At 40.6% G+C, this 72,089-nt stretch overlaps 3 protein-coding genes and 1 long non-coding RNA gene across 4 annotated transcripts in view; all 4 read left to right on the top strand.

The window, feature by feature from the left end:
* The window catches only part of LOC106604509 (uncharacterized), a 21,565-nt gene extending 15,991 nt beyond the window's left edge, over positions 1-5,574 (top strand). The window contains exons 2-3 of the long non-coding RNA XR_001328683.3: positions 2,035-2,112; positions 2,416-5,574. This is a non-coding gene — a long non-coding RNA (uncharacterized LOC106604509). The remainder of the gene's footprint in view (positions 1-2,034; positions 2,113-2,415) is intronic.
* A 6,445-nt stretch (positions 5,575-12,019) lies between these two features.
* On the top strand, positions 12,020-13,980 carry LOC106604501 (ribonuclease-like 3). The gene is made up of 3 exons (XM_014199167.3): positions 12,020-12,111; positions 12,212-12,276; positions 13,469-13,980. Exon 3 carries the CDS (start codon positions 13,477-13,479, stop codon positions 13,918-13,920), a length of 444 nt encoding a protein of 147 aa, XP_014054642.1. The 5' UTR covers positions 12,020-12,111; positions 12,212-12,276; positions 13,469-13,476; the 3' UTR covers positions 13,921-13,980.
* A 10,180-nt stretch (positions 13,981-24,160) lies between these two features.
* On the top strand, positions 24,161-29,046 carry LOC106604508 (uncharacterized). Its single transcript, XM_014199173.3, has 5 exons — positions 24,161-24,425; positions 25,151-25,498; positions 27,251-27,379; positions 27,697-27,758; positions 28,003-29,046. The coding sequence occupies exons 1-5, from the start codon at positions 24,383-24,385 to the stop codon at positions 28,132-28,134; spliced, it is 714 nt and encodes a 237-aa protein (XP_014054648.1). The 5' UTR covers positions 24,161-24,382; the 3' UTR covers positions 28,135-29,046.
* A 16,146-nt stretch (positions 29,047-45,192) lies between these two features.
* Positions 45,193-48,888, top strand: LOC106604430 (signal-regulatory protein beta-2-like). Its single transcript, XM_014199033.3, has 6 exons — positions 45,193-45,235; positions 45,557-45,907; positions 46,056-46,412; positions 48,034-48,150; positions 48,283-48,324; positions 48,558-48,888. Exons 1-6 carry the CDS (start codon positions 45,193-45,195, stop codon positions 48,704-48,706), a joined length of 1,059 nt encoding a protein of 352 aa, XP_014054508.1. The 3' UTR covers positions 48,707-48,888.
* Positions 48,889-72,089: the final 23,201 nt, after the last annotated feature.

Here is a 72,089-nt window from a genome sequence, read left to right on the forward strand (position 1 = left end):
TGCCAAGCTTGTAGCGTCATACCCAAGAAAACTTGAGGCTGTAATTGCTGCCAAAGGTGCTCCAATAAAGTAATGAGCAAAGGGTCTGAACACTTGTGTAAATGTGATATTTCAGTTGTAATTATTATTTATTTTGCTAACATTTCTAAAAACTTGTTTTTGCTTTGTCTTTATGGGGTATTGTGTGTAGATTGCTGAGGGGGAAAACAATTTAAACAATTTTAGAATAAAGCTATAATGTAACAAAATGTGAGAAAAGCCAAGGGGAACTGAATAATTCTCGAATGCACTGTATCAGAAATTGTGCAAAATAATTACTGTCAACCTAAAATATTGTCGTACAATCACAAATACAGTTTATACAGGTTTTATACAAATGTTCTATATAAATAGCCTCTAAAATATATGTCAACAGACCTTAAATGTGAGGCGGCCTACGAGAACCTGTCGGATGTCACGTCGACTCATTGTTGGGAAAAAGGCAAAATGCTAAGAAAATCTGTTTTTGTGGAAATGTAGCTTTTGGTTGTTTTGGATACTTCAATCCCTTTGCTTTATTGTAATGTAAAAATATTGTATGATTACTTAAGTAAAATAGATAATTTTCATGTTTTTACGTTAGCTAGCATGCCCAATGGGAAAACGCTAGCTCAAACTTTCCTGACCTGAGAGTATTGCAGCTGACTTGACCCATTCCAGATAATGTGGTACAGATTAATTAAATCAGGCTGGTATAGACACAGAATAATTACCCAGCTAGTTAGTAATGTAGTAGTATAAAGTTGCAATTTACAATCGACAATGTAGCTATGAATACAAGTGGGTCGGATTTTCATTTTGTCTAAAAATAGCCATACAATGGAGATAATATGTAACGTTCAAAAGAGGTTCACACTGTCTTCCAATGCTGCTTGATCAGTGGGTAGGTCTATTAGCTGGCCAGAATTACATGAATATGTATAAAAATATATTAACAGTAATTTCAGCAGTTCAGAATTATTTTGATTTTATATAGCAAAGCAATCAGTATCCAATCCTAAACTTGTTGGAAGCGAGAGGCATCTTGCAGTCACTCGTTAAAGTATGTAATTTTGAGCCGCATCCTATTTATTGAATCCCATTACACTGGCTACTCGCCTTCACTCCCCTCAAAGATGTAAAAGCATTGGACAGGTGAAGATTAATTGTCTAATCTTTGAGGGGGTGTGAACGAGTGCATAGGCGAGAAGGGGTGCATGCAAGCACTCTTCCCATTTTCTAGTCAGTCATCAATCATTGTTGAAGCTGACAGCTGGCTTCTCAGATAAATAGACATGTTGCTTGTTGTTTGATTTAGCTAGTTAGTTAGTTGTCATTACTTTGAGCTGACAGCATGCTCTGAATTATTGCTAATCAAGGATTATTTCACAAACGGTCCCAACGATCACCTATCAACTGACCATGGATGGAGAGATGAGAGAGAATCTTCAATTAGGAGCAAGCAAGGTGTATTAAGATAGCTAGCTAGCTATCACAATGCATTAGCTAGACTTTATAAATGATCAGGTCTTCACTACCTGCATCAACTCTGTATTTGTTCAAGGTACAGTAGGCTATAGCCAGTGTTGGAGTGACAGTACTATTGAAGACATGCTGCTATAGCAAATGCTAGCCTAAATGTTTCACTGACTATATCCCCAGCCATGGTATTTTTCATCCCTTTTTCCCACAAAACAGGTTAGCTAGCTGACAAGTTAATGGTAATTCATTGAGAGAGAGGGACTGAGAGCTAGAGATTAGAGACACCTAGCGGTTTGAAGAGGAAGAGATACCCTTCTTTGTGTGTGTGTGTGTGTGTGTGTGTGTGTGTGTGTGTGTGTGTGTGTGTGTGTGTGTGTGTGTGTGTGTGTGTGTGTGTGTGTGTGTGTGTGTGTGTGTGTGTGTGTGTGTGTGTGTGTGTGTTTTAAAACATTTGCTTCTCTATGACAATTTACTTTATTGTGGACCCAAATAAATAAGACTGATAAGGCACTGAAACATGCTTTTGTCCCTCAGGGTAAGATGGTGAAGGGAAGGGGCAGGCTCATAGAGCTGGTGGCCAGCACTGGATCCAAGGTGGAGCACTCAGTTAAAGTAAGAATGATGACCTAGTAGTTTGTGTCCGTGTGTGTTATAGATCTATTTGTGTTTGTTTGTCAGACAGAGAGTCAAATTAATTAAAATAAATATTAATAAAAAGTATTCTTGCCCACTGCCATCTGGCCTTCAACAGCACATGACACTCTCCAGTCACTTTACTGGCTTTTGAACACTTGTACTGAGCTATTTTACTGGCCTCTCTACAGATATATTTATGTTTTGTGTGATTGTCTTGTCTTGTAGTGTTTTGAGTATTGTATTCTTTTGACAAGGTCATTTTTATCTCATCTCTTATAGAAGATGAGATTGTTCTTCCTGGCCATGGAGACGTCAGCAACTTGTTCCAGTACTCGTTCCTGCACGCTGAGTTTCAATCATTATCATTATTTTTGCCATCTTTCGTGCCATGCAGTGTTGTATTTAGTCAAATCAAACAGATATTTCTTTAATGTTTTTATTCCTATCTACTGATGTCAGCCAGTGTATGGCTTTGGGTTGACTGTGTTGCTTGAATGGAATGTTGCCATATTGGCAGTTAATTTGACAAATTCATGAACATTTCTATGCTCGAGGAAGGATCATCCCCTTCACTGATAGGTAGCATATTTAAAGGATAGGCCTCTTAAAGAGCTTAAACCCCTTAAGAATAACCAAAGGCTCTGGTCTCCTGCAGCATAGGGATTCCTCTCTAAGTGTGTGTGTGTGTGTGTGTGTGTGTGTGTGTGTGTGTGTGTGTGTGTGTGTGTGTGTGTGTGTGTGTGTGTGTGTGTGTGTGTGTGTGTGTGTGTGTGTGTGTGTGTGTGTGTGTGTGTGTGTGTGTGTGTGTGTGTGTGTGTGTGTGTGTGTGTGCGCGTGAACATGTATGTGCGCCTGTGATTGTGTGTGTGTGTCGATGGGGATGCGGGTGCGTGTGCGTGCCTGAAGTTCAATTCTCTCCCACAGCACCAAGAACAATGTTTTGAAGCATGTTTTCCTCCATATGCAGAAGATTACTGCAACTCAACAACCACAATGACAGTGACATGACAATAATAAGGTTGTTATTGATGATGATAAAAACAGATTATCATATTTGTTGTCTTTTATCATATATGATAGTACTAGCTTCTTGTAGACAAATACTCAATGGTGTGCGTTTGACACTGACGTCATAATTATCCATGACAAGTACACAGCTGATTTGCCAACTCAGCTAATGAGCCCGAGCAATGCTCATAAATATTCACAAACTCAATTAGCTTCACTAACTCTAATGGAACATGCCAGGATGATGAAAATGATATATTCTGAATCAAGGGGTGATGGAGAATAGATAGGGTCTGCATACACCAATCCTACACTTGGCACAGGCCCTTGCTCCCCATACCTACTTTTTCTCACCCCCTATCCACCAAAAGCCCCTCCAGAGGGGTGACTTACAGACGATTCTGCTGCCAGTTCTCATGCTAGCTAATTAAAGCCTCATCTTCACTCCCCTTCTCACTGGTCACCACCAACATTATGTTTGTTTTGCTGCACTCACCTTATTTAGGATGAAAAGGGCAATCAATAATAATTCATGTCAGTGTGTGCACTGCAATAATGTCACTAGAGTCTCTACAGAGGAATGGGCTGTGTTCTGTCAATACAGGTTAGTGATTCTCAACCTATTATCCCTGTCTCAAGGAATAAATGAACAGTACTTTCTCTGGAAACTAGCATTAGCTGGAGCTTAGCTAGCCGGAAGAGTTTTGCATAATAAAGACCCCCTTTTACAAGTCCCAAAGTGGGCACCAAGGTTCACTTTGGTATGGTGTGCTTCCCTCAGGAAACAAGTCTAATTGTCACTGTCATGACGTTGCCCAGTTGGTGAGGTTTATAACCCCCATAAATACCTTCCCCCCCTCTAATCTACAGATTGAACTCTTGGAAAGCCCTTTTGTTAACATAGGGAGAGTATTGTAACACCAAAAGTTTGGGGAAAAGAACAATCTTTAGGTAATCCAACCAGTTGAAGGTATCCGTTGATACTTAACGAATATGATGTCAGATCAGTTGTCGTCTGAGACATTATTACTGATGATAGGATGACATAAAAAGTTGATTTGCGAATTTTCATGGACATTGGTTTCATATTGCCTTAGTAATAATGGTGGAATTTAACATTGATTTTCAACCAATGCATATACTATAGTGGGGTCTATTGCCACAATAATCAAATCAAATGTATTTATATAGCCCTTCTTACATCAGCTGATATCTCAAAGTGCTGTACAGAAACCCAGCCTAAACCTCCAAACAGCAAGCAATGCAGGTGTAGAAGCACGGTGGCTAGGAAAAACTCCCTAGAAAGGCCAAAACCTAGGAAGAAACCTAGAGAGGAACCAGGCTATGAGGGGTGGCCAGTCCTCTTCTGGCTGTGTCGGGTGGAGATTATAACAGCACAAGGCCTAGATGTTCAAATGTTCATAAATGACCAGCATTGTCAAATAATAATAATCAAAGTAGTTGTCGAGGGTGCAACAAGTCAGCAACACAAGAGTAAGTGTCAGTTTGCTTTTTCATAGCCGATCTTTGAGAGTATCTCTACCGCTCCTGCTGTCTCTAGAGAGTTGAAAACAGCAGGTCTGGGACAGGTAGGACGTCCGGTGAATAGGTCAGGGTTCCAGCAGGTCTGGGACAACAGGTCTGGGACAGGTAGCACGTCCGGTGAACAGGTCAGGGTTCCATAGCTGCAGGCAGAACAGTTGGAACTGGAGCAGCAGCACGGCCAGGTGAACTGGGGACAGCAAGGAGTCATCAAGCCAGGTAGTCCTGAGGCATGGTCCTAGGGCTCAGGTCCTCCGAGAGAGAGAAAAAAAGAAAGAGAGAATTAGAGAGAGCATATTTAAATTCACACAGGACACCGGAAAAGACAAGAGAAATACTCCAAATGACCCTAGCCCCCCGACACATAAACTACTGCGGCATAAATACTGGAGGCTGAGACAGGAGGGGTCAGGAGACACTGTGGCCCCATCCGATGAAACCCCCGGACAGGGCCAAACAGGTAGGATATAACCCCACCCACTTTGCCAAAGCACAGCCTCCACACCACTGGAGGGATATCTCCAACCACCAACATACCATCCCGGGACAAGGCCGAGTATAGCCCACAAAGATCTGCGCCACGGCACAGCCCAAGGGGGTGCACCAACCCAGACAGGAAGACCACGTCAGTGACTCAACCCACTTGAGTGACGCACCCCTCCCAGGGACGGCATGGAAGAACACCAGTAAGCCAGTGACTCAGCCCTCGTAATAGGGGTAGAGGCAGAGAATCCCAGTGGAAAGAGGGGAAACCGGCCAGGCAGAGACAGCAAGGGCGGTTCGTTGCTCCAGCCTTTCCGTTCACCTTCACACCCCTGGGCCAGACTACACTTAATCATAGGACCTACTGAAGAAATGTGTCTTCAGTAAAGACATAACCTGTTGGGGGTAGGGGGCAGTATTGACACGGCCGGATAAAAAACGTACCCGATTTAATCTGGTTACTACTCCTGCCCAGTAACTAGAATATGCATATAATTATTGGCTTTGGATAGAAAACACCCTAAAGTTTCTAAAATTGTTTGAATGGTGTCTGTGAGTATAACAGAACTCATATGGCAGGCAAAAACCTGAGAAGATTCTGAACAGGAACTGGACTGTCTGACAAGTTGTTGTTCATCTGGGCTCTTTTTATTGAAGACTGAGGATCTTTGCTCTAACGTGACACTTCCTACGGCTCCCATAGGCTCTCAGAGCCCGGGAAAAAGCTGAACGATAACGAGGCAGCCTCTGGCTGAAACACATTATCGCTTTTGGCAAGTGGCCGATCAGAGTACTATGGGCTTAGGTGCGTGCCCGAGTCGACCCCATGCTTTATTTTCTTTCATCTGTTTACCTAAATACAGATTCCCGGTCGGAATATTATCGCTTTTTTACGAGAAAAATGGCATAAAAATGGATTTTAAACAGCGGTTGACATCCTTCGAAGTACGGTAATGGAATATTTAGATTTTTTTGGTCACGAAATGCGCCATGCTCGTAACCCTTATTTACCCTTTCGGATAGTGTCTTGAACGCACGAACAAAACGCCGCTATTTGGATATAACTATGGATTATTTGGCACCAAACCAACATTTGTTATTGAAGTAGAAGTCCTGGGAATGCATTCTGACGAAGAACACCAAAGGTAATAACATTTTTCTTATAGTAAATCTGACTTTGGTGAGTGCTAAACTTGCTGGGTGTCTAAATAGCTAGCCCTGTGATGCCGGGCTATCTACTGAGAATATTGCAAAATGTGCTTTCACCGAAAAGCTATTTTAAAATCGGACATATCGAGTGCATAGAGGAGTTCTGTATCTATAATTCTTAAAATATTTGGTATGCTTTTTGTGAACGTTTATCGTGAGTAATTTAGTAAATTCACCGGAAGTTTGCGGGGGGTATGCTAGTTCTGAACGTCACATGCTAATGTAAAAAGCTGTTTTTTGATATAAATATGAACTTGATTGAACAAAACATGCATGTATTGTATAACATAATGTCCTAGGTGTGTCATCTGATGAAGATCATCAAAGGTTAGTGCTGCATTTAGCTGTCTTCTGGGTTTTTGTGACATTATATGCTAGCTTGAAAAATGAGTGTCTGATTATTTCTGGCTGGGTACTCTGCTGACATAATCTAATGTTTTGCTTTCGTTGTAAAGCCTTTTTGAAATCGGACAGTGTGGTTAGATTAACGAGAGTCTTATCTTTAAAATGGTGTAAAATAGTCATATGTTTGAAAAATTGAAGTTTTTGCATTTTTGAGGAATTTGAATAATGCGCCACGGGATTACACTGGCTGTTGAGACAGTGGGACGCAAGCGTCCCACCTAGCCCATAGAGGTTAAAATCCATTTTTATGCCATTTTTTCGTAAAAAAGCGATAATATTCCGACAGGGAAAGCGTGTTTACGTTCAAAGAGAGAGAAAATAAAAACATGGGATCCCCTCGTGCACGAGCCTCAGTCTGATGGTCCTCTGATAGACCACTTACCAAAGGCGCTAAAGTTTTTCAACTTGGGGCTGGAATTACATCATTCAGCTTTTTCCCGGGTTCTGAGAGCCTATGGGAGCCGTAGGAAGTGTCACGTTGCAGCAAAGATCCTAAGTTTTCAATAAACAGAGCCAAGAAGCCCAAGGAATGGTCAGAGAGGGCACTTCCTGTACAGAATCATCTCAGGTTTTTGCCTGCCATATGAGTTCTGTTTTACTCACAGACACCATTCAAACAGTTTTAGAAACTTTTGTGTGTTTTCTATCCAAAGCCAATAATTATATGCATATTCTAGTTACTGGGCAGGAGTAGTAACCAGATTAAATCGGGTACGTTTTTTATCCGGCCGTGCAAATACTGCCCCCAAGGAATAGGGCCCCAATATATTCCCCATACTGTACCCTACATCAGGTTGCCATGACTGGCTCTCTCTTGGCAGTCCCTAACGAAACTATTATATGGATTCAGTTAAGGCAAACATGTCAGGATGTGATCCAATCTTTGAAGCTCACCATCTAGAGCTAAAATTTGAAATGACAGTCTCCCTCTGGGGACGGTGTGCAAGGCCTAAACCCACAATGATAAAAAACATTATTATTGTGTATCTTATTATGCTTCTTTCACTCCCAATCCTTTTGCATCTCTGTCTTTGTCCTTCGCCTTTGTTATTTTGCCTACAATTCACTATCTACCTGTCTACTGCAAGGCAGAAGATCCACAAAGACAATAACACAAGAAGGTACAATTCATATATGCAGCTATTACTGGTGGCGTTGTCATCAGGGGGAAATGCAAGAACGCTAATGGTTTCTGCAATTAGGGCGGACAGAGCTGTCTTGACGATTCTCCTATGGGATAATACTGACTTTTGCAGGCCTGCAAGGTTGGTGATGGATGCCATTTTAAAAGAGTTCCTTTTTTCCCTCTCCTTCGCTGTCTCTGAAAACCTTTCATAGAGGAAGGTTTTAATGAGACCTCGAGTTCACCGTGATAGAAACCCCTTTTAAGATATTCATGCAATTTGTTTTTTAACCGCCATACACTGAGATATTGGTCTTGTTTTCTTTTTGTCTTTTTTATAGATTTATGTGTGTAAGAATTTCTAAACCGCAAACATGAAAAGATACAAATCCTTCAGGGGTGTGAAAGAAAAAGAAAAATTGTTCTTTGAACAGGGATGAAATGAACCCCATTGGATGTGACCCTTGGATATCCATTAACCACATCAGAGTGGTGTGTAATCACATCTTCTGTGGAGAGCAAAACAAAATGGATTGGCATGGAAGTGTAGTCCCAGTCTGTGCTGTCTTTGATGTTACTTCTCTTCATGTATTAGAAATCACTGTCGACAAAAACTGCGTGATTCATGGGTATTTACCAGCCATTAATACTGTGGGTTGGCGCAAACCAAACATTGCATCAGTGCTGATGAACCCATCCATTTCTTTGTTTTATCAGTGCGACTAACTGTAACCATTTGGAACCAAACATTGACATTTCCTCCTGGTTGCCATCTAGCCAGTAAATGTGAGCTGAACTAATATCTCATTTGCGATAAAGCTTACAGTGCACTTTCCATAGTAGATACATATGTGCATTCTAGATATTATTACATATTGAGGTTACATCTCTTCATGCCCCCTGCTGAAAATGTACTTTTCAATTTTACATACATATATACATAACCAATTTCCAAATGCATCACAAATTTCTACTACACATGCACTCAGTCATGCACACACACACACACACATTCATGCTTCACATAGATAACATCTGCTGCTACCAGACTCTTATTATGATTGCTAAATACTGCACAATTGAAACACTTGCCCCCTGTATTATACTTATGCTAAAATGTTTATTCTATTTTACTGAGCCATTTAATTTATGTTCATGTTCTTATCTTTTATTATTTCTTATTGTTGTTGCATTGTCCAGAAGGAACCTGCAAATAAGCATTTCATTGGACGATGTATACCATGCGTATCCCATGCAACTAATACAACTTGAAACTACAAACCAATGTCTCCATCTGGAAATATTATATTACATTTCCATGTGTAAGTATTCTAATATATTATTGGAATTACAAAAACGGTTTTCCTTCTATATGTACAGTAACAAGATAATTGAAACAAATAAGAAGTGTTTTCCTTCTATATCTAACAAGATAATTGATTAGTAATCAAAGCATGGACTTGCAGTCCAAACTGTTTTTGAACTGTAGTCTATATATTGGTCATTTAGATTTTTCCAAGCGGACTCAACTAATTATAATAGAAGTGGTATGGGCAAGCTCCTTCCTGGTCAAAATAAATCATACAAATTTTAGCTTTGAAAATACACAACTACATGTCTTCAGAGGATGTGCATATGGACAGATGTGTTCTTTATTGTTTATTTGCAAATAATGATAAATATTGACAGCATTTGGATTTATGACAGTATAACTTCCTAACTTCTCTTGCTACATAAAGCTGTATAATCGTTGACCAGTGAGCAAGATTGCTATCAGGGGACAAAGCCCTATAGACCACAGCAATATAACTGAACACTCACTGGTCCACTCAATATGGCTGAATGGGACAATCTTCTAGGATTCTCTCTCTGGTCAATATGGCTGAATGCGAACATCCTCTCTAGTATTCTAACTCTGGTGAATATGACTGAATGGAAACATACTCTCTAGTGTTCTAACTCTCTGGTCAATATGGCTGAATGGGACAATTCTCTAGGATTCTAACTCTCTGGTCAATATGGCTGAATGGGTGGATCCTCTCTAGTATTCTAACTCTCAGGTCAGTATGGCTGAATGGGAGGATCCTGTCTAGTATTCTAACTCTCTGGTCAATATGGCTGAATGGGTACATCATCTCTAGTATTCTAACTCTCTTGTCAATATGGCTGAATGGGAGGATCCTCTCTAGTATTCTACCTCTCTTGTCAATATGGCTGAATAGGAACATCTTCTCTTGTATTCTAACACTCTTGTCAATATGGCTGAATGGGAGGATCCTCTCTAGTATTCTACCTCTCTGGTCAATATGGCTGAATAGGAACATCCTCTATAGTATTCTAACTCTCAGGTCAATATGGCTGAATGGGAGGATCATCTTTAGTTTTTTAACTATCTGGTCAATATGGCTGGGAAATACAGAGAAGGGCAGCACAGAATGGGCTGTTGCCAGGGGATGTTTAGGATGTGTATCACTAGACCAATATTTTTCCAGCACTAAATTAACAGTTAAGGATTAAAGGTACAGTCTGGGATTTGAAAAACAATAAACAACTCTCAACATTATCGACAGAACTAGGGATGCTTAACAAAACAATATGTTTTATTGTCACATACACCAGATAGGTGCAGTGAAATGTGTTGTTTTACAGAATCAGCCATAGTAGTACTACACCCCTGGAGCAAATTAGGGTTATGTGCCTTGCTCAAGGGCACATCTGCAGATTCTATTGGCATGGTTGCCATCCAAGTGGACTGAACGTTCGTTCTAAGCAAAAAAAGGCTGCTATGGAGGCTAGCTACTTCCCCTTTGCTAGCTAACACACAATAACATCATGTAGCTGAAAAGATTTTCATATGTTTAAAAAATGTTTATATTGCCATTTCTTTGGATATATCCATTATAATGATCCTGATAAATGAATTTGTCTGGCTCAGAGAAGCTGTCAGTCTTGTCCGGAAACGTTCATTCTCTATGGCACTGCAGAGATCACAAAACAAAATCAACATTGTTGGATAGGTCGGAAAGGCAGGCAGCAAAGTTTAGACAAACACCAAGTGTTGCAAACAAAATGCTTGGTTAGAACTATGGGGAAATAATGTCTAGCTGCTTTTTTCCAAGGGGGGGGGATTTATGAATTCCCTGGCTGGGCTGTGGGACAGGGCATTGATAATTCTGTTAACAGGCATTACTCAGGGGATTGTGGTGAATAACTCCCTGCTATCAACCAATCAGCTTGTAGGATCCAAAAAACAAGTTCTATACTTCACAAATCCAAAGTCCAAAAATGTATTTGGAAATCCTGGACTTCCCAACAGCTGTTGGCATCAACTAATGTTTATCTCCAGGTTTACTTGGTTTTACAGTTCTCTGTCTAAGGCAAATTCGAAGCAAAGAGCAGGCTTATGAAGAGAATACTTGAAAACAATTAACTATGGATATCAGTATTTCTGAATAGCATTTTCATAACTGAGTTTGATTGGTACAGCAGCTTGTCTTTAATTATTATTATTTAAACATGCAAGTCAGTTAAGAACACATTCTTATTTACAATGACAGCCTACTGGGGAACAGTGGGTTAACTGCCTTGTTCAGGGGCAGAACGACAGATTTGTATCTTGTCAGCTCAGGGATTCAATCCAGCAACCTTTCGGTTACTGGCCCAATGCTTTAACCACTAGGCAACCTGCTGCCCCAACAGAGGGAGTTGACATTTGATTTAGAAGTCTTAAATCAGGTGGTGTGTTGGCCATCACAGCTGAATGGGTCATGAGTCACACCACAGAACTGTCACTTTATAAATGAACAGTCAACTCTCTCCATCCAACACAGTGCTGTCTGGAATGCCAATACCTGAAAATGAATGAATTTTGGCCTTAAATTCAACTCACACTTACAATCTCAATCACAAAAACCCAAATCAAATACACTGGGTCCCGTAACTACTGCCATAACATTAATATAACTTGCAATAGGACTGCTAAGGTTGGCATCACACTTGATGTGAGATCTCTCCTGATTGACCGTTATTTTGAAAAGATTTGACTGTTAATAGTTAGCTAATTCAAACCCTTTTATCCCACTACAATGTTGCAACACAGGTGCCAGGGGTCACCAAATCAAAGTTCATGAAAGTGTATATATTTATATATGTAAGTTGAGTATCAGGATAGAGTTGCTCACTTCACAGCGGAGACACTCAAACAGGTAAGACATAATTGCCTCAGCATTACAGTACTAGAGCATTAAAGAATAGTTCTGTATCTGAAGATTGTTGTCTCTGGTTAATGCTGTATTGTATCTGTAGATATCTGAGAGGACAGAAAACAACTAACCAGTCACATCGAAGGCCATTGAAATCAGTTGCCAGAGGTAAGTGCTTTCTCTCTCAAGTAAAATATTGCACATTTTTCATAACCATAATATGATTTCAATAATGTAATGACGTTTATTTTTGTGAACTTCTATATCATTTGGAGTATGATGACTCTACTTACTCCACCTTACTTTCTAACTTTTTTTCAGACATTTGACAAGCTTTGACATATAAAGATGTTAATATCCTGTCATGTTTCTGGTATATTAATCAATAGACTATTTGAGACACACAGCAGTGTTATCTTCCCCATACTGCATTTAGTGAAAGATGGTAATTACAGTATTATATTGTACAGTCATTAATAGTAATATACTAGTAATAGTCTGATTTACCCCTCCTGTTTCTCCAATTAGTGAAAGATATAGTAATATACTGTAGAGCAGTAGTAATATGCTAATAACAGTCTGATTTAGCCCTCCTGTTTCTCCATTTAGTAAAATATATAGTAAAATACTGTATTGTAATAGTAATATACTTTATAGTTACAGTAATATACTAGTAATAGTCTAGCTTACCCCGCCTGTTTCTCCATTTAGTGAAATATACAGTAATATACTGTATAGTAACAGTAATATACTAGTAATAGTCTGATTTACTTCTCCTGTTTTTACATTTAGTGAAAGTTATATTATTGTAATGAAACATGCAGGGAGCAGGTCTTGAACCCACGACCTTCTAGCACGAAGTCTAGCACGCTATCGACTGTGCTGCAAAAGCATGCTCCAGCGGCGGAGTCGATATCTGTGCTTATAAACCCAGGGTCGTTACACTACTCCCTCTTTTCAAAGAGCGCATCCTCATGCTAGCTTGCGGCTCTACGTCTTATAGGAACGCTCTCACTGGCCAAGCACACACACTGTCATGGATGCAAGGTCCGATCACTTCTGACACCAATGTAATGAAACAGGCAGGGAGCAGGTCTCGAACCGTGGACCTTCTATCCCGAAGTCCAGCGCGCTATCGACTGTGCCACAAAAGCATGCTCGAGCGGCAGAGTTGATATACGCGCTTATAAACCCAGGGTCGTTACATCATTATATTGTACAGTAATAGTAATATACTAGTAGTAATAGTCTAACTTACCCCTCCTGTTGTTTCATTTATTGAAAGATATAGTAATATACTGTATAGTAATAGTAATATACTAGTAATAGTCTGACTCATCCCTCCTGTTTCTCCATTTAGTTGAGGCCATGGGGTTCCTGAGGGCTTCCCTGTTCCTGGTGTTGATGTGTGCCACAGTGGTGGTACACGGTCAACCGGCCAACATTGAGTCTCGTTATCAACAATTCCTCCGACAGCACGTCAAGGGGGATATGACAATGCAAAAGTGTCAGGGTGTGATGGGCTACTTGGAGTTGACCGAGTCTGATGGCAAAACCTGCAAAGTGAAAAACACCTTCATTAAAGCCAATTCAAATCAGGTCAGGGCCATTTGTACTGGTGGTGGCACACCTAGGGGCAGGGATCAGGTTCAAAGCACCAACAGCTTCCCTGTAATCATATGTAGACACATAGGTGGGGATCGTTATCCCCACTGTAGATACAGGGGTTCTCCACCGTCCACCAGGAAAGTTGTCATTGCTTGTGAACAGGAATGGCCAGTGCACTATGGGGGCGATATTATTGTTGTCTAATTAAGATGATTGATATGAAGTGGCTCTTTAAAATAAATAATTAATTTGCCACCTGAATAACTGTCTCCTGCATTGTTTTTCAACATCAAGTAGTTAGATGACGAGCACACATTACTTGGGATTTTGGACCAATCATACTATTTTAATTAGTGATTAGTGTCCATTGATCTCAGAAGAAATTACAAAATATTTATCTAGCCTCTAATCATGCCCTCACTGTGCTCAAAGTAACTATAAGATTTCAAATAGATGGAAAAACACAGAGTGAGGGTTTGAATGAATTTCAGTCATATCAGTCTTTGAAGGGGGCCAACATGATTGTTTTGATGTCTGTCAAGGCTTCAGTTATAGGGCCCTCATGAGATTAGATTCAGTTAATTCTGTAACCACGTGGTGGCAGTGAAGTTCTGCTAGTGAGGAGTAAGTCATTGACTTGACTTCAGCCGAAATGTGTTGCAATTCAAGATTGAATTTACAGTATGTAAGATCATGTGTAGCTGTTAATTGCTTGAAAACATACCTTGGAAAACAACAGAAAACTAACAACTAAACGGTGGTAAAATACTGTCTTTTGCTGTATAAAACGTTGATTTCACTGGTTCTTGAGTTATAATGAACTTAAAGCAAAACGCTTATTTCTCTTAAATCTGTCATAATAAACAAGGGTTTGTTTGATATGACAAGTCCACAAGCTTACCACGAGCTTACCCTGTATGCAAAATGGTTCCAGTTTCTACTGAAAACCAAACAGCTTTTGAGAAGTTTAACTTGGTGACATCGAAGCACCAGAAAATGTCCAAAAAGAGTAGAACCAGCTCACCTGCTTTTACACTTTAATTTGACTATTAGATGTGCAATATTTAAAAAGGAATAGTGCAATATTTAAAAAGGAATAGTTCCACCATCTTAAAAGACAGTTCAGATCACGTAACAGGGTTGATCTTAAAATGAGAGACAGGCTTTTTTTCCCCCTTAAAATTAATCACCAATAACATTAAATAAATAATATTCTTCAGAAATGACCCCTGGACATTTTCCCCATTTTGTTACGTTATAGCCTATCAACTGGGCATATAACTGGTTCAAATATTAGATGAAATGCCACTACTAAAGCTGTATGACTCAATTGATAGAGCATGTCAAGTTGGCTGAATGTCCTTTTGGTGGTGGACCACTCATTCTTGATACACATGGGAAACTGTTGAGTGTGAAAAACCCAGCAGCTTTGTAGTTTTTGACATAAACCGGTGCGCCTGGCACCTACTACCATATACTACCATATCCCATTAAAAATAATTCTTTAACCTGTCTCCCTTCATCTACACTGAATGAAGTGGATTTAACAAATTACATCAATAAGGGATCATAGTTTTCACCTGGATTCACTTGTTCAGTCTATGTCATGGAAAGAGCAGGTGTTCTTAATGTTTTGTATACTCAGCATATATCCTCTTCCTAACATGTCTAAAGTATTAAACCACAACACCAAAGAGATGGTTGTATGTTAACTGTGGAGATAAAAACATCCAATACAGCTAAAATTAAGCACTAACCTTTGACGATCTTCATCAGATGGCACTCCTAGGACTCAATGTTACACAATACATGTATGTTGTGTTCGATAAAGTTCATATTTATATCCAAAAACCCCATTTTATATTGGCGCGTGATGTTCAGAAAATATTTTGCCTCCAAAACTGCCGGTGGATCAGCACAACAATTTACAAAAATACTCATCATAAACGTTGATAAAATATTAAACTGTTATTCAAAGAATTATAGATAAACATCTCCTTAATGCAACCGCTGTGACAGATTTCAAAAAGCTTCACGGGGAAAGCACACTTTGCAATAATCTGAGTACGGCACTCAGAAAAATACATCAGGCAACACAGATACCCGCCATTTTGGAGTCATCTAAAATGATAAATAGCATTATAAATATTCACTTACCTTTGATGATCTTCATCAGAAGGCACTTCTAGGAATCCCAGGTCCACAATAAATGTTGTTTTGTTCGATAAAGTCCATAATTTATGTCCAAATACCTCCTTGTTGTTTACGCGTTCAGTAAGCTACTCCAAATGTAGGAAGCGTGCCAAAAATTTCACGACAAAAAGTCAAAAAGTTATATTTACGTTCGTAGAAACATGTCAAACGTTGTATAGCATCAATCTTTAGGGCCTTTCTAACGTAAAACTTCAATAATATTCCAACCGGACGATTCCAATGTCTTGAAAAACGTTATGGAACACAGCTACCTCATCACGTCAATGCGCACCAATGAACATGTAATTTTCAGAGTCACCAAATTCCCGGCCTTCTTGTTCGCTCTCTGTTCACTGCAAAAGCCTGAAACAAGGTTCTAAAGACTGTTGACATCTAGTGGAAGCCTTAGGAAGTGCAAAATGAACCCAAAGTCACTGTGTGTTAGATAGGCAATGACTTGAAAAGACTACAAGGATCAGATTTCCCACTTCCTGGTTGGATTTTTCTCAGGTTTTTGCCTGCCATATGAGTTCTGTTATACTCACAGACATCATTCAAACAGTTTTAGAAACTTCAGAGTGTTTTCTATCCAAATCTACTAATAATATGCAAATATTTGACTCTGGGCCCGAGTATTAAGCAGTTTACTCTGGGCACAATTTTCATCCGAAATCAAAAATACTGCCCCCTATACCTTAAAAAGTTAATTGACTGTGTTTCTGAATGTAAATAGCTTCATAGAATAATTACGGACCGTAGTCCATTGTCCTTCGAATTAAAGCGCAAACCTGCTATGCCAATAGCAAAAACATTGTGATTCAGCACAATGTTACTTGAAGACAAGGAGTTTACCTTAAATTTCAACAAAAATATAGACATGTTTTTGGAAATAAATGTAGATAAAGAAGTATGCCCAACTAATGCAAATATGAGAGGTTGTATCATGTCTTACTCTTCACATAAGAAAAAGAACACCCATAAATAAATAGAAATACTAGAAAAGAAAATCCACGACTTAAAAATGCTAACACCCTTCAACTGTTGAACACTTTGAAGCTTGAATAAAACACAATAATCACCCGATCTGCAGGGATTGCTGGCATGAAATCCAAGCAACAATATGTTGAGCAAGGTGAAAGTGAATGGAAAATGCTTGCTTGGAAAATTAAGAAAGAGAAACGTATCATCCATAGATTTCAAACCCCAGATGGTACGTAGCATTACAATGGATCCTTATGAAATCAACCGTTATTAAAAACATTTTATCTAACTGTATCAATCCGTAAACAAAAGTTCAAAGGAGGATATAGAAAATATCCTTAACGATGCACTACGATGAAATCACTCTGCCATATCCTGTTTGCTAAAATTCGAATAGTTTACCTATTTTCAGTTTATGTAACAAAACATGCAAATATGGCGTAGAGAATCATTGTACCATCTAAAACGCTGTGAAATATGTTTTGAATTACCAAAAATATTGTATTTTCAGCTGTTTAAAGCTGGTGTACAAAATTGAAAGTAAAAGATGAAAAAAATTAATTTAAGATTGGGAAACATAGAAATAGCCAGTGGCAATTTTAGAATGTCCATCTTGGTGGGGCAAACTCCCCCAACTTGTTTTAGATGCATTCCAGCAAAGCCACTACATAACAAAACACTAAATAATACATCAAGCTCCCAAGTGGCGCAGCAGTCTAAGGCACTGCATCTTTAGTGCTAGAAGTATCTCTACAGATACCCTGGTTCAAATCCAGGCTGTATCACACCTGGCTCTGATTGGGAGTCCCAGCGTTGTCTGGTTTTAGCTGGTGTAGTCTGTCATTGTAAATAAGAATTTGTTCTTAACTGACTTACCTATTTAAAGAAAGGTGAAATAAATGTTACAGTGACAAACAGTGTCCACAAACTGTTAGGGTGTACATAAAGCTGTCCCAACAGCAGAGATTTATTTTCAGCACCATGGAGTGAATCCTTACCACTGCTACATCTGGCTATCCTCAGAGTTTTGTCTGTCAGCAAAAAAATTCATTCAGCCTCATTTACTGCCTTTTTAAAAAACATAGGTTATATGGCTGACTTGCTTAAACATATGTGGCAATTGAGATGTACAAACTATGGCATAAGGGAACGATGAGCGGAGAAGAGGCAATCCATAATTTTGATTAAGACATTAATCAGCGAGCTAAGACGGACGTAGTCAATATAACTATTTGTTCAGCACTTTTGAAATGTACAGCGGTATAATTCAGAACATGGGCCGTTCTAACAATATTCTCCCTGTACACCAAGTCGGAACTGTAGGATAAATAAAGGGGGCATATAAGCAGAAAATGAAAGCTCTTACAATATTTGATGAGCAGGCTATAGGCTACATGTACACCACCAAGTCAGAACTGTAGACTAAGTTAAGAGGTGGAAATGGACCAACATATTGGGGTGAGAAACATGGGCTACTAACAGCTTACTACACAACATACACTTAGCATTACTTTCTTAGCTACAGTATACATATCTCCCTGGCATATTACATCATTTATGCAACAGCATACAAGATGTTTTTGGACTCATAGCTGTCCTGTGCTCGCTTGAACAGGAAGTTGGCGTAGGGGTCCTTCTTGTCGGGAAATGTTGTCATGAAACTTTGTCATCAAGGCCTGGCATTCTCTGGATTTGTGGTGCTTTCGAGACAAATGGGAAATAAAAAAACAAGGTCGAATCATGACGTCAGTGATCCTCAGGTCAGAGCTCTAGAAATAGGCCTGAATTCCCGACTTGCAATTCCTAGTTGGATGAACATTCAAAGTGTATTTCCCGGTTAGAGCTATTTTTTGTGAGTTCCAAGTTGTCTTGAACTGGACTGTAAACAAACTTGGATGAATTCCAAACAAATGTACAGCTGTGTTAGGCCTACCTTACTGAAAACTGAACTTCCACATGTTACAATTAGCTTTATGCTTGATTGAAAAAGGTTTTCCTCCAAATCCCCTGAATAGTTTGATATGAGTTTGGTCAACAACAAAAAAAACTCTTGCAAATGAGATATTTCGCAATTTCTTATTTTTATAAACTTAAATCAAAAGCATAAGACAACACTGCTTTCATCCAAACAATTCAACCAACCACTTCAACCATAAAGTATAAAAGTATACATCCCAGGTAGATTTGTGGTGTTGTTAATAGAGGCTTTGTGTGGTGGCCCTACCATGATCTCATCCTCAAACTCTTGTTCCATTGATTATTTTTTTTACTGCATGTTTCTTCCCTTATAGTGATTGCTTCGATTGCAGGAAAATATAATTTCTGCTATACTTGATTCCCTTTTCTGGGTCGTCAGTAGTTACCACAACCAGAAAGTCATAAACCCTGCCACCTATTTCTACAACTTCTCTTCTTAAAATCTGATTTTAAACCTAACCTTAACCCTAACCTAACCAAACTGCTAAACTTATACCTAACACTAACCTTAAATGAAGACCAAAAAACACAGTTTTGTTTTTATACATTTTTACAGTGCAGTCAATTTTGACTTTGTGGCTGTGGTAACTAGTGACAACCCTGTTCTTAGATTAGATTCTGTTCATTCTGTAGCCACATGATGGCAGTGATGTTCTGCTAATGAGGAACAAGTCATGTTTCACATCATACATTTACATCATTTAGCAGACGCTCTTATCCAATTTATTACCAACAATGTGTAGCAATGCCAGCTTTTTTATTTATTTATTTTTATTTAATCTTTATTTAACTAGGCAAGTCAGTTAAGAACACATTCTTATTTACAATGCCAAACCCAGACATCGTTGGGCCAATTGTGGGCTGCCCTATGGGACTCCCAATCACGGCTTGGATACAGCTTGACTCTATTAGATCCTGTGTAGAATTACCTTATAATCTACCTGTGAACACAACAGACAAGCATGCCCCATTCAAAAAAATGAAGAACTAGGAATAAATATAGTCCTTGGTTCACTCCAGACCTGTCTGCCCTTGACCAGCACAAAAACATACTGTGGCGTTCTGCATTAGCATCGAATAGCCCCCGTGATATGCAACTTTTCAGGGAAGTCAGGAACAAATATACACAGGCAGTTAGGAAAGCTAAGGCTAGCTTTTTCAAACAGAAATTTGCATCCAGAAGTACAAACTCAAAAAAGTTCTGGGACACTGTGAAGTCCATGGAGAATAAGGGCACCTCCTCCCAGCTGCCCACTGCCCTGAGGCTAGGAAACACTGTTACCACCGACAAATCCACTATAATTGAGAATTTCAAAAAGCATTTCTCTACGGCTGGCCATGCTTTCCACCTGGCTACCCCTAATCGGTCAACTGCCTGGCACCCTCCACAGCAACTTTCCAAAGCCCCCACCATTTCTCCTAAACCCAAATCCAGATAGCTGAAGTTCTGAAAGAACTTCAAAATCTGGACCCCTACAAATTGCTGGGCTAGACAATCTGGACCCTCTCTTTCTAAAATTATCTGCCGAAATTGTTGCAACCCCTATTACTAGCCTGTTCAACCTCTCTTTCATATCGTCTGAGATTCCCAAAGATTGGAAAGCTTCCGTGGTCATCCCCTCTTTAAAGGGGGTGACACTCTAGACCCAAACTGCTACAGACATATATCTATCCTACCCTGTCTTTCTAAGGTCTTCGAAAGCCAAGTTAACAAACAGATTACCGACCATTTCGAATCCCACCGTACCTTCTCCGCTATGCAATCTGGTTTCAGAGCTGGTCATGGGTGCACCTCAGCCACGCTCAAGGTCCTAAACGACATCATAACCGCCATCGATAAGACACATTACTGTGCAGCCATATTCATTGACCTGGCCAAGGCTTTCGACTCTGTCAATCACCACATTCTTTTTGGCAGACTCAACAGCCTTGGTTTCTCGAATAATTGCCTCGCCTGGTTTACCAACTACTTCTCTGATAGAGTTCAGTGTGTCAAATCGGAGGGCCGGTTGTCCGGACCTCTGGCAGTCTCTATGGGGGTGCCACAGGGTTCAATTCTCGGGCCGACTCTCTTCTCTGTATACATCAATGATGTTGCTCTTGCTGCAGGTGATTCTCTGATCCACCTCTACGCAGACGACACCATTCTGTATACTTCTGGCCCCTCTTTGGACACTGTGTTAACTAACCTCCAGACGAGCTTCAATGCCATACAACTTTCCTTCCGTGGCCTCCAACTGGTCTTAAATGCAAGTAAAACTAAATGCATGCTATTCAATCGATCACTGCCCTCACCTGCCTGCCCATCTAGCATCACTACTCTGGACGGCTCTGACTTAGAATACGTGGACAACTGCAAATACCTAGGTGTCTGGTTAGACTGTAAACTCTCCTTCCAGACTCACATTAAGCATCTCCAATCCAAAATTAAATCTAGAATCGGCTTCCTATATCGCAACAAAGCATCCTTCACTCACGCTGCCAAACATACCCTTGTAAAACTGACCATCCTACCGATCCTTGACTTCGGCAATGCCATCTATAAAATAGCCTCCAACACTCTACTCAACAAATTGGATGCAGTCTATTACAGTGCCATCCTTTTTATCACCAAAGCCCATACACTACCCACCACTGCGACCTGTACGCTCTCGTTGGTTGGCCCTCGCTTCATACTCGTCGCCAAACCAACTGGCTACAGGTTATCTACAAGTCTCTGCTAGGTAAAGCCCCGCTTTATCTCAGCTCACTGGTCACCATTGCAGCACCCACCCATAGCACGCGCTCCAGCAGGTATATCTCACTGGTCACCCCCAATGCCAATTCCTCCTTTAATCGCCTTTCCTTCCAGTTCTCTGCTGCCAATGACTGGAACGAACTACAAAAATCACTGAAGCTGGAGACTCTTACCTCCCTCACTAGCTTTAAGCACCAGCTGTCATAGCAGCTCATAGATCCCTGCACCTGTACATAGCCCATCTGTTAGCAGCCCATCTATCTACCTGTCACGTCCTGACCATGGTGAGATGTGATTTTCTATGGTAGAGTAGGTCAGGGCGTGACAGGGGGTGTTTTGTGTTTTTCTATGTTTTCTATTTCTATGTTTAAGTTCTAGTTTTTCTATTACTATGTTGTTGTTTTTTGGGTTGATCTCTAATTGGAGGCAGCTTGTAACGGCCGTCGTAGTGAATGGACCAAGGCGCAGCGGGTTGAGTGCTCATTTTTAACTTTTATTGAACACTTAAACAAAAACAAGAAACCGAACGACAGCGAGACAGTTTTGCAGGCTAACACAAAGCAATGCAAAAACAACTTCCCACAAAAGACAGGTGGAAAAAGGGTTGCCTAAGTATGGCTCCCAATCAGCGACAACGATGTACAGCTGTCCCTGATTGAGAGCCATACCAGGCCAACACAAAGAAATACACAACATAGATAGGAACATAGAAATAGGAAATATAGAACATACATAAAACCCGAAAACACACAAAACAAACACACCCCTGCCACGTCCTGACCAAACTACAATAACATAATGACCCCTTTACTGGTCAGGACGTGACACAGCTGGTCCTCATTACCTCTGATTGGAGATTATATTTAAGTAGGGGTTTTTCTTCCTGGGTTTTGTGGGTGATTATCTTTTGAGTAGTGTTTGTTTCTCTCTGCGTCACAGTTTCTGGTTTTGTACATTCAGTTGTTTATGTTTTACAAAGTTTCACGGATTTAATAAAATGTGGAACTACAACCACGCTGCACTTTGGTCTAATCCTTTCGACAGCCGTGACACTACCCTCATCCCCATACTGTATTTATTTATTTATCTTGCTCCTTTGCACCCCAGTATCTCTATTTGCACATTAATCTTCTGCACATCTACCATTCCAGTGTTTAATTGCTATATTGTAATTACTTCGCCACCATGGCCTATTTATTGCCTTTAACTCCCTTATCTTACCTCATTTGCACTCACTGTATATAGACTTTTTTTCTATTGTATTATTGACTGTATGTTTTGTTTATTCCATGTGTAACTCTGTTGTTATATGTGTCGAATTGCTATGCTTTATCTTGGCCAAGTCGCAGTTGCAAATGAGAACTTGTTCTCAACTAGCCTACCTGTGTAACAGTTGTTGTCGGGAATGGAGGACCAAAACGCAGCAGGAATGTGGATGCTCATCTTGTATTTATTTTTAAACCAAGAAAATAACAAAATGAAGAACGAACGAACAACAAAACAGTCTTGTCAGGCTCACACACGCAAAACAAGAAACAATCTCCCACAAACAGTAAACCAAACACATACCCATATATAGGACTCCCAATCAGAGGCAACGAGAAAACACCTGCCTCCAATTGAGAGTCCAACCCCAATAAACCAGACATAGAAATACAAAAGACCAGAGACCACATAGAAATACAAACATAGAACATTACCCAAAAACCCTGAAATAATAAATCAAACGCCCTACTAAATAAACCACCACCCCGAACCACATAAAACAAATACCCTCTGCCACGTCCTGACCAAACTACAATAACAAATAACCCTTATACTGGTCAGGGCGTGACAACCTGGTTAAATAAAGGTGAAATAAAAAAATACAAAAAGACAATGCAGCTATTGTAAGACATGTATTTTGCTGTATAAAACATTTATTTCACACAGGCTCTTCAGTTAAATCAAAAATCTTATTTCTCCAATATTTGTTATACCAAAGGTTACCCAGTTCGCAAAATAGTTTCAGTTTCTTTTGACAAGCAAAACAAGGTTTTAACTGCAAAATGTCAACAACAATGGTTGTGTGAACTTTGCACACATTTATCTGAACATTGAAGTTAGAGTGTCTCACTTTTTAGCTGCTGTCTGTGGTCTGGTAAACCTGCCCTGCACATATCTGTCCATCTCTGAACACACAACCACATTGTATATTTATACTCTAAAAACAACATCTCGGACAAGATGACAAAAAGTCTCCTGAATCTAAATAGAAAATATTGAACCTGCCGTGAACCCTACAACTATAAATGTTAGCCTTGTGACTGTCCTATAGATGTTAGTGACAACAATGACTATGAGAATGTGACACACTGTAGTTGATAATTAAATTAAATAGCTGGCTTAGAGGTTTGCTCATAAAATAAGACAGACTAAAATGTTCTGTACCTAGCATCATTGGTAGCTCTGCATGGCTCCATCTCTGTCATGTTTTACGTTTTTCATGGATTGTTCTCTTCACTAGCCATAAACTGGGCCTATAAAAGGTCCAAACATATGACAAAAATGTGCTTCATATCAACCAACTTGCATAACATTTCTAAGCCCAATATAGCAATATGTCTTGTGGATGACGTTGGCCTTTCACAGACCATCTAACCTGAGACAACCAATCAAAATGGCTAATACCAACCTCTCCTTAGTACAGCAAAAAAATTCAAATGGGGGTTTCTTTACTAGCTGCAGAAGTGATCCAGCCCTGTGTATTGGTTTTTTTAGTAGTCTGAAGCTGCAAAGATGATCCAACCCTGTGTATTTATCCTTTTGGTCAACACAGTCTGTAAGTATGACCCAATGCTTCATTATCATTCATAATTTTCATTATTGGTGTGCTCATAAATAATTAACTCATTTTCAGTTAAGTTCAACAAGTGTAGTATTTTATATTTCTCTAACAGATTCTGTCACTGACCATCTCCATACAGTGACCATTAAGCTTGGGGAGTGTTTGATCCTTGAATGTGTCCAACTAACTGAAAAGTTGCTATCGATCTTCTGGTTTAAACATGTTATTAGAAATTACACTGAAGTCATTGCAATGTACAATACAAGTTCAAGTGATGTGACATACAAGGAACGGTTTACAACTCCTCAGCATATCAATGTAATACATGAGCAAAAATGATTTAATGTGCTCATCTCAGAGGAAAAGCTCATTTATTCAGCTATATACTATTGAGCAGCCATGTACACAGATAAAGTCAAATTTGTGAAATTGTCCACAGAAATTATGATTTCTCTTTTCACAAGTTAAGAACCGCTAGTTAACTCATTTGATTATATGACTTCAACTTGTGTTCTTTAAGTTTTCTTAAGCACATAGTAAGACTATTGAGTCCTGTCTATAATAACAATAATTCAAACTAATGCTGTTTTACTTTTGTCCTTTTGAAAAGTATCTTTGTTGCTTTTTTCCCCACTTCACAAAAAACATTGTTGATAGGAAGAAATTGGGTTGAAATACTGTTACATTTGGAATAAATTAAAAACAAATGTATTTGGTAGGCTCACAGTCCAACTCCAAGACCATGGAGCAACAGGCAAAGTCTGACCCAGTCCATCCAGGAGACTCTGTGACTCTGCAGTGTACAGTACTCTCTGAGACCTGCACAGGAGAACACAGTGTGTACTGGTCCAGAGCTGGATCAGGGGAATCCCATCCAGGAGTCATTTACACCCATGGGAACAGGAGTGATGAGTGTAAGAAGAGCCCTGAGACTCCCTCTCCTACGCAGAGCTGTGTCTACAGCCTCTCCAAGAACAACCTCAGCCTCTCTGATGCTGGGACTTACTACTGTGCTGTGGCCACATGTGGGGAGATCCTGTTTGGCAATGGAACAAAATTGGATATTGGTAGGTGATGAAGGGTAACTGATACTTATTTAATATCAGCTAACGTGTTTGGCCCTGTTGAACAGTCATTCACTATCTTGATATACAGTACATAATGAAACTATTGTGAAGAACACTAGATTTTCAGTATTTCTGATTATGCATTCCATATGATGATGGGATTAACTTCTGATAGTCATGTGCATCGTAATGATCGGACCAAACTGCAGCGGGGATGTGAATCATCTTGATTTATTAAAGAAATGAACACTGAACAAAAGAACGACGAAAAACCACCCACAAACACAAGAGAAAATAAACCCACTTAAATATGGCCTCCAATTAGAAGCAACGACAACCAGCTGCTTCTAATTGGAGGTCGTTCCCAAAACTAACAGAAATAGAAAAACTAGAAAACCTACATAGAAATAGAAAACATAGAACATATACCAAAAACCCTGAAACACACAAAACAAACACCCCCTGCCACGTCCTGACCAAACTACAATAACAAATAACCCCTTTTACTGGTCAGGACGTGAAGCTCTAGACGGGGCACTGTCACCGGAAGCTCTAGACGGAGACTGTGCACTGAAGGCCTGATGCGTGGGACTGGCTTTGGAGGCGCCAGACTAGTGACACGCACCACAGGGCTAGTGCGAGGAGCAGGAACAGGATGTACTGGACTGGGTAGGTGCACCAAAGGCCTGGTGCGTGGGGCTGGCTTTGGAGGTGCCAGACTAGGGACGTGCACCACAGGGCTAGTGCGAGGAGCAGGACCTGGATACACGGGGCCTTGACTACGCACTGGAGCGCACAGCCTGCACAACCTGTCCTAGCTGGATTTTTTCTGTAGCCCGGCACGGGCGGAGTACTGGCACAGGGCGAACTGGGCTGTGCTGAGGCAAGGTGGCTGCCGTGCGTAGAGCAGGAACAGGGTAGCCTGGGCCCAGGAGACGCACTGGTGGCCAGATGTATTGTGCAGGCATACTTCTCCCTGGCTGGATGCCCACTCTAGCACGGCACCTGCGGGGGGCTGGTATCGCTCGCACCGGACTGTGCGTGCGGATGGGCGAGACCTTGCGCACTTCCGCATAGAACGGTGCTCTCACCGCCAAACGCTCCCCATAATAAGCACGGGGAGTTTGCACAGGTCTATCACCTGACCTAGCCAATCTTCCCGTGTGCCCCCCCCAAAAAAATATGTGGGGTCTGCCTCTCAGGCTTCCTTGCCAGTCGTGTTCCCGCATAACGTTCCCGGTCCTCTCCAGCCTTCCTCCATGGTCCTTCTCCAGCTAGTATCTCCTCCCAGGTCCATGACTCCTTATACTCCTCCTGCTGCTCCTTCCTCCGCTGCTTGGTCCTCTTATGGTGGGTGGTTCTGTCATGTACGTCGTAAAAAGCGGATCAAGGCGCAGCGGGTATCATGCTCATCTTCCTTTTTATTTGGATAAACGTGAACACTTAACAAAAATAACAAACATGGAACATACCCACCAACACAGTGACAAAAAAAACCCTACTTAAATATGGCCTCCAATTAGAAGCAACGAAGAACAGCTGCTTCCAATTGAAGGCCTAACCAAAGAACATAGAAATAGACTAAATAGATATTCAAACATAGAAATAGACAACATAGAACATAAACCAAAACCCCTGAAACAGACAAAACAAACACCCCCTGCCACATCCTGACCAAACTACAATAACAAATAACCCCTTTTACTGGTCAGGACTTGACACTGACTGCTTTCTTGTCTTCCTTGTTAACAGAAAACCCCAGAAGGAATGTGCTGATTCCAGTAACATTCATCCTCGGGGAAGCACTGTTAATGTGTATCGTTCTGATAATCTACCTCATGTACACAAGGAAGAATAAGAAGATCTGTGACTGTTGTAATGGTAAGTCAATTGTCATTATAATGTTTTTTTCTTATAAGCATTTGGTTGATTTGTATATATGTTTTTGTTTTTACGTTTGGTATTAAATAATCAGGTTCATGGTTGTAAGTATTTGGACATCCCATGGGTAAAATTTATTAAATCACATAATATGAATGTGTTTCCTGTAATTTGGCATATGATTACACTGCATACTTCTGTAGTTTTTTTCTGTATGTTTTTTTCACCCGGCCTTAATTGAGAAAAATACTTGCTTGTTTGATCTGGAATGGTAATTAACTGATCAAAGCTAGTAATTTGATGTATTCTTACTGAAGCAGGAACCATTCCACTTCAATCCGGTAGTGAAGTTCCCAATTCCAGTCAGCAAAGCGATCAGGTATGAAATGATTTTATCTGAATTATAATTAACTACTGGCCATGCAATCATCACAACTATTCACAGACAGTATTATGTTTTGGCAGTAGCTAAGACCAAGGCATAAGTATGGAGCATTAATCAGATCTATTCAATAATCAATCATGTGCAGGATGAAGTATAATTCAGAGAAATCTTAGATTTAATGTGTAGATGTTCTAATTGTTTGTCTCAGTAATGTGTTATTATATATTTTTCTTCTCAGGGAAACGGTGAGGACATGCTGCAATACTCTGCTCTGTCTTTCCCTCAAAACACAACTCCAACCAAGGCCAAGAGTGACGCGATGGGGGGAGAGAGTGTCTACTCTGATGTGAAAAGCTTTGGATGTGACTGAAATTGACTAATTCAATGCTAATCATCCAGCAAATAGATCTTACATTTTTTGCCATTGTTTCTACAATTATGTTTCTGTCAGAATAGTGTGATTTATGTGTGACATAGGTCTTTGCTGAAGCTCATTGCTGTTGCTTGTTACAATAGGTAATAACTAGTGGTAAAAGTGTTGTTTCATTAGGATTATGCTGAAATAGATTTGAATGTTGTTTTCTCAAACAAATTGGTCATGTACTCATTATCATATAGTGTTGATATCATCATCAAACTCTTGTTACGTTCTTTCTGTTACGGTCTGAATATGATCAATTAACAATTTCCTCTTCCATATGTCATGCCTCCTATTACCAAGAGATGGCAGTAGTGATTGAGAATTGAGATTCAGAATCATAGCAGTCAGAGTTAGTGTTGACTTCTCTCCAAGTTCTTAATATACAGTGTTGCCTTCCTTCCCAGTTCAGCAGTGTTGCATTCACTCCCAGTTCTTAATATAAAGTGTTGCCTTTCCTCCCAATTCTTAATATACAGTATAAATCACGTAAATGGTGGAACATCTCTGTCTTAGGCTGTTTGAGAAGGTTTGAACCTGTCTATATGTTGTTTCTTGTGAATTTCCTTCTATTTTCAGACTCAGTCTTTGTGTTTAATTAATTTCCATGTTTTTTAAACCGAAAGGTGATTATACAACATTATAAACTGTGTAGTTTGGGTCCTGGATGCTGATGGGTGAAACAGCATTTCAGTCATGTGTATATCAGACAATATACCACAGGTATGACGCAAAAAACTTGTTTCATGTTCTATTTATGTTGGTAACAAATTTATAATAGCACTAAGGTACTCTGGCCGCCTCGGTCCTTATTGCTATATAATACACAACATTTTCATATGCTAAATGTATCTAAAAATAAATTGCCGCTTCAAATAAAGTTCAAGTGTTTTTACTTACAAAATGTACTTTGCTGACTACTACAGATATATTTCATAGACATTACCCGTTCTATTCTAAGGTGATGGGAGGATGGTTTTACATAAAAACAGCTAAACTGCGCTAAGTCAATTACATTTCCTGTGTGTACAGATACATTTATTTATTTGCTGAGGACTCCCCTGCACAACCCTGGCTATATTTTACACGTGGATGGGTTCTTGAGGAATTTTGGGAACACTGAAAAGAATCTTGCAATGTTGATCCATCAGTGCAAATTTGTAGTAATGACAAGTTTGAACAAGTGGAGTAGTGAATTTATTTCTGTATTAGAAGTAATACCCCAATTGAAATGAGTGAATTTGGCTAGTTCAGCCACACACGTTGCTGACAGGTGTATAAAATTGAGCACACAGCCATGCAATCTCCATAGCTAAACATTGGCAGTAGAATGGCCTTACTAAAGAGCCTGCGTGGCACCGTCTTAGGATGCCACCTTTCCAACAAGTCAGTTCGTCAAATTTCTGCCCTGTTAGTGCTGCCTCGGTAAACTGTCAGTGCTGTTATTGTGAAGTGGAAACATCTAAGAGCAACAACGTCTCAGCCGTGAAGTGGTAGGCCAAACAAGCCCACAGAACGGGACTGTCGAGTGCTGAAGTGCGTAGCAGGTAAAAATTGGCTGTCCACGATTGCAACACTCACTACCGAGTTCCAAACTGCCTCTGGAAGCAACATCAGCACAATGGCCAAGCAGCCGCACACAAGCCTAAGATCACCATATGCAATGCCAAGCGTAGGCTGGAGGGGTGTAAAGCTCACCGCCATTGGATTCTGGAACTGTGGAAACACGTTCTCTGGAGTGATGAATCACACTTCACCATCTGGCAGTCCGACGGACGAATCTGGGTTTGGCGGATGCCAGGAGAACGCTAACTGCCCCAATGCAGTGTTCAAAGTGAAACATTTTGGTAGAGGAGGAATAATGGTCTGGGGCTGTTTTCCTGGTTATGGCTAGGCCCCTTAGTTCCATTGAAGGGAAATATTAACGTTACAGCATACAATGACAGTCTGGGCAATTCTGTTTTTCCAACTTTGTGGCAACAGTTTGGGGAAGGCCTTTTGCTGTTTCAGCATGACAATGCCTCTTGCACAAAGCGAGGTCCATACAAAACGTTTTGTCGAGATCAGTGTTGAAGAACTTGATTGGCCTGCAAGTAGCCCTGACCTCATGCTCATCGAACACCTTTGGGTTGAATTGCAATGCCGACTGCGTGCCATGCCTAATCCCCCAACATCAGTGCCCGACCTCACCAATGCTCTTATGGCTGAATGGAAGCAAGTCCGAGCAGCAATGTTCCAACATCTAGTGTAACTCCTTCCCAGAAGAGTGGAGGCTGTTATAGCAGCAAAGTGGTGACCAACTCCATATTAACATCGACTAGCAGGTGTAGTTTTGATCATGTAGTGTATTTGAAAGGACTATAGCATAATTGATAGTTAAATATAGTTCCATGCCTTTAAAAAAATATATATATGAGCAGCTACGAGTGTGTATACATGTCATAGTCCCTAGCTGCGGCATCACACTATGTGTTTGTGGAGCAGTTTAGCACAGAACCTACAGATAGGCTGGCAAGGGGTGTCCTGACTTGTCCCCATTGATTGGGTAACTGTTTATTAAAATAAAATGAACTGCATAATAAATACATTTGACTGGTCAATAATGTGAGTCAGGGGCTGGGCCAAAGCCCACATGGGACCCAAGAGGCAATGTTGTGTTGTGGCCATAGACATATAATCCATAGAAGGGTTTTGGAACCTCTTACACTGGCAATTTCACTATGAAACTGATGGGTACACTAGCACTGGCTGCCAGTCCTGACTTGAATTCGGAACTACCTTCTATGGATTATATTTCTATGGTTGGTTGTGGTTGTGTTTGCTTTTTGCAAATTTCAATATACAATTGTGGGAAAAATATACAGTTTGGAAAGCAAAATTCTACTGCTGAAAAGAGAACACTAATCTGTCTTTAGAATAGAAGGAAAAAAATCTCAACAACTCCCAATTTATAGTGAACAACATCACTGTTTTTCAAAGTAGCCCATCTTTAGATAGGCTATGCCCACGACGCGCGCATCGGCCATCACCTTGAGTAGTAGCCTATGGCTTCATCCTCATCATTAGGTGAGTGCGTGAGTCAGTGTGCCCCTGTCAATGGTATTTAGTAACCTACTGTAGGCTATTACATATATATATATATACAATTTGTGTGTCGCTTCATTGGCCTGGGCTATTGTTTGTTTGAATTCAAGACCAGATTGATCTCAGTGTGTCAGTGTCAGAGTAGCCACTCATTACGGTCATTAGTGTGCTATTAAAACGATTCAGCTAATGTCTTCTATCATGTAAATTATTTAGAATTGCATGTAATTTGTTTTTAAAGAACCTGTTACCAAATGTTCCCCATGTATGGAAATCGCAAAAACGTGTCTGCTCAACTGTAGCCTATATCACATTGCAAATGTTATTATGGCTTTATTATAAAGGGTTTATAAAAAGCCACGGGACCTTCGATTTTCTTAATCCGGCCCTGGACGAGCCATGGACTATGAGGAGGATGTGCTTGGATGGTGGAGTAAAGACAGGAGTCTGAGTCCCTTAAAGACGCCCTCCAACTATTTGTTAGCGTTTCTTATTTCTTACAATATCCAATAATTGGTTTCCTTTTCTTTTCTTTTTTTTTTTACAATATCCCATTTATAAATACAGTAATGAACACACACTTAAGGGTAAAAAAAAACAATATTTTGAGCAAAATATTGTTTTTTAGACACAAATGCAAGCTGGAGTAGGGCATTCAAGGAGTTGGTCTGATGGTGCCCTCTGATGTCATCAGCCTCCTCCCTTGCTTGAGGAACAGTAGAGGAGCAATAGAGAACAAAAGAGGAAAGGCCCACCCCCCAACTTGTTCCATGTCATGAGGACAGCTGGACTATCTATTGAGATGTGCATTTTGTTAACCTCTTGGGGCTAGGTGGGACGCTAGCGTGCCACCCGTGGTGCACTCCAACAACAGCAGGTGCATTTCAAGAGCGGCAAATTTGAATCCAAATAAATGTCAAAATTCAAATTTTTCAAAAATACAACTATTTTACACCATTTGAAAGATAAACATCTCCTTAATCTAACCACGTTTTACGATTTCAAAAAGGTTTTACGGCGAAAGCATAAATTTAGAGTATGTTAGGACAGTACATTTACAAGAGTTGTGTGTAATGTTTTGTCAAGTCAAAGACAGGGTCACCAAAACCATAAAACCAGCTAAAATGATGCACTAACCTTTTACAATCTCCATCAGATGACACTCCTAGGACATTATGTTAGACAATGCATGCATTTTTAGTTCTATCAAGTTCATATTTATATCCAAAAACAGCGTTTTACTACGGCATTGATGTTGAGGAAATCGTTTCCCTCCAATAACCGGCAGTCAAGTCAGCGTAACAAATTAAATAATTAAAATTAGAAAACATTGGTAAAATATTATATTGTCATTTAAAGAATTATAGATTTACATCTCTTGAACGCAATCAACTTGCCAGATTTAAAAATAACCTTACTGGGAAATCACACTTTGCAATAATCTGAGCACTGCGCCCAGAAAAATACGCGTTGCGATACAGACTAGACGTCATGTTGGGGAGATCTAAAATCGAAAATACTATGTAAATAATCCATTACCTTTGATTCTCTTCATCAGATGTCACTTCCAGGTATCACAGGTCCATAACAAATGTAGTTTTGTTCAAAAAAGCTCATCATTTATGTCCAAAAATCTCCGTCTCGTTAGCACATGATGTAAGCCAGCCGGACTTCTCGTCATGAACGAGGGGAAAAAATATATTTCCGTTCGTTCAAACATGTCAAACGTTGTATAGCATAAATCATTAGGGCCTTTTTTAACCAGAACATGAATAATATTCAAGGTGGACGAATGCATACTCTTTTATAACGTATTGGAACGAGGGTACCCAACATGAACTCGCGCGCAAGGTGTCTAATGGGCCATCATCGTTCCATGGCTCTTGTTCGGTCAGATCTCCCTCCAGAAGACTCAAAACACTTTGTAAAGGATGGTGACATCTAGTGGAAGCAATAGGAAGTGCCAAAATATTCCTAAACCCCTGTGTTTTTCAATGGGATAGGTTTAAAGTCAATACAACACATCAGGTATCCACTTCCTGTCAGAAAATGTCTCAGGGTTTTGCCTGCCAAATGAGTTCTGTTATACTCACAGACACCATTCAAACAGTTTAGGAAACTTTAGAGTGTTTTCTATCCATATATAATAAGTATATGCATATTCTAGTTACTGGGTAGGATTAGTAACCAGATTAAATCGGGTACATTTTTTTTATCCAGACGTGCAAATGCTGCCCCCTAGACCCAACAGGTTAAGTAAATCAGGTGGTAAATGAGGTGAAAAGGAGACTGGAGTGTGATATACATGACTGTGATTATAATCGAAGAGAATTCTATTGGTAGATAATGCGGTCGGCATTTGATTGTAAGGAATTGTAGGTCAGGTGAACAAAAGGACTTGAGTTCCTGTATGTTGTTATAATCACACCGCGTCTCGTTAATCATAAGGCATACACCCCTGTCCTTCTTCTTACCACAGAGATGTTTGTTTCTGTCAACGTGATCCATGAAGAAACCAGGTGGCTGTACCGGCTCTGATAACGTGTCCGAGTGAGCCATGTTTCCGTGAAACAAAGAACGTTACAATCACTGATGTCTCTCTGGAAGGCAACCCTTGCTCAGATTTCGTCTACCTTGTTGTCAAGAGACTGGACATTGGCGAGTAGTATGCTTGGGAGCGGTGCGCGATGCGCCCGTCTGCGGAGCCTGACCAGAAGACCGCTCCGTCTGCCCCTACTGCGGCGCCGTTGTTTTGGGTCGCCGGCTGGGATCCGATCCATTGTCCTGGGTGGTGGACCAAACAGAGGATCCGCTTCTGGAAAGTCGTATTCCTGGTCGTAATGTTGGTAAGTTGACGTTGCTCTTATATCCATTAGTTCCTCCCAGCTGTATGTAATAAAACTTAAGATTTCCTGGGGTAACAATGTAAGAAATAATACATAAAAAAACGAAATACTGCATAGTTTCCTAAGAACGCGAAGTGAGGCGGCCATCTCTGTCGGCGCCGCAATGTCTTCATTGGCTTAGGCCTACATTTTACATCATTTTTGACCTGAACTCTGAATTTATGCAATCCAGCAAAACCAGCTGAGATGTGTGGTAGGCATTTCTCCAAAAAGAGTGACGAGGGCTCTTAGCCAAAGCAAATTATGTGCTATTTGCTATGCTTTGTGACGCCGCAGTGAAACACCCCACTTGGTATATTCTGTGTGAGGGGCTCCTTTGTCAGGGGATCTAAAATCTGCATCAAGTTCAAACAAATGAGGTTCTAAGAGATCAGAAAAATGTTCTTCCATCAATTGCTCTCAGCTTCAAGGACGATCTCTGTAGTGTTCTCGGGGCCGGCTCCAACACTTTAGGGGCCCTGTTCAAGATTTGGTTGCCCGCCGCCCCCCTATTTTATAATACTTTTGATGAAATTCTACTCATGTTGCTATTTTCTTAATTCTATCCATTTTGCCATGGGGTGGAGAGGGATTTGTGCAGCTTTAACCTCTTGGGGCTAGGTGGGACGCTAGCGTGCCACCCGTGGTGCACTCCATCAACAGCAGGTGCATTTCAAGAGCGGCAAATTTGAATCCAAATAAATGTCAAAATTCAAATTTTTCAAAAATACAACTATGTTACACCATTTGAAAGATAAACATCGCCTTAATCTAACCACGTTTTACGATTTCAAAAAGGTTTTACGGCGAAAGCATAAATTTAGAGTATGTTAGGACAGTACATTTACAAGAGTTGTGTGTAATGTTTTGTCAAGTCAAAGACAGGGTCACCAAAACCATAAAACCAGCTAAAATGATGCACTAACCTTTTACAATCTCCATCAGATGACACTCCTAGGACATTATGTTAGACAATGCATGCATTTTTAGTTCTATCAAGTTCATATTTATATCCAAAAACAGCGTTTTACTATGGCATTGATGTTGAGGAAATCGTTTCCCTCCAATAACCGGCAGTCAAGTCAGCGTCAGAAATTAAATAATTAAAATTAGAAAACATTGGTAAAATATTATATTGTCATTTAAAGAATTATAGATTTACATCTCTTGAACGCAATCAACTTGCCAGATTTAAAAATAACCTTACTGGAAAATCACACTTTGCAATAATCTGAGCACTGCGCCCAGAAAAATACGCGTTGCGATACAGACTAGACGTCATGTTGGGGAGATCTAAAATCGAAAATACTATGTAAATAATCCATTACCTTTGATTCTCTTCATCAGATGTCACTTCCAGGTATCACAGGTCCATAACGAATGTAGTTTTGTTCAAAAAAGCTCATCATTTATGTCCAAAAATCTCCGTCTCGTTAGCACATGATGTAAGCCAGCCGGACTTCTCGTCATGAACGAGGGGAAAAAATATATTTCCGTTTGTTCAAACATGTCAAACGTTGTATAGCATAAATCATTAGGGCCTTTTTTAACCAGAACATGAATAATATTCAAGGTGGACGAATGCATACTCTTTTATAACGTATTGGAACGAGGGTACCCAACATGAACTAGCGCGCCAGGTGTCTAATGGGACATCACCGTTCCATGGCTCTTGTTCGGTCAGATCTCCCTCCAGAAGACTCAAAACACTTTGTAAAGGCTGGTGACATCTAGTGGAAGCAATAGGAAGTGCCAAAATATTCCTAAACCCCTGTGTTTTTCAATGGGATAGGTTTAAAGTCAATACAACACATCAGGTATCCACTTCCTGTCAGAAAATGTCTCAGGGTTTTGCCTGCCAAATGAGTTCTGTTATACTCACAGACACCATTCAAACAGTTTTGGAAACTTTAGAGTGTTTTCTATCCATATATAATAAGTATATGCATATTCTAGTTACTGGGTAGGATTAGTAACCAGATTAAATCGGGTACATTTTTTTTATCCAGACGTGCAAATGCTGCCCCCTAGCCCCAACAGGTTAAATCTAATTTTGTCACGACTCCCGCCGAAGTCGGCCCCTCTCCTTGTTCGGGCGACGTTCGGCGGTCGACGTCACCGGCTTACTAGTTACCACCGATCGATGTTTCACTGTTCGTTTGGTTTTGTCTTTATTGTGTACACCTGTTTTTGATTTCCCTAATTATGTTCATTATTTAACCCTCTGCCTTTCCTGTTTGTCTTGTCCGTGATTGTTTCCTGTTTTGTGGTTGTTGGTGTTTTTTTTTAAACCATGTTATTTTCTGTGAGAAGTTTATTGATAAATTTGAGTAAAAACATTTTGGTTTACACTTATTCCTGTGTCCTGCGCCTGACTCCTCTACTTCTCAATAGAAACCATTACAGAATCACGGACCACGACTATGGAGTCAGCAGGAGCAGCCAGCTTTCCTTTTACTGTAGAGGAGCGCGTCCAGCAGCAAGCGAGTAATATACAGAGTCTCATGACAGCTATGGATTGCGTGCTGCAGACCATGGAGAGAGTGGAGAGATCAAGATTTCCCTTCAACCCAGCCACACCACCGCCAGTCGCACCTCCCGATACACCCATTTCTACCCATCCGTTGTCAGTATCCGGTGGGATTCGGCTCTCGCTCCCAGGAGCGTATGACGGAACAGCTGCCGGGTGCCAGGGGTTCCTACTCCAGCTGGAGCGCTACCTGGCGGCTGTCCAGCCGGCACCCTCGGGACGCGAGAGAGTGAGCGCCCTCATCTCTTGTCTGACTGGTAAAGCCCTGGAGTGGGCCAACGCCATCTGGGAAGAGGAAGGCCCGACTCTGGAAGACTACGAGGACTTCTCCCGCCGCTTTCGGGCAGTTTTTGATCATCCACCAGAAGGGAGAGCGGCGGGAGAGCGCTTGTTACATTTAAGACAGGAGATGAGGAGCGCTCAGGAGTTTGCACTGGACTTTAGAACTCTGGCGGCTGGTGCAGGATGGAATCAGCGGGCCCTTATCGATCACTACAGGTGTGGTTTGAGAGAGGACATTCGTAGAGAGCTAGCCTGCAGGGACACCACCCTCCACCTGGACCAGCTGGTGGACTTATCGATCCAGCTGGATAACCTGCTGGCCTCCCGCGGACGTCCGGATCGGGGTCCGTTGGTTCCATCCCCCAGTCCCTTAGATCCAACTCCTATGGAGTTGGGAGGGGCTGGTACTAGGGAGACCGGAGGGGAGACTATTCCAGGCACTAGAGGTGACCGCAGAGGGCACACTGCTGGTCGGTGCTGGGGAGGTTTTCCAGGTAGTCGAGGTGGTAGGCGGAACACTGGTGGTTCATCTCAGGTGAGTAGGCACACGACTCACCCAGACCCCCCTGTTGCTCACATGTGGGTATCTATAGGATTTCCGGGGTTTTCCCCGCATTCCCAGCATAAGGCGCTAGTAGATTCAGGCGCAGCTGGGAACTTTATTGATCGGTCCTTAGCCCATAGATTAGGGATTCCTCTTGTTCCCGTTGATGTTCCCTTCCCTGTACATGCCCTAGATAGTCGTACGTTGGGGTCAGGGCTGATTAGGGAGGTCACAGCTCCCATTGCTATGGTAACGCAGGGGAGTCATGAAGAGAGTATTAGTGTCTTTCTGATTGACGCTCCTGCGTTTCCCTTTGTGTTGGGTCTTCCCTGGTTGGCTTCTCATGATCCTATTATTTCGTGGCAAGAGAGGGTTCTCAAGGGATGGTCCTGTCAGTGTTCAGGGAGGTGTTTAGGTGTTTCCTTAGGTGCCACTACGGTGGAAAGTCCAAACCAGGTTTCCACCATGCACATTCCTCCTGAATATGCCGATTTGGCAATCGCCTTCTGTAAAAGGAAGGCGACTCAATTACAACCCCATCGACCGGGGGATTGTGCGATAAATCTCCTGGAGGGTGCTGCACTTCCCAGGAGTCACGTGTATCCTCTGTCACAGGAGGAGACGGCGGCGATGGAAACATATGTCGCTGAATCTCTGGGACAGGGATACATTCGGCCCTCCATTTCACCTGTCTCCTCGAGTTTCTTTTTTGTGAAGAAGGATGGAGGTTCAGAAACTAGAATATGCATATAATTATTGGCTTTGGATAGAAAACACCCTAAAATTTCTAAAACTGTTTGAATAGTGTCTGTGAGTATAACAGAACTCATATGGCAGGCAAAAACCTGAGAAGATTCTGTACAGGAAGTGCCCTCTCTGACCATTCCTTGAGCTTCTTGACTCTGTTTATTGAAGACTGAGGATCTTTGCTGTAACGTGACACATCCTACGGCTCCCATAGGCTCTCAGAAGGCGGGAAAAAGCTGAATGATGTAATTCCAGCCACTGGCTGAAAAACATTAGCGCTTTTGGCAAGTGCTCTATCAGAGGACAATGGGCTGAGGCGCGTGCACGAGTCGACCCCATGTTTTTATTTTCTTTCGTCTTTGAACCTAAACACATTATAGATACAGAACTCCTCTATGCACTCGATATGTCCGATTTTAAAATAGCTTTTTGGTGAAAGCACATTTTGCAATATTCTACGTACATAGCCCAGCCATCACGGGCTAGCTATTTTGACACCCGGCAAGTTTAGCACTCACCAATATCAGATTTACTATTACAAAAGTTTCATTACCTTTTGTTGTCTTCGTCAGAATGCACTCCCAGGACTGCTACTTCAATAACAAATGTTGGTTTGGTCCAAAATAATCCATCGTTATATCCGAATAGCGGTGTTTTGTTCGTGCGTCCCAGACACTATCCGAAATGGTAAATCAGGGTCGTGCGCATGGTGCAATTCGTGACAAAAAAAATCTAAATATTCCATTACTGTACTTCGAAGCATGTCAACCGCTGTTTAAAATCAATTTTTATGCCATTTTTCTAGTAAAAAAGCGATAATATTCCGACCGGGAATGTCCATTTAGCTAAACAGAGGAAAGAAAACAAAGCTTTCGGTCGACGCGGGCACGAGCCTGAGTCTCACAGTACTGTAACCAGCCACTACCCAAACGCGCTACTTTGTTTCAGCCAGAGCCTGCAAAGCCACAATTCAGCGTTTTGCCGCCTTCTGAGAGCCTATGGCAGCCGTAGGAAGTGTCACGGGACAGCTAAGATCCTCAATCTTCAATAAACAGAGACAAGAAGAACGACACCTTGTCAGACTGGCCACTTCCTGCATGAAATCTTCTCAGGTTTTTGCCTGCCATATGAGTTCTGTTATACTCACAGACACCATTCAAACAGTTTTAGAAACTTTAGGGTGTTTTCTATCCAAAGCCAATAATTATATGCATATTCTAGTTACTGGGCAGGAGTAGTAACCAGATTAAATCGGGTACGTTTTTTATCCAGCCGTGTCAATACTGCCCCCTAGCCCTAACAGGCTAAAATAATTGTTATGTATTTTGTGAACGTTTATCGTGAGTAATTTAGTAAATTCACCGGAAGTTTGCGGGGGGTATGCTAGTTCTGAACGTTACATGCTAATGTAAAAAGCTGGTTTTTGATATAAATATGAACTTGATTGAACAAAACATGCATGTATTGTATAACATAATGTCCTAGGGTTGTCATCTGATGCAGATCATCAAAGGTTAGTGCTGCATTTAGCTGTGGTTTGGGTTTATGTGACATTATATGCTAGCTTGAAAAATGGGTGTCTGATTATTTCTGGCTGGATACTCTGCTGACATAATCGAATGTTATGCTTTCGTTGTAAAGCCTTTTTGAAATCGGACAGTCTCGTTAGATTAACCTATTGGGGCTAGGGGGCAGTATTTTCACGGCTGGATAAAAAACGTACCCGATTTAATCTGGTTACTAATCCTACCCAGTAACTAGAATATGCATATACTTATTATATATGGATAGAAAACACCCTAAAGTTTCTAAAACTGTTTGAATGGTGTCTGTGAGTATAACAGAACTCATTTGGCAGGCAAAACCCTGAGACATTTTCTGACAGGAAGTGGATACCTGATGTGTTGAATTACCTTTAAGCCTATGCCATTGAAACACACAGGGGTTGATTAATGTTTTGGCACTTCCTATTGCTTCCACTAGATGTCACCAGCCTTTACAAAGTGTTTTGAGTCTTTTACTGTGAGATCTGACCGAACAAGAGCCATGGAACGGTGATGGCCGATTAGACTCTGGCGCGCGAGTTCATGTTGGGTACCCTCGTTCCAATACGCTATAAAAGAGAATGCATTCGTCCACCTTGAATATTATTCATGTTCTGGTTAAAAAAGGCACTAATGATTTATGCTATACAACGTTTGACATGTTTGAACGAACGTAAATATATTTTTTCCCCTCGTTCATGACGAGAAGTCCGGCTGGCTTAGATCATGTGCTAACAACACGGATCTTTTTGGATATAAATGATGAGTTTTTTGAACAAAACTACATTCGTTATGGACCTGGGATTCCTGGAAGTGACATCTGATGAAGAGAATCAAAGGTAATGGATTATTTACATAGTATTTTCGATTTTAGATCTCTCCAACATGGCCGTTTGTCTGTATAGCAAAGCATATTTTTCTGGGCGCAGTGCTCAGATTATTGCAAAGTGTGATTTCCCAGTAAGGTTATTTTTAAATCTGGCAAGTTGATTGCGTTCAAGAGATGTAAATCTATAATTCTTTAAATGACAATATAATATTTTACCAATGTTTTCTAATTTTAATTATTTAATTTGTGGTGCTGACTTGACTGCCGGTTATTGGAGGGAAACGATTTCCTCAACATCAATTCCATAGTAAAACGCTGTTTTTGGATATAAATATGAACTTGATAGAACTAAAAATGCATGCATTGTCTAACATAATGTCCTAGGAGTGTCATCTGATGGAGATTGTAAAAGGTTAGTGCATCATTTTAGCTGGTTTTATGGTTTTGGTGACCCTGTCTTTGAATTGACAAAACATTACACACAGCTATTGTCAATGTACTCTCCTAACATAATCTAACTTTATGCTTTCGCCGTAAAACCTTTTTGAAATCGGACAACGTGGTTAGATTAAGGAGATGTTTATCTTTCAAAGGGTGTAAGATAGTTGTATGTTTGAAAAATTTGAATTTTGACATTTATTTGGTTTCAAATTTGCCGCTCTTGAAATGCACCTGCTGTTGATAGGGTGCACCACGGGTGGCACGCTAGCGTCCCACATAGCCCCAAGAAGTTACGAGAGTCTTGTCTTTAAAATGGTGTAAAATAGTCATATGTTTGAGAAATTGAAGTAATAGCATTTCTAAGGTATTTGAATAACGCGCCACGGGATTCAACTGGCTGTTGAGTAGGTGGGACTATTTCGTCCCGCCGACCCTAGAGAGGTTAAATACAGTTACCCGCTGCCTCTGATCACCAGTATGACAGAGTCATTGCTCAGGGCGCGCTTCTTCACAAAATTGGACCTCAGGAGCACGTACAACCTGGTGCGTATCAAGGGAGGGGATGAGTGGAAGACGGCATTTAGCACTACTTCTGGGCACTATGAGTACCTCGTCATGCCGTATGGGTTAATGAATGCTCCATCCGTCTTCCAATCATTTGTGGATGAGATCTTCAGGGACCTGCACGGGCGGGGTGTAGTGGTGTATATAGATGATATTCTAATATACTCCACTACCCGCGCTGAGCATGTGTCCCGTGTACGAATGGTGCTCAATCGACTGTTGGTACATGACCTTTACGTCAAGGCGGAGAAATGTCTGTTCTTTCAACAGTCCGTCTCCTTCCTTGGCTACCGTTTGTCCGCGTCAGGGTTGGAGATGGAGACTGACCGCATTTCAGCCATGCGTAATTGGCCGACTCCAACCACAGTAAAGGAGGTGCGGCGGTTTTTAGGGTTTGCCAACTACTACCGGAGGTTTATCCGGGGTTTTGGCCAGGTGGCGGCTCCCATTACCTCCTTACTGAAGGGGGGACCGGTGCGATTGCGGTGGTCGGCTGAGGCGGACAGAGCTTTTGGTAACCTGAAGGCTCTGTTTACCACGGCTCCAGTGCTGGCGCATCCTGATCCCTCCTTAGCGTTCATAGTTGAGGTGGACGCATCCGAGGCTGGAATAGGGGCTGTGCTATCTCAGCGCTTGGGTAAGCCACCAAAACTCCGCCCCTGTGCTTTCTGTTCGAAGAAGCTCAGCCCGTTGGAGCGAAACTATGATGTGGGGGATAGGGAGTTGTTAGCTGTTGTCGGGGCTCTGAAAGCGTGGAGACATTGGCTTGAGGGGGCTAGACACCCTTTCCTCATTTGGACTGACCACCGAAATCTGGAGTATATTCGGGCAGCGAGGAGACTGAACCCTCGCCAGGCTTGGTGGGCTATGTTTTTCTCATGCTTTTCTTTCACTCTTTACTACAAACCAGTTTCCCAGAACATCAAGGCAGACGCACTGTCCCGGCTGTATGATACAGAGGAGCGGTCCACAGAGCCCACTCCCATAATTCCAGCCTCATGCCTGGTGGCACCGGTGGTATGGGAGGTGGACGCGGACATCGAACGGGCGTCACGTGCAGAACCCACTCCCTCCCAGTGTCCCGTTGGGCGCGTGTATGTGCCGTTTGATGTTCGCGATTGTTTGATCTGTTGGGCCCACACATCACCCTCCTCTGGTCATCCTGGTATCGGTCGGACGGTGCGCTGCCTTACGGGGAAGTACTGGTGGCCCACGTTAGCCAAGGACGTGAGGGTTTATGTCTCCTCCTGTTCGGTATGCGCACAGTGCAAGGCACCTAGACATCTGCCCAGAGGGAAATTACAACCCCTTCCCGTTCCGCATCGACCGTGGTCACACCTATCGGTGGATTTCGTGACGGATCTTTCCCCGTCACGGGGTAACACTACGATCCTGGTCGTTGTGGATTGGTTTTCTAAGTCCTGCCGTCTTCTTCCTTTGCCCAGTCTCCCTACGGCTCTACAGACTGCGGAGGCCCTGTTCACACATGTATTCCTGCACTACGGGGTGCCTGAGGATATAGTGTCTGATCAGGGTCCCCAATTTACGTCTAGAGTCTGGAGGGCGTTTATGGAACGCCTGGGGGTCTCGGTCAGCCTTACCTCAGGGTTCCACCCCGAAAGTAACGGGCAGGTGGAAAGAGTCAACCAAGAGGTGGGTAGGTTTCTGCGGTCCTATTGCCAGGACCGGCCAGGAGAGTGGGCATCATTTATCCCCTGGGCAGAGATGGCCCAAAATTCCCTACGCCACTCTTCTACTAACCTGACCCCTTTTCAGTGTGTGCTAGGGTATCAGTCGGTCCTGGCACCATGGCATCTGAGCCAGATCGAGGCTCCTGCGGTGGATGAATGGTTTCGGCACTCGGAGGAGACATGGAACGCTGCCCATGTACGTCTTCAACGAGCCATCAGGCGGCAAAAGGCGAGTGCCGACAGCCACCGCAGTGAGGCCCCGGTCTATGCACCGGGGGATCGGGTCTGGCTCTCGACCCGAAACCTGCCCCTTCACCTGCCCTGCCGGAATCTGGGTCCGCGGTTTGTGGGGCCATTTAAAGTCCTGAGGAGATTGAACGAGGTTTGTTATAGGTTACAACTTCCCCCTGATTATCATATTAACCCCTCGTTTCATGTGTCTCTCCTCAGGCCGGTGGTGGCTGGTCCGCTCCAGCAGTCTGAGGTACGGGAGGTTCCTCCGCCCCCTCTGGACATCGAGGGGGCCCCGGCGTATACAGTACGAGCCATTATGGACTCCAGACGTCGGGCGAGGGGCCTTCAGTACCTCGTGGAGTGGGAGGGATACGGCCCGGAGGAGCGAAGCTGGGTACCGGCGGAGAACATCCTGGACCCATCGTTAATCCAGGATTTTCACCGCTTCCGTCCGGATCGCCCTGCTCCCCGTCCTCCGGGTCGTCCCCGAGGCCGGTGTCGGCGCGCTGCTGGAACCGCGCGTCGGGGGGGTACTGTCACGACTCCCGCCAAAGTCGGCCCCTCTCCTTGTTCGGGCGGCGTTCGGCGGTCGACGTCACCGGCTTACAATTTCCACCGATGAATGTTTCACTGTTCGTTTGGTTTTGTCTTTATTGTGTACACCTGTTTTTGATTTCCCTAATTATGTTCATTATTTAACCCTCTGTCTTTCCTGTTTGTCTTGTCCGTGATTGTTTCCTGTTTTGTGGTTGTTGTTTTTTTTAAACCATGTTATTTTTTGTGAGAAGTTTATTGATAAATTTGAGTAAACACGTTTTGGTTTACACTTATTCCTGTGTCCTGTGCCTGACTCCTCCACTTCTCAATGGAAACCATTACAAATTTACTGTAATTTTATAAGTTTTGCCATTACTTTTGCCATGTTAATATGATATCTGAGTGAGAATGACTAACATAAACAATGGGGCCCATCCTGGAGGTCAGGGCCCTCGGCACGTGCCCAGCTTGCTCTATCGGTATTCAGCCATGATTACTACAAGTTTAGATAGATGGCTAGACTAACTACCAATCAAAATATTTTTAGCTGACATGCTAATTGAGTGAGTGTCAGTGACTGACATAACAAGAGAAAAACTGCTGAATGATCTACAACCAAATGTCAAAATTGCAGCTGGTGTATTCTACTATTTTTGGGGGGCTGGGGTCCCCCTAGCTTTTATTCACCCAACTTCTAATAACCTTAATCCAATAAGACAGAGACATTTTTGGTTGATTTCACATGGAATTCACGTTTGTTGACGACTCAACCAAATGTAAATCAAAACTATACATTGAACTGACGTCTGTGCCCAGTGGGCTGTGACAGATTCAATATCAATGGACTGGTTCAAAATCAACATACGGCAATGGCATCAATGATCAATACATAAGGCCAACAAATCACACTATAGTTAATTAAATGTGTATTTTAAAGTGATACCATGTCCAGACCTTGTTGGTGGAAAACCATCTACAGGAAATCTTGAACAACCAATCAAGTCATTCTTACATGGCACCAAGCAAAATGAATAGTTATTCTCCTTTTGTCACATCAGTCATTGCGTGTTTCATGGTTAAGGGAAAGAACTTAGCAAGATGATCAGAACCAGCTTTATTTTGGTACTTCTCACTCAACTTTGTAAGTGCATGCCTAACCTATTGTCTTACTGAACTGCATAATTTTTTAACTGAATGTGTAACCTACGTCTTCGACTATTGGAAAGTAGTTTAGTAGTGCAGAAACAGGATGGAATACTGTAGTTACATCAATGTAGTTTTGACAGCTATGAGAGGAAATATCACCAAATCAGTATGTTTTCCATGGTTTTAAGGACATTGATTAGGCTTTGTCCTAGCCCATTTCCAGATAGCTCTGACCACTTTGGTAATTATTCTACAAATTGATGTCTGAATTGGCAAAGTTAATATATCTGCAAAACTTCTTTCAAATCTATTGCAGACCTGATTCAAAATGAAGAAGTTAATCAGCCAGTTCCACTGACCACTGTTCAGCTCGGAGACTCCATATCTCTATCATGCCTATTCGCTGATAACAAACGTTTTCAAGTCCTCTACTGGTACAAGCAAACTATTGGTCAAATGCCCCACGTTGTGGCAGCTATTACTGATTCTTCCAAACCTGTTCTTTCTGGAAAGTTTAATAACCTACGTTTTAAAGTGGACAAAGCTGAAGACGTATCTCATCTCATTATCAGCAATATCAGCACATCAGATGAGGCAACCTATTACTGTGCAGTGGGAACAAAGTATCAAATGGATTATAGAAATGGAACCTTTTTGGCTACAAATGGTAATTTCATTTGAATTGTATATTTTATTGTTCATCAGTATATTATTATCAGTGTACAGTATAGTCCTCAGTGGATATTATAAAGTTCATCTTGGTACATTGTTCTAAACTTGAGAATATCCTTCATCCAACAAAATGCACAATGTAGGTGACAGTGGAAAGAGGTTTACCAAGATAACTCTGGAGCAGCAGCCAGAGTCTGACCCAGTCCATCCAGGAGACTCTGTGACTCTGCAGTGTACAGTACTCTCTGAGACCTGTACAGGAGAACACAGTGTGTACTGGTTCAGAGCCGGATCAGGAGAATCCCATCCAGGAGTTATTTACACCCCTGGGAAAAGGAGTGATGAGTGTGAGAAGAGCCCTGAGACTCCCTCTCCTACACAGAGCTGTGTCTACAGCCTCTCTAAGAACAACCTCAGTCTCTCTGATGCTGGGACTTACTACTGTGCTGTGGCCACATGTGGGGAGATTCTGTTGGGCAATGGAACAAAATTGCACATTGGTAGGTGATGAATATTATTTACAAATAATGAAGGTGAAATACAGATGTGTAATAACTTGTCTACTGTGTAACACTTTATGCTGAGTATACAAAACATTAAGAACACCTGCTCTTTCCACTACATAGGCTATTGATTGATGTCACTTGTTAAATCCACTTCAAATCAGTGTAGAAGAAGTGGAGGAGACAGATTAAATAATGATTTTTAAGCCTTGAGACAGTTGAGACATTCATTGTTTATGTGTGCCATTCAGAGAGTGAATGGGCAAGACAAAAGATTTAAGTGCCTTTGAAGGGGGTATGGTAATAGGTGCCATGCGCACCATTTTGTGTCAAGAACTGCAATGCTGCTGGGATTTTCATGCTCAAAAGTTTCCCTTGTGTATCAAGAGTGGTCCACCACCCAAAGGACATCCAGCCAACTTGATACAAACATTGGAGTCATCATGCTTCTACATCTGCATTGCTTGCTGTTTGGGGTTTTAGGCTGGGTTTCTGTACAGTGCTTTGTGACATCGGCTGATTTAAAAAGGGCTTTATAAATACATTTGATTGATTGATTGATTGATTGATTGATTGATTGATCATGGGCAAGCATCCTTGTGGAATGCTTTCGACACCTTGTAGAGTCCATGCCCGACAAATTGAGGCTGTTCTGAGGGCAAAAGGGGAGTGTGCAACTCAATATTTGGTAGGTGTTCCTAATGTTTGGTATACTCAGTGTAGTTTAAAGGGATTTTTTTTTTTTTTAAATGCCATATACACTACCGTTCAAAAGTTTGGAGTCACTTGGAAATGTCCTTCTTTTTGAAAGAAAAGCAAATTTTTTGTCCATTAAAATAACATCAAATTGATAAGAAATACAGTGTAGACATTGTTAATGTTGTAAATGACTATTGTAGCTCAAAACGGCTGATTTTTAATAGAATATCTACATAGGCGTACAGATGCCCATTATCAGCAACCATCACTACTGTGTTCCAATGGCACGTTGTGTTAGCTAATCCAAGTTAATAATTTTAAAAGGCTAATTGATAATGCTCCAGACACTCAACTAGTCTAAAGAAGGCCAGTTTTATTGCTTCTTTAATCAGGACAACAGTTTTCAGCTGTGCTAACATAATTGCAAAAGGTTTTTCTAATGATCAATTAGCCTTTTAAAATGGTAAACTTGGATTAGCTAACACAACGTGCATTTGGGACACATGAGTGATGGTTGCTGATAATGGGCATCTGTATGCCTATGTAGATATTCTCATAAAAAAATGGCAATTTCCAGCTGCAATAGTCATTTACAACATTAACAATGTCAACACTGTAATTCTGATCAATTTGATGTTATTTTAATGGACAAAATATGTGCTTTTCTTTCAAAAACAAGGACATTTCCAGGTGACCCCAAACTTTTGAACGGTAGTGTATATGCAAAGATGAAGGAAGTTTTATTCTCAAATGAAATTGTAAAAAAGTGAGGAAAGAAAATCTGATTTCTCGAATACTTTACTGCCAGTATACTATATAGGGAATATACTGTGTACTGTGTTGATCATCATACCACTTCAGTTACTTATAATATTGTAATAAACTAGTTCATTGAACATGCAAATTCTTTTTGGTTTAGAAAAAGCAGCTGATCCTGTCATTATCGCTCTGGGAGCAACGTTGGCTTTAAGTGTGACTGTGATCAGTATCCTTGTCTGCACCAGAAATACAAGGCCAATTTGTGAACATTGTTATGGTGAGCTGTTGAGAATTGCAAATTGTAGATTGGCACAAATACATTTTCGGATACATGTAGCCAAATGTCTTGCTTCTCTGGGAGTATCCTGTCATGGTTATGCTTGTTGCTTGTTTTCTCTCATGGAAAAAGTAGGTGCCTCTCAGGATATAGGACATGACAGCTCAACAGTGGAACAGTTAAATGGCCAGGTAAATAAATTGATTTGTATAACTTTGCTGCCCATTGATTTGGCTGTTGGCATTACTTTTGTACTTTTTATTATTAAGTATTTAATATACCATTCAGAGTACAAAAAGAAAACGCAACGAGATGATGTAGGTGTAATTGCTCTAACAAATCTCAGTTATGACGCAGTGAGTTTATGCCATCACATATATGCTTTATGTTACCAGTATGGCAAAAAAAATGTGATTATTCACAGGATGAATATGCAGATACGTTGAATTATGCTGCATTGAATTTCTCTGAGAGGAAATACAAACGAGGAAGAAAGAAGAGAGAGACACCACAGGAGAGTGTGTATTCTGATGTCAGGCACTCAGATTGGGACTGAAATTGTTTCAACTACGGTACTGAGTAGTGGGTCTAGTTAAGTCATTAATCTCTCAAATGTTTCATTTATTACAATAAATGTTGTGTTTTATCTTTCACATGAAAAGGTAACACAGCAGAACAGCAAAAACGGAAAAGAACACTGAAATGTCTGGAACTTTGACATTCAATTTAAAAATAAATTAAACCTTAAAAGAAAATATTAATAGCATGTGTTTTTGTTTTCTAACCATGTATCTAGATACTGTAAATGCTTGATGTGTTTTAGCACATGAAAGCAGCATTTACATTTGCCTACACAAAGTAAGTTGTTTTTGTAACTTTATAATGTCCCGGCTTCATATTACCTGTTTTGTTGACATGTCAGTCTGTAGAGGTTCCTAATATTTTAGCTTCTACTGTACTTTTTATCAGTGAACTTTCCTGTTCAATGTTTAGCACAAGTGTACAATAAACAATGGAAACCTGTTCATACATGGATAATCCTGATATTGGGTTCTGTCTTCTGTGAACGTTTCTAGCAAATTATTCTTACATTTACATTTTTGCAGTCTTTGTTATGTTGATCTCATTATCAGTGTACTTTCATTATCATTCTCCCCCCCATTGCTTTTAACTTTTTTAGAATTAGGGATATTTAAGACATTCTTAGTTCTCAGCCACATATTTCTGTTTATTGAATAAGTCTGTAATTAAACAAAATGTACCAATTCCTATCAAAGTACAATACTTAGTAACTCCAAATACATTTTTGCATATCATTCTATTAAATTGTATGATACCTCAAAGTCGTAGCTGAGTAAATCACTCACGTTGTCTTAAAAAGCCACATTTGTCTTCTCCTCATACTGGATGAACTAACATGGAATTAGGCCTACTCCTTTTTATCAACAATATTTAGATTGATAGCAAACAATTCAAAGAACGCTGCATAATGACATAACGGCTCTAATTAGGCAACTTCTGGCTTCATTTAAACTCTACAGATAGGTTTCCCAGATACAGATTATGCAAGATTGTACACTAAGAATCGTGTTCAAGGACTATTCTCCACTGAAAATACTTTTAAATGCAAGACTAGGCTGACTCTGTCTGGGAAACCGAACATCAAAAGATGATCAGTTGGTTTAAATAGCATGGATACAGAACAGCATTGTTTAACAAGTTGAACGTACAAAACAAGACCATTACAATGTTACAGGAAGCACTGAGTGTCATCACCAGCCTATCAGGTTGGTCTTTGATTTTCATTTACGTATGACACACTTCATGTTATTGTCAGATGACATCGGCATAGTGTAATAGCTACTCAACAAGATGACCAGAAGCAGGGTTATTATCGTACTTCTCAGTATATTGTGTAAGTGCATTTCCAACCTGAACATTGAGGGAACCAGATTAAGATTTGTCCTGGATTTAAAAGCATTTTCAATAGAGGTCTTCTAATGATTTTTATTACTAGGTTTTATCTGGTTCTGGGAAATTGGGTTGGTTGCAGTTATGTACAGGGTTTTTTAGTTCACATTATTTAATTTGAAAATATTTCATATTTGAAGTTTCTTTGAATGCATAGTTTTACAAAAATACTTAACAATTGATATTGATTTTTCAAATCTATTTTACACTTATGTAGGTAAGACTGTCAAGCAGCAGCCAGTATGACCCAGTCCATCCAGGAGACTATGATTCTACAGTGTACATTACTCTCTGAGACCTGTACAGGAGAACACAGTGTGTACTGTAACCCCTAAAACATACAATAAGATACCAAACCAATTCATCATTCAACATTATCTAACTCATCACATTATTTAAAATTGAGCTTTTATAATGGTAATTTGCAAAACTGTCAGCAAAGGTCAACTCTGAAATTGCCTACTAATTTAACATACTGCAAATGTATTCACACTTGATTTCTGAAATAATTACTGAAACAATAAAGCACAAGCCAGACACTGTATATAGGATTGGCTAGTAACTCTGGGAATTACATTCCTTTAAACTGTAGAAAACAATCTGTAATTGATATCTATGAAAAAGTATTGCTTGTTTCTGATAGGTTGCAACTTACAGTGGTGGACCGACTGGGATACCCCCTGTTCATTTATTTCTCAGGGTTCCAGTTGTCTTAGTGGTAAAGGTCACTGCATTGTATTGTAGACAGTCACCACTGAATCCCTGAGATGAAACATGGAGAAAACAATTAATGTAATTAAGATAGTAATCCCTTATATGCTTGTGTAGCCTAGTATTTGTACCTGTTGACCCAAGTGGTTAGCAATGAGAGGGCCATCACAGATTTGCAGAGAGGTGGAACCTGTTCTAACAACAGAATGAATATAGAAGTAACTATATTCTATATGTTATTTAAAATCAATAACCTCCTGACATGATGTTTGGGTTAAATAGAACAAAATGAATGAATCGTTAAAAATTGAATGTTTCATGTAGTCCATTTTTTTATAGCACCTGTTATTAAATTATACCTCAAGTTATTAAATTATAGCACTGGTTATTAAATTATAGCACCAGTTATTCAATTAATCAAATATCAATGCTACACACAGACCATTACCAACTGGAAGCAGGGCATAGCACTGGTCCATCCCAACTACAAACATATGGGGGAGCACAATTAGAATGAACTAATAACATCTTTGTATGATTGTGGGATAACAGATTCACAGAAGAACAACAGACCACCCTCATTTATCTGTCCCTGCTAAAATGCTAAGTATTCAAAAAACGATATAGTCTGAAAACTTGCATTGCAATAGTAAAATACTTTGTAGCTGAATAAGATGATGTCAACTGCAAATGTATATTCAGATTCTTTGTAGCCAAGACAATATGATTGATTTGTTGAGGTGACTTTTTTATTTAACTGCAATATAAATTGTGACGTTCCTGGAATACATACCTTTACTTTCTGATGGATTGTATTGATAGTAATTATGGAAAAGGGGGCAGCAGGTAACCGAAAGCGTTGGGCCAGTAACCGAAAGGTTGCTAGATCGAATCCATCAGCTGACAAGGTAAAAATCTGTCATTCTGCACCTGAAAAAGGCAATTAACCCACTGTTCCTAGGCCATCATTGTAAATAAGAATTTGTTATTAAAAAAATTATTTGGGATCGGTGTCCCTTCCACGGGATGGTTGAGCTACCATAGGCTAATGCGATTAGCATGAGGTTGTAAGTAACAAGAAAAAATCCCAGGAAAACAGACACTGTCAAGTCCTGACCAGTAAAGGGGTTATTTGTTATTGTAGTTTGGTCAGGATGTGACAGGGGGTGTTTGTTTTATGTGTTTCAGTTTTTTGGGGTTATTGTTCTATGTTAGTATATTTCTATGTTCTTTCTAGTTTTTGTATTTCTATGTTTAGTTTATTGGGTTGACCTTCAATTGGAGACAGATGTTCCTAGTTGCCTCTAATTGAAGGTCCTATTTAGTAGGGGTGTTTTTCTATGGGTTTTTGTGTGTAGTTGTTCCATGTGTAGCTGTGTGCCTTACAGGACTGTTTCTCGTCGTTGTTTTTTGATTAAGTGTTTATTTTGGTTTTTTTCATAATAAAGAAGATGAGTATTCACATTGGTCCCATCCTTACGCTTTGGTCCCATCCTTACGACGAACGTGACAGACACATCTAATATTGGCAGAAAGCGTACATTCTTGTTAATCTAACTGCACTGTCCAATTTACAGTAGCTATTACAGTGAAATAATACCATGCTATTGTTTGAGGAGAGTGCACAATTTTGAACATGAAAAGTTATTAATAAACAAATTAGGCACATTTGGAAAATTAGGCTCTGTCTTGATACAACATTTTGAACAGAAATGGAATGGTTCATTAGATCAGTCTAAAACTTTGCACATACACTGATGCCATCTAGTGGCCAAAATCTAATTACACCTTGGCTGGAATAATACATTATGGCCTTTCTCTTGCATTTCAAAGACGATTGTACAACAAAATACATAAGAATTGTTGGTTTGCTCTTTGTATTATTTTTTACCAGATCTATTGTGTTATATTCTACTACATTCTTTTCACATTTCCATAAACTTCAAAGTGTTTCCTTTCAAATGGTACCAAATAATATACATATTCTTGCCTCAAGATTAGATTGTGGTATGACATTTTAGGTGAAAATTGAAAAAAAGGGGAAAATCCTTAACCTTATCTCTAACTAATTATCCATAAAAACGTATTGATTGTTTAAGTTGCATCTCATATTCCCAGTACTACTTCATCAATCTCTAGTAATCGATTATACACACATACAACTTTCTCATTCATTTTTTCATGTCTTCACAGAATCAATCGATAACGTAGGAAATCTTTGGTAGTCACATTTTTAATATAGCCCCCCTTTTTAAAATTTTCGCCGAAAATGATATACCCAAATCTAACTGCCTGTAACTCCGGCCCTGAAGCAAGGATATGCATTTCCTTGGTACCATTTCAAAGGAAACACCTTGATGTTTGTGAAAATGTGAATTGAATGTAGGAGAATAAAGCACAATAGATCTGGTAGAAGAAAATACAAAGAAAAAAAACAATCGTTTTTTCTATCATCATTTTTGAAATGCAACAGAAAGGTACCAGTTTAAGCAATCACTCTGGTTATAATTCCTATGGTGTCCACAAGTTGGCAGCAGTGTATGTGCAAAGTTTCAGATGGATAAGTTGACGTATGGGCGAACTACATGACATTTAGTGTGAAGTCACCCAGGTACATTTGGGAAATTGTGAAGGACAAATTTGCATTCATATTAAATTTTTCTGCAAGAATATTGTCAAATCTGTATACTTGGACTTTGATATAGCTTTTCCAGTATTTGTAGCCATATTATAAGTTCAATATTTGAAAAATATAACTGAATATTCTTATAATTTTTGTCCAAAAGGAAAAGGTATAATGTCGTACAAGGTTAGCAGCTACATTTTACGACAGATACAGGGTTTCCAGATACTCCCGTAAAGCCCAGCTCATTGACTATCTACAGTTGAAGTCGGAAGTTTACATACACTTATGTTGGAGGGATTAAAACTTGTTTTTCAACCACTCCACAAATGTATTGTTAACCTGTTATGGCTAGGGGGCAGTATTTTCACGGCTGGATAAAAAACGTACCCGATTTAATCTGATTATTACTCCTGCCCAGAAACTATAATATGCATATAATTATTAGCTTTGGATAGAAAACACTCCAAAGTTTCTAAAACTGTTTGAATGGTGTCTGTGAGTATAACAGAACTCATTTGGCAGGCCAAAACCTGAGAAGATTCTGTACAGGAAGTACCCTGTCTGACCATTTCTTCCCCTTCTTGATTATCTCTATCCATTACAAAGGATCTCTGCTGTTACGTGACACTTCCTACGGCTTCCATGGGCGCTCAGAGCCCGGGAAAAAGCTGAATGACGTAATTCAAAGCCCTGGCTGAAACACACGAGCGCTTTTGCTAAGTGGTCTATCAGAGGACAAAGGGCTTAGGCTCGTGCACTGGCCGGCCCCGTCTTTCTGTTTTTCCCTCTATTTACCGAAACGCAGATTCCCGGTCGGAATATTATCGCTTTTTTACGAGAAAAATTGCATAAAAATTGATTTTAAACAGCGGTTGACATGCTTCGAAGTACGGTAATGGAATATTTAGAATTTTTTTGTCACGAATTGCGCCATGCGCACGACCCTGATTTACCATTTCGGATAGTGTCTAGAACGCACGAACAAAACGCCGCTGTTTGGATATAACGATGGATTATTTGGGACCAAACCAACATTTGTTATTGAAGTAGAAGTCCTGGGAGTGCATTCTGACAAAGAACAGGAAAGGTAATAACATTTTTCTTATAGTAAATCTGATTTTGGTGAAGGCTAAACTTGCCGGGTGTCTAAATAGCTAGCCCGTGATGGCTTGGCTATGTACTTAGAATATTGCAAAATGTGCTTTCACCAAAAAGCTATTTTAAAATCGGACATATCGAGTGCATAGAGGAGTTCTGTATCTATAATTCTTAAAATAATTGTTATGCTTTTTGTGAACGTTTATCGTGAGTAATTTAGTAAATTGTTAGTAAATTCCCCGGAAGTTTGCGGGGGGTATGCTAGTTCTGAACGTCACATGCTAATGTAAAAAGCTGTTTTTTTGATATAAATATGAACTTGATTGAACAAAACATGCATGTATTGTATAACATAATGTCCTAGGTGTGTCATCTGATGAAGATCATCAAAGGTTAGTGCTGCATTTAGCTGTCTTCTGGGTTTTTGTGACATTATATGCTAGCTTGAAAAATGGGTGTCTGATTATTTCTGGCTGGGTACTCTGCTGACATAATCTAATGTTTTGCTTTCGCTGTAAAGCCTTTTTGAAATCGGACAGTGTGGTTAGATTAACGAGAGTCTTGTCTTTAAAATGCTGTAAAATAGTCATATGTTTGAAAAATGGAAGTTTTCGGATTTTAGAGGAATTTGTATTTCGCGCCACGCCCATCATTGGATATTGGAGCAGGTGTTCCGCTAGCGGAACATCTAGATGTAAGAGGTTAACAAACTCTAGTTTTGGCAAGTCGGTCAGGACATCTACTTTGTGCATGACACAAGTAATGTTTCCAACAATTGTTTTCAGACAGATTATTTCACTTATAATTCACTGTATCACAATACCGGTGGGTCAGAAGTTTACATACACTAAGTTGACTGTGCCTTAAAACAGCTTGGAAAATTCCAGAAAATGATGTAATGGCTTTAGAAACTTCTGATACGCTAATCAACATCATTTGTGTCAATTGGAGGTGTACCTGTGGATGTATTTCAAGGCCTACCTTCAAACTCAGTACCTCTTTGCTTGACGTCATGAGAAAATCAAAAGAAATCAGCCAAGACCTCAGAAGAATAATTGTAGACCTCCACAAGTCTGGTTCATCCTTGGGAGCAATTTCCAAACACCTGAAGGTGCCACGTTCATCTGTACAAACAATAGTACGCAAGTTTAAAGACCATGGGACCATGCAGCCGTCATACTACTCAGGAAGGAGACGCATTCTGTGCCCTGGAGATTAACATACTTTGGTGCGAAAAGTGCAAATCATTCCCAGAACAACAGGAAATGACCTTGTGAAGATGCTGGAGGAAAAGAGGTACAAAAGTATCTATATCCACAGTAAAACGAGTCCTATATCGACATGACCTGAAAGGCCGCTCAGCAAGGAAGAAGCCACTGCTCCAAAACTGCCATAAAAAAGCAAGACTACGATTTGCAACTGCACATGGGGACAAATATCGTAGTTTTTTTGAGAAATGTCCTCTGTTCTGATGAAACAAAAATAGAACTGTTTGGCATAATGACCATCGTTTTGTTTGGAGGAAAAAGGGGAGGCTTGCAAGCGAAGAACACCGTCCCAACAATGAAGCACGGGGTGGGAGCATCATGTTGTGGGGGTGCTTTGCTGCAGGAGGGACTGGTGCACTTCACAAAATAGATGGCATCATGACGATGGAACATTTTTGGATATATTGAAGCAACATCTCATAACATCAGTCAGGAAGTTAAAGCTTGGTCACAAATGGGTCTTCCAAATTGACAATTACCCCAAGCATACTTCCAAAGTTGTGGCAAAATGGCTTAAGGACAACAAAGTCAAGGTATTGGAGTGGTCATCACAAAGCCCTGACCTCAATCCTATAGAAAATTTGAGGGCAGAACTGAAAAAGCGTGTGCGAGCAAGGAGGCCTACAAACCTGACTCAGTTACATCAGCTCTGTCAGTAGGAATGGGCCAAAATCCACGCAACTTATTGTGGGAAGCTTGTAGAAGGCTACCCAAAACGTTTGACCCAAGTTTAAAGGCAATGCTACCAAATACTAATTGAGTGTATGTAAACGTCTGACCCACTGGGAATGTGATGAAAGAAATACATACTGAAATAAATTATTCTCTCTACTATTATTCTGACATTTTACATTCTTAAAATAAAGTGGTGATCCTAACTGACCTAAGACAGGGAATTTTTACGAGGATTAAATGTCAGGAATTGTGAAAAACTGATTTTTAATGTATTTGGCTAAGGTGTATGTAAACTTCCGACTTCATCTGTAGCTAGCTTTGTTTTACCCCGATTGGTTCTTATTTGACAAAGTTAGAGACGTTCAAGTGAAGACCGCCCATGTTAACCTGTTAGGGCTAGGGGGCAGCATTTGCACGTCTGGATAAAAAAAATGTACCCGATTTAATCTGGTTACTAATCCTACCCAGTAACTAGAATATGCATATACTTATTATATATGGATAGAAAACACTCTAAAGTTTCTAAAACTGTTTGAATGGTGTCTGTGAGTATAACAGAACTCATTTGGCAGGCAAAACCCTGAGACATTTTCTGACAGGAAGTGGATACCTGATGTGTTGTATTGACTTTAAACCTATCCCATTGAAAAACACAGGGGCTGAGGAATATTTTGGCACTTCCTATTGCTTCCACTAGATGTCACCAGCCTTTACAAAGTGTTTTGAGTCTTCTGGAGGGAGATCTGACCGAACAAGAGCCATGGAACGATGATGTCCCATTAGACACCTGGCGCGCGAGTTCATGTTGGGTACCCTCGTTCCAATACGTTATAAAAGAGTATGCATTCGTCCACCTTGAATATTATTCATGTTGTGGTTAAAAAAGGCCCTAATGATTTATGCTATACAACGTTTGACATGTTTGAACGAACGGAAATATATTTTTTCCCCTCGTTCATGACGAGAAGTCCGGCTGGCTTAGATCATGTGGTAACAAGACGGAGATTTTTGGACATAAATGATGAGCTTTTTTGAACAAAACTACATTCGTTATGGACCTGTGATACCTGGAAGTGACATCTGATGAAGAGAATCAAAGGTAATGGATTATTTACATAGTATTTTCGATTTTAGATCTCCCCAACATGACGTCTAGTCTGTATCGCAACGCGTATTTTTCTGGGCGCAGTGCTCAGATTATTGCAAAGTGTGATTTCCCAGTAAGGTTATTTTTAAATCTGGCAAGTTGATTGCGTTCAAGAGATGTAAATCTATAATTCTTTAAATGACAATATAATATTTTACCAATGTTTTCTAATTTTAATTATTTAATTTGTGACGCTGACTTGACTGCCGGTTATTGGAGGGAAACGATTTCCTCAACATCAATGCCATAGTAAAACGCTGTTTTTGGATATAAATATGAACTTGATAGAACTAAAAATGCATGCATTGTCTAACATAATGTCCTAGGAGTGTCATCTGATGGAGATTGTAAAAGGTTAGTGCATCATTTTAGCTGGTTTTATGGTTTTGGTGACCCTGTCTTTGACTTGACAAAACATTACACACAACTCTTGTAAATGTACTGTCCTAACATACTCTAAATTTATGCTTTCGCCGTAAAACCTTTTTGAAATCGTAAAACGTGGTTAGATTAAGGAGATGTTTATCTTTCAAATGGTGTAAAATAGTTGTATTTTTGAAAAATTTGAATTTTGACATTTATTTGGATTCAAATTTGCCGCTCTTGAAATGCACCTGCTGTTGATGGAGTGCACCACGGGTGGCACGCTAGCGTCCCACCTAGCCCATAGAGGTTAACGGCATGCCATGAAGGCGTCGCTCTCTGACCAAATATGGTGTCCTATAGGATATCCTACACCCCTAATGATATAGTGAAGTCTGGTTACGTTCTAGGATCTCTGAGGAATACATACTAATGTAATGTGACTGGTTGCAACAACGTTCAGGGTTAAATTTTCACAGATGACTTTTTTTGCAAATTGAACGAATGGAAATACAAAATCGATCGTGCATGCTATATGGACCTTTTTAGGATATGAAAAAGGATTTTATCTAACAAAATGACACTTCATGTTATCTTGTTGTGGAGCATGAACCTACAGGACCGGGTCACCGCCTTGATGTTAGCGGAGAACGACAGGGTGTTGTCCAGGGTCACGCCAAGGCTCTTAGCACTCTGGGAGGAGGACACAATGGAGTTGTCAACCGTGATGGTGAGATCATGGAACGGGCAGTCCTTCCCCGGGAGGAAGAGCAGCTCCATCTTGCCGAGGTTCAGCTTGAGGTGGTGATCCGTCATCCACACTGATATGTCTGCCAGACATGCAGAGATGCGATTCGCCACCTGGTTATCAGAAAGGGGAAAGGAGAAGATTCATTGTGTGTCATCTGCGTAGCAATGATCGGAGAGACCATGTGAGGATATGACAGAGCCAAGTGACTTGGTGTATAGCGAGAATAGGAGAGGGCCTAGAACTGAGCCCTGGGGGACACCAGTGGTGAGAGCACGTGGTGAGGAGACGGATTCTCGCCACGCCACCTGGTAGGAGCGACCTGTCAGGTAGGATGCAATCCAAGAGTGAGCCGCGCCGGAGATGCCCAACTCGGAGAGGGTGGAGAGGAGGATCTGATGGTTCACCGTATCAAAGGCAGCAGATAGGTCTAGAAGGATGAGCGCAGAGGAGAGAGAGTTAGCTTTAGCAGTGCGGAGAGCCTCCGTGACACAGAGAAGAGCAGTCTCAGTTGAATGACCAGTCTTGAAACCTGACTGATTTGGATCAAGAAGGTCATTCTGAGAGAGATAGCAAGGGAGCTGGCCAAGGACGGCACGCTCAAGCGTTTTGGAGAGAAAAGAAAGAAGGGATACTGGTCTGTAGTTGTTGACATCGGAGGGATCGAGTGTAGGTTTTTTGAGAAGGGGTGCAACTCTCGCTCTCTTGAAGACGGAAGGGACGTAGCCAGCGGTCAAGGATGAGTTGATGAGCGAGGTGAGGTAAGGGAGAAGGTCTCCTGAAATGGTCTGGAGAAGAGAGGAGGGGATAGGGTCATGTGGGCAGGTTGTTGGGCGGCCGGCCGTCACAAGTCGCAAGATTTCATCTGGAGAGAGAGGGGAAAAAGAGGTCAAAGCGTAGGGTAGGGCAATGTGAACAGGACCAGCGGTGTCGTTTGACTTAACTTACATCTAGACGTTCCGCTAGCGGAACACCTGCTCCAATATCCAATGATGGGCGTGGCGCGAAATACAAAGTCCTCGAAAATCCAAAAACTTCAATTTTTCAAACATATGACTATTTTACACCATTTTAAAGACAAGACTCTCCTTTATCTAACCACACTGTCCGATTTCAAAAAGGCTTTACAGCGAAAGCAAAACATTAGATTATGTCAGCAGAGTACCCAGCCAGAAATAATCAGACACCCATTTTTCAAGCTGGCATATAATGTCACAAAAAACAAAACCACAGCTAAATGCAGCACTAACCTTTGATGATCTTCATCAGATGACACTCCTAGGACATTATGTTATACAATACATGCATGTTTTGTTCAATCAAGTTCATATTTATATCAAAACCCAGCTTTTTACATTAGCGTGTGACGTTCAGAACTAGCATTCCCACCGAACACTTCCGGTGAATTTACTAAATTACTCACGATAAACGTTCACAAAACACATAACAATTATTTTAAGAATTATAGATACAGAACTCCTTTATTCAATCGCGGTGTCCGATTTTAAAATAGCTTTTTGGTGAAAGCACATTTTGCAATATTCTGAGTAGATAGCCCAGCCATCATGGCTAGCTATTTTGACACCCACCAAGTTTGGTACTCACCAAACTCAGATTTACTATAAGAAAAATTGGATTACCTTAGCTGTTCTTCGTTAGAATGCACTCCCAGGATTTCTACTGCAATATCAAATGTTGCTTTGGTTCCAAATAATCCATAGTTATATCCAAATAGCGGAGTTTTGTTGTGCGTTCAAGACACTATCCGAAGGGTAACGAAGGGTGACGCGCCCGGCATGTTTTGTGACCAAAAATTGTAAAATATTCCATTACCGTACTTCGAAGCATGTCAACCGCTGTTTAAAATCAATTTTTATGCGATTTTTCTCGTAAAAAAGCGCTAATATTCTGACCGGGAGTCGTTGTTTTCGTTCAAAGACTGAAAATGAAAACATGGAGTCTTCTCATGCACGCGCCCCCAGTCTCATTGTTCTCAGATCGACCACTATCCAAATGCGCTACTGTTTTTCAGCCATGGCCTGCAAAGTCATCATTCAACGTTCTGGCGCCTTCTGAGAGCCTATGGGAGCGTTAGAAAATGTCACGTTATGCCAGAGATCCCCTGTTTTGGATAGAGATGATCAAGAAGGCCAATAAATGGTCAGAGAGGGCGCTTCCTGTTTGGAATCTTCTCAGGTTTTGGCCTGCCAAATGAGTTCTGTTATACTCACAGACACCATTCAAACAGTTTTAGAAACTTTGGAGTGTTTTCTATCCAAAGCTAATAATTATCTGCATATTCTAGTTTCTGGGCAGGAGTAATAATCAGATTAAATCGGGTACGTTTTTTATCCGGACGTGAAAATACTGCCCCCTATCCATAACAAGTTAACAAACGAGGATCGGATGTCGTCAACCTTCTTTTCAAAATGGTTGACAAAGTGATCCGCAGAGAGAGAGGAGGGGCGGGAGGAGGATTCAGGAGAGAGGAGAAGGTGGCAAAGAGCTTCCTAGTGTTAGAGGCAGATGCTTGGAGTTTAGAGTGGTAGAAAGTGGCTTTAGCAGCAGAACCAGACGAAGAAAATGTGGAGAGGAGGGAGTGAAAAGATGCCAGGTCCGCAGGGAGGCTACTTTTCCTCCATTTCCGCTCGGCTGCCCGGAGCCCTGTTATGTGCGCTCGCAATGAGTCGTAAAGCCACGGAGCAGGAGGGGAGGACTAAGCCGGCCGGGAGGATAGGGGACATAGAGAGTCAAAGGATGCAGAAAGGGAGGAGAGGAGGGTTGAGGAGGCAGAATCAGGAGATTGGTTGGAGAAGGATGGGGCAGTGGGAAGAGATGATAGGATGGAAGAGGAGAGAGTAGCAGGAGAGAGAGAGCGAAGGTTGCGACGGCGCAATACCATCTGAGTAGGGGCAGAGTGAGTAGTGTTGGAGGAGAGCGAGAGGGAAAAGGATACAAGGTAGTAGTCGGAGACTTGGAGGGGAGTTGCAGTGAGATTAGTAGAAGTACAGCATCTAGTAAAGATGAGGTCAAGAGTATTGCCTGCCTTGTGAGTAGGGGGGGACGGTGAGAGGGTGAGGTCAAAAGAGGAGAGGAGTGGAAAGAAAGAGGCAGAGAGAAATGAGTCAAAGGTAGACGTAGGGAGGTTAAACCTCTTACATCTAGACGTTCCGCTAGCGGAACACTTGCTCCAATATCCAATGATAGGCGTGGCGCGAATTACAAATTCCTCAAAAATACAAAAACTTCAATTTTTAAAACATATGACTATTTCACAGCATTTTAAAGACAAGACTCTCCTTTATCTAACCACACTGTCCGATTTCAAAAAGGCTTTACAGCGAAAGCAAAACATTAGATTATGTCAGCAGAGTACCCAGCCAGAAATAATCAGACACCCATTTTTCAAGCTAGCATATAATGTCACAAAAACCCAGAAGACAGTTAAATGCAGCACTAACCTTTGATGATCTTCATCAGATGACACACCTAGGACATTATGTTATACAATACATGCATGTTTTGTTCAATCAAGTTCATATTTATATCAAAAAACAGCTTTTTACATTAGCATGTGACGTTCAGAACTAGCATACTTCCGGGGAATTTACTAACAATTACTAAATTACTCACGATAAACGTTCACAAAAAGCATAACAATTATTTTAAGAATTATAGATACAGAACTCCTCTATGCACTCGATATGTCCGATTTTAAAATAGCTTTTTGGTGAAAGCACATTTTGCAATATTCTAAGTACATAGCCCAGCAATCACGGGCTAGCTATTTAGACACCCGGCAAGTTTAGCCTTCACCAAAATCAGATTTACTATAACAAAAATGTTATTACCTTTGTTGTCTTCGTCAGAATGCACTCCCAGGACTGCTACTTCAATAACAAATGTTGGTTTGGTCCCAAATAATCCATTGTTATATCCGAATAGCGGCGTTTTGTTCGTGTGTTCCAGAAACTATCCGAAATGGTAAATCAGGGTCGTGCGCATGGCGCAATTCGTGATAAAATATTTCTAAATATTCCATTACCATACTTCGAAGCATGTCAACCGCTGTTTAAAATAAATTTTTATGCAATTTATCTCGTAGAAAAGCGATAATATTCCGACCGGGAATCTCCTTTTCGGCAAACAGAGTAAAAATCACAAAGACGGGGGCGGCCAGGGCACGCGCCTAAGCCCACAGTCCCTTGATCGGCCACTTGAGAAAGGCGATAATGTGTTTCAGCCTGGGGCTGGGATGACGACATTCAGGTTTTTCCCGGGCTCTGAGCGCCCATGGAAGACGTAGGAAGTGTCACGTAACAGCAGAGATCCTTTGTAAAAGATAGAGATGGCAAAGAAGTTCAAGAAATGGTCAGACAGGCCACTTCCTGTAAAGGAATCTCTCAGGTTTTGACCTGCCATTTGAGTTCTGTTATACTCACAGACACCATTCAAACAGTTTTAGAAACTTTGGAGTGTTTTCTATCCAAAGCAAATAATTATATGCATATTCTAGTTACTGGGCAGGAGTAGTAACCAGATTAAATCGGGTACGTTTTTTATCCAGCCGTGAAAATACTGCCCCCTAGCCATAACAGGTTAAAGTCACCCAGAATTGTGAGGGGTGAGCCATCCTCAGGAAAGGAACTTATCAAGGCGTCAAGCTCATTGATGAACTCTCCAAGGGAACCTGGAGGGCGATAAATGATAAGGATTTACTCAGTACTGGTACTCCCTATATATAGCCATGCTCTTTTTACTCGTTATTCGTTATTCACTTTGTATTTATTCCTCATTTCACTTTTTCTATTTGTATTTTTTTGTATCTTTATTTATTAATCTGCATTGGTGGAAAAGGACCCGCCAGTAAGCATTTCACTGTTACTCCTCATGTTAGTCTACACTTGTGGTTTATTACGCATGTGACAAATAAATGGGGGTGTACCCTCTATCTAGTTGGCTTGCTAGGTAGCCAGCATTCGCTTAGGTTATCTAAACCTAATCAGCTATCTAATCAGCTAGCTAGAAATGTACCAATCAAAATCATCATTATTCTGTGACTTTCTCAGAAAATGTAATGCAGAAGAATCTACCAAATTAGTGTGCATCTGGCTTTGTAGCATATTGGCCATTGCCATATTGTTAAGTACCTCAGTAAACATTTAGGCCATGTAACCCACATAATTGATGCACTGACAAGTACAGTTGCTTTATCACGATAAACACCAACCAGGTTGCTGGTGGGAACATTTTACAGGAAGTGTTACATGATTTATCTAAACAGATGTGATACAATGATGTTCAGTATCAAACTCAAGTTTGGGAGGTTCAACGTGAGGACCCAGTCACTCTCTACATTGAAGATTACTATATGAACAGGGCAGCTGGGTGAAAATGCAGGAAAACTAAACTTCCGGAGGAACTATCATTCTTTCACTCCCTCCTCCCTACCTTTCCTTCCTCTGTATCCGCTGCTAAAGCCACTTTCTCTCACTCTAAATTTCAAGCTTCTGCCTCTAACACTAGAAAACTATTTTCCACCTTCTCCTCCCTCCTTAATCCTCCACGCTCTCCCCTCCCTCTCTGCATCTCTGGAGACCTTCTCCCATTCCTCACTTCCCTCGTCAACTCATCCCTGACCGCTGGCTGCGTCCTCTCTCACTTCAAAATAGCCCAAGTCGCTCCCCTCCTCAAGAAATCAACACTCAACTCATCTGACGTCAAAAACTATAGACTTATATCCTATAGTCGCCTTTATTGTATTAGCGGACTGAAATAGAATGTCTGTAGTACAGGCAAAACACTTTTTCAGCATCTCTGCTTCAGCAAAATAGGTAATTGTATAATTAAGAACAGTATCTTGCAGTATTGAATGGGTGGAATTGTATGAGTTGTTGCGCTGTCCCTTTCTCTGCAATATATAATTCTAATGGAATCCAGAAAGGTACAAAATCCTGTCCTCAAACATTTACATCAGAAGGTGCAAAGTCACAAAACATCCACATCTGTAAGGACTGACGCCGGAGATGAGAAGCAGGTAGGGGGAGTCAACCCCCTACTAGTTAATCAGAAACAAACAGGTAACAAGAAGAGCACAGCGTCAGTAAACAAGGACATACAACAATCTATGCTGAAGCAGGGAACAGACCGGGAAACCAGACATATATATGGAAGGTAATGACAGAGGTGATAACGTCCAGGTGAATCCAATAATCGCTGATGCACGTGACTGGGGGAAGGCAGGTGTGCGTAATGATGTTGGCAGGAGTGCGCAGTAATGGGGAGCCTGGCGCCCTCGAGTGCCAGGGGGGAAGAGGCGTGACAGCATCAAATTAAATATTTTTCTATATCAAATAACATGGAAAACAATCACTGTTTGTGCAGTATTAATTGACCATCCTTACAAACCACTTAATGTAAATGTACATTACTGTATTGTACGTAATCTGGTCATCTAGGTTTGTCCCTGTAGACTTTCCATCACCATGAAGAAAAATAAGTACAGTAATTGTGTACATTGAGACATCAAGTAGTTTGTGATGATGTGATTTGATAATGTGGCTCAGTTGGAATGCAAGGGTTGTGGGTTTGATTCCCACGGGCGACCAGTAGAAAAAGTATGAAGATATATGCATTCAGTACCATAAATTGCTTTGGATAAGCGTCTAGGAAAAGGAATGTTATCACGTAGAAATAATTTTCATTTGCTGGAAAACATAGGAAACATATCCAGCAGATATTTTTATATTTTTATATTTATTCATACTATTATATTAAGATTTATCAGATAAAAAAACTGCTGGTAAACACTGAAATACATTTAGTTTTTTCACAAAAGCAGTGGACTGGGCCTTTACTAGTCCTGTATTAGCGGACTGATATAGATGTCTTCAGCAAGGGCAATTTCTTATTTATGCACCCCCCCTCCCCCGAAACTACCTGGAGTGGGCCCATTCCTCCAGGGCTCCCGGCGGACCCTGGCGTTTGTGCGACTACGCTTTTGGTGGCCCAACATGGTTCCAGACGTCTCCGCATTCATCGCCGCTTGCTCCGTATGTGCTCAGAACAAGACTCCTCTGCAAGCTCCGGCTGGCCTTCTGTAAACTCTGCCTGTCCCTCACAGTCCTTGGTCCCACATATCCCTGGATTTCGTCACCTGTCTCCCCCCGTCTGAGGGCAATACTGCCATCCTGACGGTGGTCGACCAATTTTCCAAGGTCGCCCACTTCATTCCTCTCCCCAAACTACCCTCGGCCAAGGAGACGGACCAGCTTATGGTGCAGCACGTCTTCCGCATCCATGGACCGCCCGTGGACATGGTCTCCGACCAGGGCCCTCAGTTCTCGTCTCGGTTCTGGAAGGCGTTCTGCACCCTCATTGGCTCGTCGGCACGCCTGTCCTCTGCGTTACACCCCCAGTCCAAAATTGAATTTATTAATCGGTTGATGTACAGCATATTTTTCTTTATTATGTTACAAAATGTACCATTTCCTATTAAAACACATTTCACCAATAAATGATTGTTTCCATGTGAACCCAGTGCAGTCTCACAAAGTTGCATCAATAATGTCATAATGAAATCATGTAAAACCACCATAGCCCATATCGCTTCATGGAGGTCATCTGGGCACCCTTTCCACCCATGTACATACTTTATATCCACATGGTACCGTCTACATTCAAGGACTTGACAACACCCCCTCTTACAATTCATGCAAGATAACCACACTGCAGTTTCACTTATACCCTGTTCACACTGCTAAACTGAGCTTTACTGCACCACCCTGGTTGCCTGGCATAGAGATGTAGGATCTTAATTTGATCACCCTGACATTTTTTTAACTTGAGGTGTATTTGAGATTTAAAAAGGCTTCAGAAGTTTGTAATTTCTATTTAAACATTTCAGATTTAATTTTCTCTCACAAAATAATTATCAACCACAAAAAAATCTCCATTAATTATAATACACATTATTATTAAAATGTCCTGTTGCTGCAGGGTTTTTTTGCTTGACAATTACCTTTAACTATGTGTAATTTCTGAAAAAAAGATAATAGAGTTGGTGATGTGCCATCATGGTTATTACAGTATATTACCTGTACAATAAAGTTAGAATGAACTCACAACTTTTGGTTGGCTATTCTCCTTCACAAACTTTTGGCAGTGACTACCTTTGGCATAACATTATCTAAAAGATGTACACATAGCAATGAAGCCTATTTGACATTTTTATTTTTTTATTTCACCTTTATTTAACCAGGTAGGCAAGTTGAGAACAAGTTCTCCTTTACAATTGCGACCTGGCCAAGATAAAGCAAAGCAGTTCGACAACATACAACAACACAGAGTTACACATGGAGTAAAAACAAACATACAGTCAATAATACTGTAGAAAAATAAGTCTATATACAATGTGAGCAAATGAGGTGAGATAAGGGAGGTAAAGGCAAAAAGGCCATGGTGGCAAAGTAAATACAATATAGCAAGTAAAACACTGGAATGGTAGATTTGTAGTAGAAAAAAGTGCAAAGTAGAAATATAAATAATGGGGTGCAAAGGAGCAAAATAAATAAATACAGTAGGGGAAGCGGTAGTTGTTTGGGCTAAATTATAGATGTACAGGTACAGTGATCTGTGAGCTGCTCTGACAGCTGGTGCTTAAAGCAAGTGAGGGAGATGTGTTTCCAGTTTCAGAGATATCTGTAGTTTGTTCCAGTCATTGGCAGCAGAGAACTGGAAGGAGAGACGGCCAAAGGAGGAATTGGCTTTGGGGGTGACCAGAGAGATACGTGCGTGCTACAGGTGGGTGCTACAGCGCATGCTACAGGTGGGTGCTGTAATGGTGACCAGTGAGCGGAGATAAGGGGGGACTTTAAATAGCAGGGTCTTGTAGATGACCTGGAGCCAGTGGGTTTGGCGACGAGTATGAAGCGAGGGCCAGCCAACGAGAGCGTACAGGTCGCAGTGGTGGGTAGTATATGGGGCTTTGGTGACAAAACGGATGGCACTGTGATATTACCCTCTTGTAAAGCATTTCAGGAAAGAGTGGCAGACCTCTATATAATAGATACATTGAGAAGTGCAACAGCTTCAGCAAATCACAGACTAGTGGCTAAATGAAACACTGTAGGTGTTTGGGTAACCAAAAACACTATTGCTAGTTGGAAAATTTTACAGGAAGTACTGTGTTTTATTTTTTTTGTAACAGCCTATCAGGTACAGTAGATCTTTGACTTCAAACCTGCATATTGGTACATCTTTTATTAAGCCTTTCTCCACCGGTCAGAGGACTAACCTGAAGTTGGAGCTACACACCAAGATGATCAGAATCGGGGTTGTTGTGGTATTATTCAGTACAATATGTAAGTTTTGCAATTCCTACCTTGACTTGTCTAACCATAATGTGATTCAGTTCAGTTCACAATGTAAGCATTTGAGGGGGAATTTGTCTTTATAGGGTTTCTGATACTGTTCAGTTTTCTTCAGTCCTACAGTCCTCGCCCTTCTCATTAACGTAAACTTTTACATTGTTTTTGCATTTTTAGATGTGACACAATGCAACAATGTTCCGCGGCATTTTCAAGTTCAGCGGGTTCAAATTGGTGACCAAGTGATTCTCTACTGTGTTTTCTCAAAGCAAGTATACAATGAGGGAAACATGTTCTGGTTCAAGCAAGTAACAGGGGAAATTCCTCATGTTGTTGCAAAGATGCAGAAAAATCAGTCAAGGCCTGAACTGCACAAGGAATTTAGAAATTTGCATCTTAGTATTGAGAAGGCTCAAGCTGACGGGATATATTGTCTTACAATCCAAAAGATGGAACCAATGGATGAAGCTATTTACTATTGTGCCTATATCACAGACTGTGAAGTCAACTTTATCAATGGAACTTTTTTAGTATTGAAAGGTAATTGAAGATATTAATGCCCTTTATTTTTTGTTCAGGGTTCTTACATCGTCATATGTTTTCTATGCAGCTGTATGGTATTATTTTGTTGCATTGCATTTTAGAAAGTGTTGTTTCAGATTGATTTATATGAAACCTTAAATGTACCTTTTAGGCAAGAATCACCAGAGGTCTGATTACAAGACCGTGGTACAGAGGTCAGTTTCTGACCCATTCCACCCAGGAGAAAATGTGACTCTGCAGTGTACAGTACTCTCTGAGACCTGTATAGGAGAACACAGTGTGTACTGGTTCAGAGCTGGATCAGGAGAATCCCATCCAGGAGTCATTTACACCCCTGGGAACAGGAGAGATGAGTGTCAGAAGAACCCTGAGACTCCCTCTCCTACAAAGAGCTGTGTCTACAGCCTCTCCAAGAACAACCTCAGCCCCTCTGATGCTGGGACTTACTACTGTGCTGTGGCCATATGTGGGGAGATCCTTTTTGGCAAAGGAACAAAATTGGACCTGGCCAGTAACGCGGAAGTGAATGTGTCAGGTAGAATCAGGTTAATTGAAGTGTACAGATGTAGGATCTTAATTTGAGCCAGGTCGCCCCAGTCAGGAAAATAATCCTGCAGTAACAGGAAATGTGGATTATTATGTCGATTGAAATTGTTTGACATTTTAGTAAGGGTTAATACATTTTTTGTTAAGGCAAATCAAGTCTGAGATTTAAAAGTGGAAATTACAAACTTTACAAGCCTTTTTATAACTCCAATACACCACACTTTGTGCAGGAAAGTTATTAGGAACAAAAGACTGATCAAATTAAGATCTAATGTTTTATAGTGCATCATTCTGTTATAGTGCCAATATATGAAAATAAATCTGGCTATCAATCTTTATACATTTTTCTTGAGTAAAAATTTTAATATATACTTTATGACATTCCTTTTTATGTTTGTTTCAGAAATGGCTCTGGTAGTGGTTGTTGCAGGTTTGACAGTGGCGTTGGTGTTGTGTGGGATTGGGATCATGTTCCTTGCCTGCACCAGACGAAAAGAGCAAATCTGTGAAAATTGCAAAGGTAAGCAATATGATTATGAAAATATGCTAGATATCTTTTGCTGTGCTGACGTAACAATAGTTTTGAATTGACATGGAAAATGATCTTGCCTTTTGGTCACTGTCTGATGAAAACCTTGTAACTTTAATTTGTCTTTACATTTATTGAAAGCTGTAACGCCCCTCAATGCACTCTGAACATTTCATGACTCTAGGACCATGACAATGTATTTAAAAAAGCTTCTGAAATTTCTAAATTGTATGTTTTTTAATGGGAAAATCAGGTAATTTAAAAAAAATCCTGGAAAGTTTCTGTTTAGGTGATAAGATGTTTTCAACAGACAGCAACATTTTATTAGATTTGTTGTTCTTCTGTTGAAGCATTAGGTGCCTCTCAGGTTGGCAGACATGACAGATTACGGGGAGAACAGGTATATTTATATTGTGAAATGGTTTGATTCCAATTTTAGGTTGAAATCCCTCAATAGCTCATGATAACCCTTGAAAACTACTCTATGTGATGAATATTGAGCCAGTAATTATCTATTTTCCAACCAATATGTGGCCTACAGACTCATATAAACTTTTTTTATTTCAATGAACATAACCAAGTGATATGAACAACATCTCTCTGACAAGTATTTATGTGTAATAATCATGGTGTTTCTATGTTTCTAAAATGTGTTCCTCCTTAGGATCAAGATGGAGATAAGTTGAATTATGCTGCATTGAATTTCTCTGAGAAGGAAACTAAAAAAGGGAGAAAGAAGAGAGAGATGCCACAGGAGAGTGTGTACTCTGATGTCAGGTGTTAAGGCTAGGATAAACTTAGCTTAATCATTCTAAAATGTCGTGTTAATAATATTTTTTTTCTTTTAAATGTGTTAGTCAGTGCCCCTTGTACAAAGACAATTTGAAAATATGATAACATGACAAATGTAATAAATGTTTGATAAAAATCATGATCAATCCGAACACAAATTAACTAATTGAAAGAAAAGCAATAGTTTTTCTAAAAAGGTACATGTTTCTCCAAAACACATATTTTAGTATTTTGTTTATTAGTCCAGTGTTGATACAGTGCCAAACAATTGTGCATGTCAGCAGTTAACAAAATAGAGCACTTTCTGGAAATATCTAATATTGTGTAATGATCTTGTGTTTTGAATCATACGCATTTTAAATCATCATCATCATCATCATCATCATCACACGTTTAGCTTTGTACTGAAAGTGTTCTACTCTTGTCAAACTCATGATTTAATACTAGAGACAGGTACCCTGGGATCCAGACCAGGTGGTGGTACAAGACAAGCTTTTTGTGTTCTGGTGAAGCTCTTTTTTCATTCTTGCTGTTTGTATTAGAAAATAAATGGTTGTAAAGCTACGGGGTGGTGCTCTAGGGCTGTGTGGGTGGCTGTTTGAGTGAAACAGATGTGGAGGAGAAGCAACCAGTGTAATAGCACATCCCATTCATTTATTGAGGCATAATGTTAAGAACATAAAAAGAGCATCCCCAGATGCATAGGTTCTGCATGGTCTTATAGACTAGACGTAACATAGTAAAAGTAAATCCGGGGCACTGATATTAGTATGATATGTTAGGTTTGGTATGGTTACATAAGAGCAAATATTACTTAACCCTTTTATGTGACCCTTCCTCAAACCCTAAACGTAACTCTTTAACATAACTCTTAACCTTAACTCTAACCCACAGCCTAGCTAGCGTTAGCCAGCTAGCTAACATTAGCGTTAGCCAACTAGCCACAACAAATTGGAATTTTGTAAATTATTGTACGTTTGCAAATGCGTAATATATCATAGAAATTGTAATTTGTAACATGTCAATCAAAATAGATGATGGACATCGACAAATTAATTCATACAAAACTGATTTACTAATAGAATAATACAAAATGCTCTGAGACCAGGTTGATAGATTAGACTGATGATGTATCAAACCGATTCCCTTATCGCGCTATGAGCCAAGCTGTACTGGGCTGGCCTGCGCACACATCCAACGTTGTTTCTAGAACTGTGCTGGAAAGGACAATGTGAAAAGAATCGATCTGAGCCTGCCCATGATGGTTCCGCATGAATGGATATGGTTAGAGTGTTGGCTAACTGATTCTGAACACTCCAATATGAAACAAAATAAACCCAACATTTATAAAAGAGGAGGTCGAAAGAGGGTAATATGACAATTTAACAAAACGTACAATATTGCAAGCAGTCACAAACCGAGTGAGAGAGTCCTGACCAACCCCTAAAGGAGGTGTAGCAAAGTGTTATAGCATTTAGCTCCATGCATCGGGGGGGGGGTTCCACTTATGCTCCAAACTAGTTTAGCAAAACATGGACTAGTCAGTCAGTGGTC

The sequence above is a fragment of the Salmo salar genome, chromosome 05, assembly GCF_965601325.2.
Source record: "Salmo salar chromosome 05, fSalSal1, whole genome shotgun sequence".
NCBI classification, from domain to species: domain Eukaryota; kingdom Metazoa; phylum Chordata; class Actinopteri; order Salmoniformes; family Salmonidae; genus Salmo; species Salmo salar.

Excerpts from the sequence above, each read along its gene's own strand:
- LOC106604501 (XM_014199167.3), top strand. The coding sequence starts at position 13,477 with ATGGGGTTCCTGAGGGCTTCCCTGTTCCTGGTGTTGATGTGTGCCACA.
- LOC106604430 (XM_014199033.3), top strand. The coding sequence starts at position 45,193 with ATGATCAGAACCAGCTTTATTTTGGTACTTCTCACTCAACTTT. Across the intron at positions 45,236-45,556 it reads GGTACTTCTCACTCAACTTT|ACCTGATTCAAAATGAAGAA; the intron begins GTAAGTGCATGC and ends AATCTATTGCAG. Across the intron at positions 46,413-48,033 it reads TGGAACAAAATTGCACATTG|AAAAAGCAGCTGATCCTGTC; the intron begins GTAGGTGATGAA and ends TTTTTGGTTTAG.
- LOC106604508 (XM_014199173.3), top strand. The coding sequence starts at position 24,383 with ATGATCCAACCCTGTGTATTTATCCTTTTGGTCAACACAGTCT. Across the intron at positions 24,426-25,150 it reads CCTTTTGGTCAACACAGTCT|GCTCACAGTCCAACTCCAAG; the intron begins GTAAGTATGACC and ends TGTATTTGGTAG. Across the intron at positions 25,499-27,250 it reads TGGAACAAAATTGGATATTG|AAAACCCCAGAAGGAATGTG; the intron begins GTAGGTGATGAA and ends CCTTGTTAACAG.